At 34.8% G+C, this 72,089-nt stretch overlaps 1 protein-coding gene across 2 annotated transcripts; it reads right to left on the bottom strand.

Moving 5' to 3' along the window:
- Positions 1-20,615: 20,615 nt before the first annotated feature.
- Positions 20,616-48,745, bottom strand: LOC145680990 (uncharacterized). 2 transcript variants are annotated; one of them, XM_081752250.1, is made up of 3 exons: positions 48,522-48,745; positions 44,551-45,095; positions 20,616-26,322 (listed from the first exon to the last, which is right to left on the bottom strand). In XM_081752250.1, the coding sequence occupies exons 2-3, from the start codon at positions 45,069-45,071 to the stop codon at positions 25,044-25,046; spliced, it is 1,800 nt and encodes a 599-aa protein (XP_081608376.1). In that variant the 5' UTR covers positions 45,072-45,095; positions 48,522-48,745; the 3' UTR covers positions 20,616-25,043. The 2 variants fall into 2 exon arrangements, with proteins under 2 accessions (XP_081608376.1, XP_081608375.1); XM_081752249.1 differs by having other exon boundaries at positions 48,553-48,745.
- Between the last annotated feature and the right edge of the window lie 23,344 nt (positions 48,746-72,089).

Genomic DNA, 72,089 nt, shown 5'->3' with positions numbered 1-72,089 from the left:
GTATACTCTAATGAACATAGACATGTCATAATAATTTATGTATTATTTATTTACCTAACTACATCGTTCCGGTTGGCCATTCCCAAAACAATTTCATTAGTTGAAATATTTATATTAATTATATTTTATCATGCGCATTTATTATCTATTATTTTTATATTATTACTTATGTATTACTGTTTTATTTACTATTATTCTTATTATTATTATTAATATTAATATATATGCCGACAGGGCCTAGCTTGGGAGAAGGATCCTCATAAATAGTCGTTTGACTGTGTTACACTTGTCCAACTCTAAAAGTTCTCGCTTGTTTAGGGCTAATTCTTGCAGAAAATCTACCTCTGCTTGTCCCCAAATCTATTTTCTTATTTCTACTTTTGCGCTCATTTCTACATATTTTATTTCTTCATATACTTATAATATCTCTTAGTATTGTAGCGCTTATAATACTTATACATTATATCTATATCTATATCTTTCAACGTTGCATACTCTTATTCTCTATGATTCTTTAATAACTATTAATATTCTTTTTCTACTATTATTCTTTAATAACTATTTATCTATTTTTATTATTATTCTACTCTTCTCCATATTCACATTTTCTTACATTTATGTCTATGTCATATTTCTCTTTATTTATTAAGTTTCATTACGCCTATTATCCTATATTTATTTAATAATTCATTCTCTCTTCTATAATCTATTTTTACTAATATTTCCTTCTTCTTACTACTCACATTCCTTCCGACACTCTCTTTCTCTCTTCTTCCAATCCAATACAAATGTTTTTAAAATTAAACTAGACTATTTCTTTTAAAAGATAAGTAGTAGTACTAAAATAACAAATTATTCTAGTCTTTACTATTTCTTCGTTGCAATAGATGCTTCTTAAAATTCTGTAATCACATTCACTATCCTACTCTTACTTACTAGGATACGGGATTACTTACTTACTAATCTCATTCTTAATTTAGTTATCATTAAGATCTAATCTAAAAACGAAGGATATCTCCACCAAAATAAAAATCACTGCTTTACGCGTGATGTACGAGTCAATCCTTGTGTCTCTTTTCAACAATCACGGAAGACTTATGTGATTTAATAAATAAACTATTCTCATCGAAGTTTGGTAAACACCCAATTCAACTCGAAGAGAATGGGATTTCCTTCCTGATTAGAGTTTCCCCTAATGAAAGGTTCGCCTAATTGCCTGTTTCCTAATTTTGAACTTATTTGTCTAGCTTAATTCTATGTCATTTGCATCATTCATTGTCTTGTGTTTCTTTTTTTTCATTCTCGCCTTTCTTAAATCTACGTTTCCCTAATTCAAATCTAATTACAAAAACCATTCAAATTTTGTTCATTCTTCTCCATAGTCATTTTTCCTCAATCTAATCTGTTCTTAAAATTAATTATGTCACTAAATCTAATTCCTAAAATTAACTATACGTCATATAGACATAGTTAAATTACCAAAAGATAGGTCAGATTTTTATTTACATATCCTTAAATTCTATAAGTACATCTCTAAATATACGCGTATAATGCTTACTTCTAAACTTATATTTCTAATTCAACTAATTACTGAACTAAAATTAATAAAACTGGAATATTTATACACACTAAAACTCTTATCCTATATCTATATCTCCTACATGTCCATATCTCTATAAATACTAATAATAACACTATATACAAGACTCTTCTACTTTCTTGGTCATCTCTACTCTGACAACCAAGGTGTTTTTTCCTTGAATAATGTCGCGAAGGCCACTAAATCTAATAACGACTTATCGCTCGCTACTATTATTCACGCTTGGTTCTCAAACTGGGCCAAAGTTGTAATAAAGTCAGAGATTCTGACTGCTTGAGTACAAGTAAATCTATATCGAAACCTTTCTAGCCATTGATTGACTACTTCCTGGCTAGCACCACTAGAAAATAATGCGCAAATCTTATAACTTAATTGATCCTTCTTCACAGCGAAGAATACAGCGTTACGTATCAAAGTATTAGTTTCGGCTATCCCTGTTAATATAGACAAATAATGTCTTCTAAAGCCTAACTCAACCAGATCTTCTACACTGAAATTTCTCTCAGAGAATTCAATCAAGTAATAGTTCTTATATTTATGACCTAAAATGTTACACCTGAACGTTTGTTCTTTCGTATCATTATATGTCGGGTAATATTCAGTAAAATGTTTCAATACCCCAAGGTCCAAGCCATAGTATCTCGACTTAGTAAACATAGTCGCTGGCTTTCCGTTATCTTTTAAAACTGGGTAATGAACCCTGTGGTTATTCTTAAGGGACAACATCCTGTGAATCTTAAAATTACTGTTGTTAATTAATATGAGTTAAAACTTTACTATTTTAATTATAACTGTACGTGTTCATTCCACTAGAACTACTCATATGATTGTCTGCTGTATGCCGTTGTACGCACGACCTTGAGTACTTTACTCTCATTCAGAGCGCTTCGTCGACCGTCGTAACTGATCGGTAAAGTTCGTTTCAGTCGCTTGCAAGTAAACTGTCACGCAAGCTACAATCATGCATTCGCTCCAAAGCTCACTTGCTTTACTCATGAATTTAATTTCTTTAACATTATTTTACTTTAATTAATATGACTCTAATTACTATTATAACTAAATTCCAATATTAATAAATACGTCCTACTACCATAAATATTATAATCCACACCACAACTAATTACTAAGATCTATAAACACTAAAATATTAAAATATTGCTAAACTAAAATATTATCGCTGTTCCACATAACTATGTTTCTGCCGAGAATCGAACTAGGGACTATACTCGTACTTCCTTAAACTTTTCCCATAACACTCGTTAGGATGGGCGGGTGGGATTTTACTTATTGTCACAGTCACTACTATCACACTGCAATAAACTATTCTGTGAACAAAATATTAACATGGGTGGGATTAATTTTTACCGAATTTACTTAATTTAGAACTCCACATTAATATATTTCTCTGAGAAAGACCCAGATCATCTCCGCCATGACAACCCGCTCAATTCGGGCCTAAATTTGGGGATGTAAAATTGAATTGAGCAGATCACCTTCCACTCACCATCTAGAATGAGTGGGAAAATTATCTGGTTCATATGCGAGAGGTTTAACGTTTAGCACATAACAATTGGGGATTGAGTCTGAATGATAACACATTAATTTCAATGATTAAATAACAAACTGTATTTCTTATTAAATGTGAAAAGTAACGTGTGTGAATTGTGAATTAGGACGGATATTTGGAAACTTTGCCAGTCGAGTAGCGCGTATCGAGCTTTGAGCAATTGAGTCCTGAATTGGAGTAACACATACCTTTTAGTTTTCTTCGAACAACGTTCTCTGATGAACTCCGGTGTTGGTGTGTAGATTTCAGTATCGCCAGGTTGATACTCCTATGGTCAGGCGGTGCTGGTCAATTGATGCTTACCATTGAGTATGGCCTCACCATCAATGCTCCGGTCGAACTAGCGTTGGCTGTTAGTCTTTCCTCAATCGGATCACCGATATTGTGATTAATTCTTATGGTGAATCACATTCGAACTTTTATAATGACAAACTCAAACTACTTTGATAAAATGCAGAACTTCTCTCCCATCTAAGAGAACAGTAACCTCTCTCTCTCAAAAGCGCGATGACTTCACTTCTAAAAGAACAGTAACTTCTTCCATCCAAAAGGAACAGTCACTTCTCCATCCTAAAGACCTCCTGCCTCTCGGTTTTGTTCGAATCCTGAGTTCCGGAATTCTGTGGCGTCGTCTGCTGTCAGGCACGTGTGACCTCCTTTCATTCGGAGAAGGAATTCTTTCCTCGTGTCAAGACTCAAAAACTGCAACACTCGACACGCTCTGATTTCCCGATTCTAGGCAATTTCCTCATATCCGTGAATGTGTGAAATGTTCACAAACATGTTACAATTACGATTCATGATTTTTACAGAATGTCATTAATGTTGTGGTTAACGCATTTCATAAATTTTCTTCCTGCATTCGCAGACTATCCATTGTGCATTTTGTTTACTTTATTTGCTGACAATAAAATAATACAATTTTACCAGCTTGCGTTAACCTAGATTTTAACAATTGTTTTCCTTCACCACATAATTTCTAATATTTCATAAAACCCAATATCCTTAAAATAAATGAAATTGATCATTAAAATAAAATTCTGATACATAAAATTCGGGCTCTGCCACAATATAGAATTACGATTTTATGACAAGAAATGGAACATAAATATTTGTTAGCTGATAACAATAATGCATTTTGTTTTGCCCTTCTTCTAAGTAGAAAGGTGAGGTGACATCTTAAATAGGGTCATTCTCTTGACTATCGATCCCTATTGTAAGTTCAATCACTATTTGCAATTTGTGCACAACTAGGAAGAATTCCTTAGAACTCATTTTTGGCTCATACTACAGCAGTAAGGATGTGTTTAGCCCTTATGTGTTCATCAATTCTTGTCCAAACAAGTTACTTGCCAGACAGTTACGAAGGTTAATACGGATGACGCAATTTTGTGTTGTTGGTATTTCACCTGTAAAGGAACTTGTCTCTACTCTTAAACCGAGAGAAATTGCATATTCTTCATCTTGGTACACATCAGAAGTATTACTTTTGTAGACTATAAAAATTTCCTGAGTTTACCAAAACCGGAATCGAACTCGTGTCTCCAACCTTATGAAACTAAAGCCTAAGCCATTACTCTAAGACATCACTGTTTTGGGAGAAGGAAAAAATGGAGCTGAAGTGAATTTAGTAATTACACAATTTTACGATTCCAGTGTAATAATGAGGAAACTTTCTGATTATAGTAATGATAAAATAGTAAAATACTATGCAAAACGAATAGTCCAGACAAGTCAACTTTAAATTGACAACTCATATGTACGGAGGCGCTGCCGTATGCTATCGCCTCGGGCCCTGATTTCTCACGGCATGGCATTAGACAGATACTTTCATTGATTGGAATCTGGTGTTTCAGGGCACTGGATTATTTTTTGTTAATCAATTGAACAAACCTTCCTCCGTACCTTGTTTTCTATTTTGACGCGTTTTACTCACTTTTGCAGTTTTTCCACTAACTCTTTAGGAACAGGGACAAAAAGACAGAAACATGGAGGACAGTAAAAATCACAAACAATATTCGCGCGTTCTTCCCTTGCCTGAAGTAAAACAATAAAATATGTTGAACATGCAATTTTTGGACTCCCATTTTCTATATTTTGTCAAATCTAGAGTTGGAGTGGGTCAAATACACCGAGTTTTCTGAGTGGGTCAACAGCATGTGACCCACTGCGACGCACCACCCACTGTGATCCACTACTCACTATGACGTACTCTGACCAACCAACCTTCTCTGCTCACTCCATTGTAGACAGCATTTTCTGACGCGACAAAATTGCCAATGAACCACAAAATTACTCCTCCAAAATATGTTAAATCGCTTATATGCGTGACTTGTTTACATTAAGGTGAGGTTAGAAACACTAAAAAAGTACCCTTCAGGAGGTTAGAGCCACCAACCTTACAATTACTGGGCGGGTGTTCCTCCGACTTCGCCACGGAGGCGATGGAGACATCGCTTGTAAAGGGATGAATCGTTTAGATATTTTCAGTTTGATTGAGTTTGATTGAGCAGCTGTCAATCAAACTGCTCTTTTTTTACCGTATATATGAGACGATATGTGTTAGGGGTAAGATAAAATGTGTTCGCCATGTAATTTGATAACAAAATGACGCGTGTCTACTTTATTTCATAGTTCTCCAATACTCACTTTCTAACGATCAACGACAGGTGCCATCTAAATTCATACAATCATCGTAATCAAGATTTTTCACTTCATGATGTTGAGGCAGAGGATTTTCTTGACCCTCGGAGCTCACTTTAGGAACATTTCGTCAGGAAAAGATAATATATAATAATAACCGCATGCACATGACTGGCGATAGTTCGTGTTGGTCCCTTCGCGATTTTCCGTAGCGAATCGAAGGAGTGCGGACCAAAACCATGTCTTTGCTGCTGCTATCTGTTGGTAACTTCATCACCTCGACGCGAGATATCTATTTCGACTCGACGAAACCATGCCGGCAGTGGGACACTAGCAGCAATCCTTCGACTCGTCTCTATATTGACGATCGGCGTTTACACGCAAGTGGGCCACTAGGTCTTGGCGACGTTTACGGCATGGGGTAGGTCCATGTTTCATATAGCCTCGCTGCTTAATGGAACGTTAAACTCCAAATCAACTCAACAAAAAATACAGTGTTTCGCATCTTATATCCATATATGCTTACCATGCGCTCTATAATAATTGCTGAAGCTTATTATATGGAGCGCTTAGAGCACAAGGCAGTGAACCCATTAAGTTGTGAGAAAAATAGACATAAAATTTGTAATGTAAGCTGCTGTATGTTGGTCTACGTACCTTGATTTGGGACTTTCAAATTTCATCCGTTTTTCCAGTGAAAAATATCGATAATTCAACAAGGAAATAATTAGACAATAATAATTTAATTTAAATTCATCGTAATTTTTCACATGACAAACACTTTACCATTTTATATGGTAAAGGTCAGATCCATCATTATTGTAACAGAGCGGTGCTTGAGGGATTGACCGTAGAAATTAAAACTCCGGTTAGTTAGAATGTAACAAAGTGGTTTTATTACAAGTATACACTCTTTAGTCGGTAGGAAAGAGAATGTGGATCATGTGTTAGAGTTGATGACGATGTGTTTTGGTGGGTCAGTGGTTTATGGTGGGCCAAGGTGGGTGGTGGATCATGGGTCAGAATGGGTCACGGTGAGTGGTGGGTCAAGTTTTCATTGACTCACGCTATCTCTCATCAAATCTGTAAAACCAAACCAAACAAAGAGCAATATTACTACACCAAACGCTCAATATCTTAGCTATTCATGACAAACTATTGCATGATCCGAGTAACTAGTATACCAAAAACCATCATTTGTCATATTTTACCGAAATACGTTACGACATTTTCAATTGGCCCTCACACCGTGAGCTGAATGCAAATAGAGATAAAGCGAAAGTCAATTGTTGGTGTGGGTATACCTAACATACTACCTGTGGCAGTTCAGTTACACAGTGAACTTGCGTAACGACAGCGTAAACATGGAACCTGCAAGAGAGCCCCAAAGGCGAGTATGGTGTACGAGTTCAAACTGGGGTCAAACGCCTCTGTATGCCAGGCCTTTTGTGAGAGTGTCGTGACTACGCGGACAGTGCAACGGCGGTTTAACAAGTTTAAAAACGGGACAAAACACTGGAAAACACACCACATGCCAGAAGACCAACACATGCACAAAATGAATATCTTCATGCAGCGATTAAGGCAGGCAGTGAACATACATGTAAGGAACTGGGACTAGAATTCAGTGTGAATGAAGAAACCATTCGGCAGCACCTCCATCAAGTTGGGTCAATGGCTTCCACATGGTTGGGTCCAAACCAGAAAGCAACGCGAGCAGATGCCCGTGTTTCTTTGCTGTCTTGTCTGAGGAAGGAGAAATTTCTAGAAGGGTGTTGACGTATGATGAGAAGTGGGTCCTGTACAAAGCTCCATGGCGCCGTCATAATTGGTTAACATCCCATGAACTGGTTGTAGTGTATCATACATGCCCCACCGGAAGTCAAGGAAGGAACTGTACCACTAGTTAGAGAATTTAATAATAAGCAATACTTCCTCGCATCATAGCAGCAGCATATGCAACACATACATAAAAGCACGTCGTTAGATTGGATATCCCCCTTAGGCAGATATAGTAGAAACCAGAGGCTTTTCAAAATCAAAACATTATCCTCAATTAAAAGATATACCAATGAACAATTTATTAACGAGATCATATAGAACAAGTAAACAACAGATATATGTATAAGTGAAGCACGAAATAGCATATTTTAAAAAAAAATAAAGAAAACACTGTAGGAAGAAAACTATGATTTAAAAAATCACAAACTACAGAACTAAATAACTGAACACTTCTGTCTTCGATCCATTCCCTCGTTGTCCATTGAACTGCGAGGCACAATTTCACACTTTAAAAAAATCCAACCAATACGCACCCGATTTGAAGTCAATCTGACAAACGGCAGAAGGGATTCAAATCACGGAGCCAGACATGACATCATGTTGTATACAATAGTACCAGAACAATTAACCAATAGAACACCAGAATGAGAAAACTTTGTTTTAGAGATATTAAAATAGAATACATTACATGGGGGTTCCCCCTGGAATTTAAAAAATGTAAGAAACCTTTTCTTGAATTACCAGAAATATGAAACACATATGGAAATGAAAACGATTTTGTTAGTAAGGGTGATAGATGAATATGAAGTATAAAAAGACAATACAACAAACCATAAATAAATAATGAAAGGGACCACCAAATAATATAAAGCCAAATTGACAAAATATATTCAAGCATATGATTAAATATATTTTAGTTTTGGTACAAAAACCAGAGTAGAGTTATACCGTGTTATAGAATGTAAACATAACATAGGCTTGAATAAACCTTAAATATCCATAGACGATGAGATTCATATCCATTAGGCGCGGAATAATATATATATCTCAAATAGAAGCGTAGACTGGCAAGTCTTTACAAATTGGAACAAACATGGATTTTTTATATATATAAAAACAAACAGCTCCATTACACCTGAAAAATAAATAAGTGTAAGAACCTCACAAATATTGCACCAAAATTTACAATTCGGATTCAGGATTTTCACGCATTTCATACCTTTTTAATTGGCTAATATGAGAAGAAAATTTTCGGTTTTTACTTTCGTCTACAGGAATTATAGTATTCAGACCAGCAAAGGAGTCGATGCGATAAGGACCAAGCCACAGAGGCGACAAAGATTTACTAATTTTATCTGTTATGGACGACTTAAAGTGAGATTTCCAAAGAACTAATTGGCCTATTTGGAAAGTAACTGGATTATTACGCTGTACTAAAAGATGCCTTCTATCTTCCCAAGCTCTATGCATATTTTTTAAAGCATCGGACCATACCTCTACTGAATTATGTAAGTTCAGGTCGGAATCCTTTACAGACCATTTAACTAATAAAGGATCTAGGGCTTCACGTCCCAAATAAAGCTCAAATGGCGATGCCTTTAATTCACAATGTTCAGAAACGTTAAGAGAAAATTGGATCGGATACAGGAAATTGCTCCATACCGTCTGATTGTCAGAGCAATAACATCTTAACCCATTAGTGCACAGCATCCGATAAATCGGACGCGTGCTTTTATTCATTTCTCGAAGAAACTGTACGTTTTCAGCCCTTTAATTCTTTGTAGTTCGTGAGTATACTATCTATTCTTCCTACGTTTTCAGTGGTTGACTCGATAACATTGATTGTGTGTACTTCATTTGTCGTAGACTAAAACATGGCGGCCAGGCAGTATGCTGTTTCACGTATGGCTTTACTTTTTACATATAAATAAATATAAAGGTGTTCATAAAGCTTTAAATTTTGTATAAAAATTAAAGTATAGATATCAACATTTATTACTAACTATATATTTAGTTATGATTTCCATTAGCACGAGATAGGTGAGATGTAAATTTTAGGCGTCCGATTTATCGGACGCTGTGCATGAGGGACATTTCACAATCACTACAAGCTCAATTTTTGACTAGGTAATACACATTGTTTGTTTTGAATTTTGCTTATATTGAATCTAAGGTTAATTTCAGAACCACTTTACATTAAATGCGTTGTATTTTTTTAATGAGTATCTACTATAACGTAGGAATAAAGCAATTACTTCTAATTATTAAATGTTTATGTAACGAAATATACAGTGTAACTTCATTTGAACAACGATGCCCAACGAGTCGATAATGCGGATCCTTTACACAAGCTGAAACCATATGTAGGCAACCTTTCGTCTTAGTTCCAAAAACGTTGTGGTCTTGAGGAAATAATTTCAATTGACGAAAGTTTGATACTTACGCAAAACAATTTATAAGAGGAAAGCCCATTCGCTTAGGGTACCAAAACTGGATCATTTGTACCAGTTCAGGTTATATGATGTGTTTCCAACTGAATACAGGAAAAGAAAAAGAAAGACTATCAGTATCGACTGGATGGGAGTGTCGTATTATCTTTGCTAACTTTGGCAAGCATTCCACGTAATGCTAGGTACAAAATATTCTTTGGCAATTACTTTACTTCCATAAATATCATGAATCATCTGAGTAATATGGGTATTCGTGCACAAGGTACAATTCTGAAAGGACGAATTCGCAACCGCCCACTAACGGACATCAAAGAAATAAAGAAAGAACCAGGAGTTGCACATGACTATTCTAGCAACGAAAAGGCCAACCTTGTTAGGTTGAACGACAGTAATGTAGTTATGGTGGCAACGAGCAACGAAAAAAAAATCAATGGTTCAACAATTCGGTGGTCTCACTAAAAGATGTCACGGATAAGCGTGTAGCAGCCTACCAATATAACCAGCTACAATAAAGGAATTGAAGGAGTAGATTTACTAGATCAGTGTGGTATCGTACTGAACAAGACCAAGGAAGTGCAAATGACACTGGCCAATATTTGCATAGTCCCTACTTGTTTCAGTTCTAAATTCTTGGTTATTGACAAATAAGCTTCAATCCAAAAAATACATTGTTTCACTTCTGTTTTAGAATGCCCTTTCATTATTGACGAAGTACGGAACAGTGTTTCGACAAGGAAAGTCAATAGACAAGGCCTTTCAAGATGAGCGCAACGATCGCTATGATCATTGGCCAATAGTAAGCAAACCTGAACGAAAATGTGCTTATAATAAATGCTGAGGAAAGTCAAAGTTCATAAGTGCCTTAGAGTAGTTCATCCTAAACATTTTCATGCGTATCATCAGTAAAATGATAAAGTAATGTAAGAATAAACAATGTATATGAATTGAGAAAAATCCTGTAATATACAAACTGTAAATTGTATAAAAATTTTGTTGTATTTTTTCGTTTCTAATTTTATATATATATATATATATATATATATATATATATATATATATATAGAATATTAATGCGTTCTTCGTTATTGAAAATTATGTATATTACCACCTTTCGTTGTAAGAACATTTAAGAAAATACAGAATTATTACAAAACGAGTGCTAACAATTTAAGTGAATATCATGCACAGCGTCCGATTTATCGGACGTTACGTAACTACCCTATTATGACGTAACAAAAATATATATTAATCAAAATCTGTATTGAATCGTTCATTACAGGATTTATTGGATGTTACGTAACTACCCTATTATGACGTAACAAAAATATATATTGATCAAAATCTGTTCATAGCAGTCCCCTGCATGACAAACAACCAAATAATCTGAAATAACATAGCTGAAAAACTTTGTGCACTAATGGGTTAATGCATTCTTTACCGTCTGAACATATTTTTCAGCTGCGTTTCCAGACGCAAAGTAAGCTGAACTACGTATATGTTTGATCCCTAGTCCAAAGAGAAAACGTCGAAACTCCTCGTTAGAAAAGTAACTAGCCCGATCCGTGGATAAAGCAAAACAATGAACAAAATGACAAAATATCTCCTTCATTGCTTTAATAATAATTCTACTGGTCGTATTACGTAATGGAACTAAGTGCAAAAAACGGGACGCGTTATCCACAAGTAACATTATGTACCTATAACCATTGCTTGGGATTAAGGGACCGGCCAAATCACAGTATAAATCTCCCTGGGGTTGTGTTACATATTTAGAAGACAAAAGACCTTGTGGCTTTTGAAAACGTGGTTTCGAAATCTGACATTCATGACATGAGCGCACGTACTGATGCACATCACGAATCAAAGAAGGCCACGTAAAATAACCGTTAATTTACTAAGTGTTTTAAAATTATCCGTATGCGTTCCCACCAAAGTTCCAGAATGATAATATTCCAGTACCAAAGGTCGTAAAGACTTAGGCAATAGAACCTTGTACGGATTATACCGTACTTTTGTTCTTTTATACAACAAACCTCGTGACAAACGATATTCTTTCCGGACATTCCCTGCAGCTTCAGTTTTCTTATAAATATCGGAGATATCCGGATCCATTATATACTCTTCTTTTACATTATAAAATGCCAAAGGATTATTCAACAGACTTGAAGCAAAATTCACGTTGGTATACTTCCTCATCTATAAGGTCATACAAACTTGAATCATATATTCGACTCAAAAAATCTGCGTTATTCATCTTGTTGCTCGGTGCATGCAAGATATCGAATTTAAATTCTAACAATCTATGAATCATAGTACTATATCGTGTGAACTTTTTTAGGGTTACGCAACACACAAGCTAAAGCATGGTTATCAGTTAATATTGTAAATCTTGAAACAAGATAGTGCTGAAAACGAGTAATAGTATTGTACAAGCTAGCCAACTCCAAGGCAAAGATAGGACGATCATAGTCCGAAGGTTTCAGTTTTCTGCTATAGAACGCAATAGATTGTTAGAAACCTCTGGAATCCTTCTGTAGGATTACACTTCCGAACCCTCGCAAACGAGAATATGCTTCTATGAAAAACCTTTTACTCATATTCGGAATCTTCAAGATAACCTGCTCTTCAAAAGCCACCTTAATACGAGCTAATGCCTCAGATTGTTCTTTACCCCCCAAAAAGGGAATTTTCGGTGATTTCAAGTCTATCATGGGGCGCATAATCTTAGCAAAATTACTAATAAAGCGACTATTAAAAAAACAAAAACCCAAGAGATATGACAGCCTTCCTATTACGAGGAGAAGGTAAATTTCGTATAGCTTCAAGTCGATCCGGAATCATCTGCATAGTTCCTCCACCTACGCGAAATCCGAAATCATCTATCTCCGTTTGAAAGAAGGAACATTTTTCTGGTGAAATTGTAAGACCTCGTGATCGAAGTCGATCAAGCACGGTCTTAAGTAATGTTTTATGTTGTTCAATTGTATCAGAATAGAGTACAAAATCATCAGCATATACTTCGAAACCTTGTTGCTTCAAACCGCCTAATACATTATCAATAGCGCGCGCTAAAGCCGCCGTCCCAGTACAGAGTCCCATAGGATGTACCCGAAAATGATAACTTTTATTGTCAAAAGAAAAGCCCGTATATTTCCGACAGGATTCATCCAATACTATCTGAAAAAAATCCCCTTTTACAATCAAATCTAGTCATTATAGGATCATTAGCCAGTGTAGCAATCGATTCTTCCATGTTAGGGGTGACTATATTATCGGCTTTCACAAGCTTAGATAATTTACCAAAGTTTAGAACTAGCCGTCCTCTACCTGCACTATTTTTTTACAATAAAGCAATGAGAGCGGTACTCACTCTCCAAGATAACCCCGTTATCCAAAAGTTCTTTTAAAATTACACGCATTTCTTGCTTTTGTTTACTAGACATAGGGTATTGTTTTTCGCGAAACACAGTATCCTCCTTAACCCGAAACTTATACTTAGAATCTTTAAATCTGCCGATATTTGATGTAATCACATCAGTATAATCATTAATAATATCCTGTACAAATAAAGGTAAGGTACTATCTTCATTAATAAGTTCATTATCAATGTTTTGCACAAATAAATTTCTATTTGTATTATCTAGTTGATTAACAGATGATTTATTTAAATTATGCATAACTCTACTGTCAATCGCTAATACCTCATTGCTGCTCGAAGGTACTTCTGAAACACCCTGTACCACATTACATTTAACAGGTGATTTAACTTTTAACTCATTTTTATATTTTATTACTTTTTTATTTTGAAAAAAATCTTTATTAGTAGCCTGTGATGTTAAAGACCAAGAATTTAAAAAAGAATTATAGTCATTAAATTGATTTAAAGCAGAACAAGCGTTTTTAAAAATAACAGGTTCTTCAGATAAAGCAAAGTTTTGTTTATATTTAGTAACACACTCTTTACCTTGCTGTAGTACTGCTTCCTTATATCCAACAGGTTGTTGACCGGGTGGCAGGGCTGCATTACGTGGCACCTGGTCTAGTGAGAAGTCGCTCGTTGTGTTATGACTTTGAATGCAACAGGTGTTATGACTTTGACCATGGAAAAGGCTCTTATCTTCACTGCCCATCTGGTTTTGAACATTTGGTTCGTCGCAGGATGTGCGGTTCCTTGTAAGATAACCCATCAAATATGATGTAGAATAAGGACCCGTCTTCCTGCAACCAAAAGGAAAAGGGCCAGAATATTGTCCACAAAAAGGAGGTTTAGAAACATACGTAATGTTGAAATTGTGATCAGGGAAGAATATACTTCGTTCCTTAACATCCAATTTAAAGGCAGTCTGCTCAATAACAGGCATTCCTAAAGTAATATGTTGGCCACTGGGACAATGTTCGTTTATATAAGCACAAACAGTTAACTCTTGCTTATTAATCCTCAACGGGAGCAAACAATATTTGTGTAACACTAAACGATAGTTTGTAGCAGTACGTCCCACAAAGTTTTTAACATGTATTTTAAGGTTCGAATCCCGTTGTAGTAAATACTGTAACACTTCGTTACTTATAAAATTAACACTTGAAGCACTGTCCAAACATGCAAAGTATTTTTTATCGTACAAATCGACTTCAATAAATATACCACCTTTCCCAACTAATGGAGGTAAGGTTCGTACACTACAGTCCGAGGTTCGAATCTGCTGAGTATCAGAAATCTTCTGATAATTAGAAACCTGTCCTTTGTGGAAATTACCCGATGTTTCGTACATGAGGATGAACTACATTACGCGATCTAAAGTCACTGTTTTTATGATTTATATCGAATAATGATCCAGCAACAGTTGTTTGACGCTGCTTGGTAAAAAGTTCTAACTGTGAGTAAGCCTTTAAAGAGTTTATAAGTTCTTCACGCGTTTGAGGATATTCAATATAAAATACATGCGATCTCACATCCAGTCTACAACCACTAGCCACCGTTAAGATGTACGTTTGATCACAGATTTCAATATACGTGATACTTGATCAAGTCTACGTGAATATTGCAAGACCCCTTCACTTTCGCCCTGAGGTTTATAAAAATATCTCGTGGTAAGTTGCTGTATAGCCACGTCAGAAAGCAATTCAGTCATCACATATTTACATAAATCTCCCCAGGTCCTCGTTGTTTTAACACTATCCTTAAGGCATTGTAGTCCCTAGTTTTCCTAGTTTTTGGTTGTAAAGCGTATACCACACTACGAATTGGAAAGTCATTACCACTTAAAAAATCGTCAATTTTACACATAAAATCGAACAACCTGTCAGGGTCATTACCATCACAAATTGGAAGATTTTTCACAAATCTATTTAACACCGTCAAAGCAGTATTATCCTGCAAACGAGAAGAATTGGTACGGAAATAACCGTCATCACCTATGTCCTTTGTATAATCACTATGGCATCTATTACCAGATACTTTACTAGTACGTTTAGGAATAGCACCAGTTGATCTATCAGATCCAGTATTATCCTCATTAACAGGTACCCTAGAAGACATCGGACCCACCTTTACAGCTATGTCTTCTAACATTTCTCCTAATCTTTCAATTCCAAAAAATAACCTATCAATTTTATCTATATTTAGAGTTGGCGTTTTTACACCATCATCACCAAATCCGGATATAGTATCTGAGGCTACCTTATCTTTATCTACACCTTCGGTCATGTTTAATATATAATACGAACAGCAAGGGCATTAAACTAATACAATATGTAAAAGCCTCGACTTGGTCCGATTGACTTCAAACCATTTATATGTAGTGTATCATACATGCCCCACCGGAAGTCAAGGAAGGAACTGTACCACTAGTTAGAGAATTTAATAATAAGCAATACTTCCTCGCATCATAGCAGCAGCATATACAACACATACATAAAAGCACGTTATTAGATTGGATACCCCCTTAGGCAGAGGCTTTTCAAAATCAAAACGTTATCTTCAATTAAAAGGTATACCAATGAACAATTTATTAACGAGATCATATAGAACAAGTAAACAAGATATGTATATAAGTGAAGCTCATATAGAACAAGAGATGTAAATATATAGTATATATCTGAAATTTCAATTTCAATTAACCTCTCTATATATAACACGGTAGTAACAGTAGGTTAATATCAAATTAGCAAAAATAATTGAATTTAATTATATTAAATTAGCACTACTTTTACCAGTATATGAAAAGGGCAACTTCCAATGGTCAGCTCGGGAGCGAACGATGGCAGGAAGTTTCACAAGCACGAAATATCGTATATTAAAAAAAAGAAAACACTGTAGGAAAAAACTATAATAAAAAAAATCACAAACTACAGAACTAAATAACTGAACACTTCCGTCTTTGATCTATTCCCTCGTTGTCCATTGAATTGCGAGGCACAATTTTACACTTTATAAAAATCCAACCAATACGCATCCGATTTGAAGTCAATCTGACAAACGGTAGAAGGGATTCAAATCACGGAGCCAGACATGACGTCATGTTGTATACAATAGTACCAGAACAATTAACCAATAGAAAACCAGAATGAGGAAACTTTGTTTTAGAGATATTAAAGTAGAATACACTACACGGTTCAAAAACAGCCAAAACCAGCACTGCACGAAAATAAGTTCCTTCTGTGTGTTTGGTGAAATGCTCGTGGCATCGTGCATCGGCAGCTGCTATCAGTTTGTGAGAGCATCAATACATGTGTGTATAGTGAGCAGTTTGTTTGCATTGAAGTACAATTCAAAACTCCAGAGCCAACACATCTGAATCTCAAGGGGTCTTCCTGTTACAAGATAACACTAAGCCCCACGTGGCTAGGATGACCTGGGACACCATTCTGTGCCTTTTATGGAAAACACTACTGCATCCGCTATACTTCCCGAACATTGAACCATCCGATTACCACCTGTTCTAACGCAATAAAATCCATGGCCTTCCAGAGCGTTGGTAGAATGTCGTCGATGCTGATGGGACAATTTTTGATCTCGCAGGTATGTTTCAGATGATAGATCGATGTTCGAAGGTTGTGGGTGAAAAAGCGACAAAGCTTTCTGGGTTACCTTTATAACAAGTAAGTTCCGCCTCCTTTGGAGACAAGGGACGCTCAAACCAAAATTATAACACCTTTTCTAGTTAGTTAGTAATTGAGATATGAAAAATTTCAAAATTTTGCAAACTGTAGGTAGCCCTTGGATAATTTACTTCTATTTTTCCTTATAGAGACAGAACCTTATTTATAGTACGTTTTTTTTATCTTTGTGAATAGCTTGCGGAGCTTTTAAATTTTGATGAGAACACAAGCAAGCATTGGACTTTTTATTTTATTTTTTTATTTTTATATAACAGGTTGAACTAGATCTATTGAATTACTAAAGTTTCTGACAAATTTTCACATTCTTTTATGAAACATTATTTTGCATTTTTGCTGTTGTAGGTTCTTAAACCTATTGTTGGAATACTTGAGTTTGTGGAAGGTTACTAGAATATTATATTTCAAAATATTTCATGGAAAAATAAAACAGTAAAATACGTTATCTCTATTATCAGAAAGTCTGTGTGATATTTCACTTTGCAGGACCAATCAGCCCCCATATGGTGAAGACTGTTACAGATTGGAGACCTTTCGTTAAAGGTAAATTACTCCTGGTAGGACATTAGTAGAAACAATATTGTACATTGTAAATGTAGTTCAAGTAGGGAAAAAATCATGTTTCTCAATTGACGATGTTTTAAAATCTCGGCGGGTAAGTAAAAATCGTACCTAGGCCCCCCTCTCCCCTATATATGTGGTGTTACCTGCATGTTTTGTTCTACTTCTAGCTCTATAAATATTTTACTTGGAAAAGATTCATTCTTTTCAGAGGCAGAATCGAGTAGGTCCATAGTATAAGAATTTACCACTAAAATTCGTAAACGATCTGATCATTCTCATTTAAATACATTGTATCTAAGCTACTAGAATTCTCAGTATATATATATATATATATATATATATATATTGAGGAATCTTCTCTATCTTTTCCTTTCTTGAAAAACTTATATTCGGTTTAATTATCAGAGAAATATTGTAATTAAAATTTAACGAATTACTTGACGTAGAGTGAATAGGTAGAAGTACAATTAGCTTATTGTAGATTTTAATCCTTATCAGATATAAAATATTAGCATGTAGTTCAACCAATTTTACACTCTTTAGCAGGTGTATGTTTGATCTAGGGAAGTCTCGGTTGAGATAAATCATATCGTTTCAGTTGGTATCATTCTTCTTTCTAGATTGAGTTTAAAATATCAGAATGATGTCGTTCCCTATCGAGATTGCTTTAAAATATATATTTTCTAAAGAACAGAAGCAACAGAATTTAATTGTCAAAAGAAATTTTAAAAAAAATATTACTTTGGAATAATTAGTTATCGCAATATGCATAATATTAAAACTAACAAAATACAAATACTACAAACGAAAACCCCGTATTTTAATATTTCGCTCTTGTTTCCTATGAAAGAATACAATCCGATCCGAGCATGGATGCGAGTAGTGTTTTTGTATCAAAATATATTTTGAGGTACATACAAAATTTATTTAAGCTTCTTGATATTTTCTTTGATTAATAACTTAAAGCCACTCCCTTACACTAAAGAACATAGAGGGAAATAGATAAAAAAATGAAAATGAAATGAAATCTTTAAGTTTTACGTTCCACGATTATGCCGGTTATGCTAAAAGTGACGGTGATGATGAGAGATAAGTGATATGTTGGAATGAAGAAAGTGGGAGGAAACGGGAAAATTCCGAGAAAACCCACGAACACGATGTCTGTCTACCTCAAAGTCCACACGGCGCGAGCTGGGATCGAATCAGGGACCCCAAGCACCGGAGGTGAACGCTCTACCACTGAGCCACCGTGCCCCACCGGGAAATATATAAAGATACTGCGAGGAATAATCTTCCATCAATGAAACTATTAGCGGTGCCTATCTCTTTATAGCAATAATCAGAATCGGCCTCGAATGGTAAAGAGAAGGTATTCTTAAATAAATCACTTTGTCGCAGGCACTTTTGTGCAGGTTTTGAATCTTGCGTGTAACTTAGAAGTGTACATGCAATAATATCGAAAAATTGTTGACAGATTCAACTTCTGAGATACAGATCTAGGAACTTAAAAATATTTGAGTCAGAGGTCCTACTGCGTGTCTTCTCCCTCTGGAAGGCGGGTTTTACCATCTTTTGGAATTTTACAAAACATCTAAAAATAATAAAATGTTTATTTCTAAGCATATACACTTAGGACTATTGAATATAAAATTCTCAAACCATTTGTTTATATTATATATATATATATATATTGCAATTTATGTTATAAATGGGACATTTTTCAGTTATAGAAAGGTCCGACCAACAACACAATACTGAGTGAGGTAAATGGTGTTTATAAAGATCGATCGCACTCTTTATTGCTGATTTGAGAAAAAAAAATTCAAAGCCTAACTTCGGGTATCTTCGGAAAAAAGTAAACCAAGTTCGAACCCCCAAGCCAACCTTTGCAATCAGAAAAAAAATGGTCGAATGTGCTTTTTTTCTTTTAAATATAAAAAGACTTGTTGCCAAGTGTAGAAAAAAAGCACCTTTGATTGAAATACTTAATGACACTATATTTGGAAACCTTATATTAATATTAGGACGTGCTTGTTTGTCATTTAGCTTTCATACGTTAAAAAAAATAGATTAGGTATCTTTTCATAAGTAAAAGAATTCTGAAATTTTAGACACAGGTCCTAATTCTCAGCTGCGTATAAAATAAAACACAAAGCAGAAAAACAGCGTTTGCAATGGATATGAAGCTCGTTATACATCGCAAGAAGTAGGTTGCTAAGAGCGGTTCTGTTAGCTTAGTGGTAGGTCGTTGGATTTCAAATCGCAAGGTCGTGAGTTCGATTACGATCATGACTTATTCATTTTTTGATATAAAATTTTGTTTTTTGCTACGCATGAAAGTTATACAAAATAATAACTTTAAAATACATCAGTTGTGTATATGTATTCATATAATAATTGCAGAACATAATTATTATGTTTAAAATATAACAATTGAGGTAGGTGTTCACGGAACTTCGGTACACTATATGTAAATGTTAAATACAAATTAAGGGAATCGATAATACCAATAAAAAGTTATGTAGTGTATTTATTTGCAGCTATTTCACATATAGAGGTTACTACTAAAAATTATTCTTACAACCTGTCATTTACGTTCTTGAAATATATTCCTAGGCGTAAAGAAATCATAGACAGAGTCGTTGTTCCAGACCAACAACTCAATAACACCAAAACGCTCCAAGAAATCCCGAAGCACCGAGCAAATCAGACTGAAACTGTCCTTAGAATGGAAAATCTTTACATAGGATTTCACTTCAATACTTTCGTAACATGGAATGTCACATGATTTAGAACATGTCGATGCTTTGGTCCCCCTTTCTCACTATCTTATATAATATATATATATATATATATATATATATATATATATATATATATATATATATAAAGTACATGTATGTATGTGTGTGTGTGTTCCTAAATAATTCTGATATGTCTAGAACTAAACGATTGAGATTAGTATCGGATTCATAGTTTCGGTTTCGCTTAGGTAAATAGTGTCACTTTAAATTCAGATTGACTCCTATTAAGCTCCCAGCGTCGTAAAAAAAAGTCGAAATCGATTGATATTAGTGTCCAATCGTAAATTGTAAGCTTCTCTAAGTTAATTGGTAGCACTTGTAATGCCATTTAAGAACAAATAAACACCCCACTGTGGCAATATCTTCTTAACCGTCCTAGGAGAAAAGGGAGGGGCTGACATCAAAATGATAAAAAACCGATACTAGTGTCGAATCCATAATTTCAGGGATCCCTTAGATAAAAAGAGACACTCCGGTTGCCATGTAAGTTAAGTTTAAAACAATGAAACAAGTGCCAAAATCTGGAAACACATATTTCATAATTTCAAACGCACCGTGTATCGAGAAAAAAATATTTCTCCCAAGGTGCCACGGAGGATTCCAGGTGGGGTCCAACTTAAAATTTGCAAATGAAAAGGGAAATCTGCTAGTATATAAGTTGAAAGTATTGGTAAGGAAAGAAGATGGAAAGATTCTCGAGACTCTATTTTCAACTTGTGCAAAATAGCGAGTGCTGAAGATGGTGATAAGTCCTTCATTGAAAATTCTGTCGCCAGCTCTAGAAATATGAAGCCGATATCAGAAGAGAAAGACACTTCTTATAGCATTGTTAAATTATAATGCACAAAGGTAAAACAAGAATGTACCTACTGCAGGCTTAATACATCATAGGATTAATTAGAACTGTGGATTTTATATGTAAGAATTCTCTTGAACTGAATACAATCTCCTACACTAGTAGTGATTCAATTTTTAAATCTTAAAGATTTTCCAGTTTCATTTGTTTCTCTTCAGCTATATTTTGTAAATAGCTCGTGAAAAAGTAACGGCAAGTTTTTGTTACACTTTATCTTATCATCGTTAGGCATCGGATTTTTAGGTTCTAAAAATTATGTTTTAGGTACCTAAATAGGTGTCAAAACTATTATAGCATTAAAACTGAAAAAAAAAAAGGTTCTTACAGAAGATACTCAATTTGAATGGAATGATGTATTACGATGTGAGCACAAGCTTTAAGATGAAGGAATGCACGCACATACGTCGTGTTACCTTACACATTATCCTGCTCAATATTGAAATATTGCTCAAATAAGGAAGTTTTAATAAAACTATATGTTTATAAATAGATCTTCAGTACAAAACACACTACCTTGACATATCGATACCACATATTCCGTACTTGGTCTCACAGTAAAAAACAAACTTTTTTTCCAAATTTTCTATGGCGAAACGTTAGCGTTTGTTGGTGAAGATGGGCTTGCACGTTGAGCATGAGCGTCCAAAATCAACTAATGTCAAGGAGGCGAACTTCAACTTGTGTACATGTCTGATTTGTATTTCGCATTTGTGTTCACTTTGTCTCCCAGCCAAAATATTTGCTGCTGCTCACAAATCCTTGCGTCCTAAGTTGTTTCCCAGGACAGTTCCTACTTTTACCATTACCTTGACTTTCTCTGTAACTTGGCCAGGAACTTCCAAGATTTTCTGCTTCACATAATGAAGCAGCTCAATATTCTTAGAAAGAAATAATTGTGAAATAACCCGATCAAGAAATGTGTAGTGCGATTGGATGTGTGCCAAATCAGTAGGGATAGAAAAATCATCCATCAACTATTTGGCAGTAGTAACGCTATGAGCATTCTCAACTAAATTTTCAACGACTTTTTTACTGAAGAAAAATGGTCACTACAGTACTCAACTGCTTTCAACCAGGTACGTCATCGTGTAAGCACTGGTTGAGGTGGCAGAGAGGTATCTGGAACCTAAGGACCGTACTCTTGATGGAGTCTTAAGGATAACTTTCTTTACAGCAGAGATAATTTTTTTAATCTGTGGAAATTCTACTTTTATCTGGTGGGCAGCACAATTTAAACCATGGATGGGACTTGTCACATGAACAAAGGAGGGACAGAAAACCTTCAGCAACTTCTTTACAGCAACCGTGTATGATGCAGCATCTAGAAACGCAAGAAGCATTTTTTTTCATCAGGATTGTTGGGGTACAGTGCTTTTAGTCCATTGTTTTCTAAGTGTGATATTTCCTGGTTTGTTGTTGAAAGTTGTTTGGCGCAAATAAGGTAAGTTCTGGATGGTGCTTCAGAGTTTTGTTTCCCAATAACTAAGTTAATAATGGATCGTCCTAAGTTGTCAGTGGTTTCATCAGCCAATAACGAAATATAAGAATCTCCTATTTTGTTTCGTATTCTGGATATTGCTTCGTCATATATGGGTTGGACATAGTTTTTGCGTAACGTAGCAATAGGCAAAAATAGGAACTAACATTAAATTAGCCATTTTTAGGCAGAACAAAAGTTGGCACTAGATCTTTTGTGTCATAAACCCTTCATATTTAACTTATATTTCATTCTGAGCTAAGGAAAAAATAGGTTTTTACCTAAAGATCTGAAGTCTAATTATCATATATTTTGCTTAGGTTTCTCGCAGAGAGTTGATTCCTTTCTTCCACACTTTCGAATAGTGAACCTGTGATAACTTACTACTGGGCTCAAAATAGAAGTTCTTTTCCAAAGGGAAACTGAAACAAAATGCACATCATCTTTAGGTTGCTCATGTTGCAATAATTTTATGCTACTTGCACGCTCTTATTTTTTGATAAACCATTTGTTGTTGTGCGATAGGATTATGATCTGTCAAGAATAGATGTACCAAAAAATCATATTGAAGACGTATCGCAGTAGAGACGTGAAATTCAATTAAATGCTAGCATTGTTAATACTTAATAAAACAATAATGTCTAAGCAATGATTTGTTCTCGATTTACATCACAAGAAACATAACAGCTTACTTTGTTAGTATGTTCTTACTCTGAAGAACCAGCACGGAACATCGACGAAAATATTCTATATACCATCTGAGTTCGGTGGCATAAAAAACTCTTTTTAAAAACAGATTATGCTCAGTAAAGTACATTCACACAGACACACACACACACACACATGTATATATACACACACACATATATATATATATGTGTGTGTTTGTATATCGAAAAATTGCGAAAGAAAATATATATATCTCCCGCCTAACTGGTCTACGTTAGAAACATCTAGTGCTGCGTATCTGATTGAGAAAAATATTTTCGCGAATTACAACACTGCGAGATAAACTTGGGATAAAAAAAAATCATGTGCATACTAGAATCAAAAATGAAATTTCGAGTTCTACCCTGATCTATAGGGGAAATAGTGCCTGACAAATTAGTTTACCGTTTAGAGATATGATTCACAAAAACGGATTTTACACTAAATTTTATGGAACACTCCAGAGGCATATGATGCTTGTGAAGTGTACAATTGCCTTTGTTTTGTCATACTTGAGGTTCGACTAAATCCTTACCCACATCTTACGCGCAATGAAGTTGTTGAATCTACGAATATTATATGCGGTACCAAGCGTTTGTAATATGCAATATCAAACGTAACCGCTGTATTTGCTGCGTCTCTTAACAACTGTCTTGCTAAATGCCTACTATTAGTAAATTCTCCTTCATTCCAATGCCACTTCTGATGTATTTCACGTGCTTTGTATTTAATATTTGATTATATCTCACTTTACAATTTGAAGACATCAATTTTTGTCAGTAGTATGTGTTAACGTGTGAATTTTCATCTATATGTATTAACGTGCGTCTAGCAAAATCTGACTTACGACTAAATACCCTTACACACCCTTGCCACAAGTTGTTTTTGATCAAAATGTTTTAATGTGTGTTCTCGCAAACATGACTTACGACTAATCTCTTTCCATTCTGTAACCACGCGTAAGCTTTCTCAAGAATATTTATTAACATTTGTGCCCAAATATGACTTACGACTAAATCCCTTTCCACATTCTTGACAGGTGTGAGTATTTCACCACTGTCTTCTAATATGTGTCTGGCCAAATATGGGATACTACTAAATCCATTTCCACATGCTTGACAGATATGTTTTTTACAAATGTATACTAACATGCGTCTTGCCAAAACTGACCTAACACTAAATTCCTTTCCCCATTTTACGCACGTATGAGCTTTTCTCCAGTATTTATTAACATGTGTGTGGCCAAATTTGACCTACGACTAAGTCTCTTCCCACTCTTCGCACGCAAGTGGCTTTTCATTAATATGTACTAAGATGTGCTTTGCTAATTCGGACTTACAACTATATCCCCATCCACACTTTACGCACTTGTGAGAATTGTTACCAGTATGTATTAACATGTGTGTAGACCAATTCGAATTACGACTGAATCCGTTTCCACACTCTTGGCACGTGTGAATTTTGCCCCAGTATGTATTAACATGTGTGCTGTAAAAGTTGATCTATAACTAAGTCCCTTTCCACATTCTTAGCACGTGTGAGCTTTTTACCTGTATGAACTAACATGTGTCTTGCCAATTGTGACCTACGACTAAATCCCTTTTCACACTCTACACACTTGTGAGGTTTTTCACCAGTATGTACTAACATGTGTCTTGCCAATTCTGACCTACGACTAAATCCCCTTTCACACTCTGCACATTTGTGATGTTTTTCACCAGTATGTACTAACATGTGTGATGCCAAATTTGATCTATGACTAAATCCCTTTCCACACTCAAGGCACGTATGAGGTTTTTCACCAGTATGTACTAACATGTGTGATGCCAAATCTGACCTACGACTAAATGCCTTTTCACACTCTACACACTTGTGAGGTTTTTCACCAGTATGTACTAACATGTGTATTCCCAATTCTGACCTACGATTAAATCCCCTTTCACACTCTGCACACTTGTGAGGTTTTTCACCAGTATGTACTAACATGTGTGATGCCAATTCTGACCTACGACTAAATCCCTTTTCACATTCTACACACTTGTGTGGTTTCTCACCAGTATGTATTAACATGTGTCTTGCCATTTCTGACCTACGACTAAATCCCTTTTCACACTCTACACACTTGTGAGGTTTTTCACCAGTATGAACTAACATGTGTTCGGCCAAATTTCTTCTATGCCTAAATCGCTTTCCACATTCAAGGCACGTGTGAGGTCTTTCATCACTATGTACTACCATGTGTGCTCTCAAAGTTGATCTATAATTAAATGCCTTTCCACATTCTTGGCACGTATGAGATATTTCACCAGTATGTACTAACACGTGTCTTGCCAATTCTGACCTACGTCTAAACCCCCTTTCACACTCTATACACTTATGAGGTTTTTCACCAGTATGTACTAACATGTGTGTTGCCAAATGTGACCTACGACTAAATCCCCTTTCACACTCTACACACTTGTGAGGTTTTTCAACAGTATGTTTTAACATGTGTTTTGCCAATTCCGACCTATATCCAAATCCCCTTTTACACTCCACACACGTGTGACTTTTTGCAGATGTATGTATTAACATGTCTGCTGTCAAATTTGACCTAAAGCTAAATCCCTTGCACCATTCTACGCACCTATATTGTTTTTCACCAGAACTTATTAACATGTGTGTGGCCAAATATGATCTACAACTTAATCCCTTTTCACACTCTTGGCACGAGTGGAATTTATCAATAAATTTCTTCGGAGACTCTTGCTGTACTCTGTATATTAAAAAAAAAAAAAAAAAAATGAAAATGTACTCTTACATGTTGTATTAAAAACTACGAAGTTCAAATCCTTGAAAAATATTTTACGTTATGCTTGGTACCTAATTTCAACTGTCTTCGTTATAATACTTTCATTGAAATGGGTATCATAATTAGAGGAGAAGGAATAAGAGCGAAAACTTAGCACATAATGTTATCATTTAAAATAAAATTTGGTGTGTAACGAATTTTTGAAAATTAATGTGTTGACAGGGAGGTAAGTCGCAATGATCATATTATTTCCCAATATATGAACTTTACATACAGCTTATCTGTCATTAGCTAAGAAAGAGGTGAATTGTTTAAAATCAAATTTTACAGTAATAGTACGAGTTTAAATTGCACAACAACAAAAAAAAAAAAAAAAAAAAAAAAGGCACCTGAAGAATGGTGAAATTCCTTGTATATAATATTAACTGAAAACCATAGAGTAAGTGATCTACGTTTTATCGAACAACACGGGGAATTTGCGTAGTATCCCTGTTAATAAAATTACCATACGATAGAAAAATAACATGTAATGTACAGACATTCATAATACGTTATCTGATGCAATTTAGTATTTCGTTCCTAGAATACAAGTTTTGGGAAAATGGGATTTAAGAGTATGCAGATGTTACAAATCAGCAGTAAAACTATACTCCCTAAGCACAACATATACACCTGTTTCGATATTTTTCAGAGATAGGTAGCGAATAAAACTGCAGATCTCGTGCCATACGAATTTAGAAATCTTTTCAGAAAAGGTATTTTCACCATTTTCCTCTAAATTACGTCACTTGCCTGTTTCTCACGTGTCCAATCCTTGACGGGAATTATTCCAATTCTTGGGAAAAATAGGTCGAAGATTCACACTTTCTGCCTCGCTAATTCACATTCACATCATACATTTCATTCCCGAGTTATTACAAAACAATGCTCACGGGACAAACACGGATACTCTTTACTAACAAGGCAGTGTACCCCAGTGTAATACGGCGTTTGCGATAAGATTGAACACACATAGAAATCATCGAAGAAGCGAAATGTATTTTATATCGGCCAAACAGCGCATTGAAAGAAAAATGCAATGAAATGAAATCTGAGTTTTACGTCCCTCGTTATGCCGGCTAGGCTAAAGGATACGGATATGATGAGAAATGAATAAAATGACGGAATGAAGAAAGTGGGAAGAAACGGGACAACCCCGAGGAAACCCACGCAAACGGTGTTTGTCCACCATTAAGTTCACTTGGCTTGAACTGGATTTGAACCCGGGATCCTATGCAGCAGAATTGAAGGCTCTACTACTGAGCCACCGGGGTCCCTCACATTGAAAGAGTAAAATATGAGTATAAAACTGGGGTCAAAATAAGATAATGTGGTGTACAGAAGATACGTAGGGGAAATGCTAAATGTACGAAATACTCCCATAGTCGACGCAAGGCAATAAGGTGGAATGTACCCATGCGAAGAAGGAAAACGATCTTGAAATGTGTATGTAAGATTGTCAAAATATGCTCCGGTAAAGAGCGAAGAGGGTGGCAAGGAGTAGGAAGAAAGAAGAAATGAAAACAGAAAATGCGTGTTTTTGCTTTGGGTGCATACGTCTTTAGTATGTGAAGGAGACGAATATGGATCCTAATGCACGAAAAGGTGAGAATACGCACGAAGGACACAAACCTGCTCCTGTAAGCAGCCACTGAAACAGTACTGCACAGTGTGTCGTATATACATATATCGTGTATTGGGAACAACGGTGAGATACATGTTGGAAACGAAAATGCGTGTGAGAATTAGTAGCACAAAAACGAAAATGCATTGCACAGTAGAAAGTAATAGAAGGTGCTAAACAATTGTAAGATAAACAGCAATGGTATTATCAGTACCACCCGTAAGTATGAACATAAAATCATTACGAAAATACGCATATGTATGTACGTGAAACATTTCAAAGCAGAGTTGTATGGTAGAAACAAGACCCAGATTCCTAATAAGTAGCATATAGATGGTATTTCAGGAAGAAATCATCCAAACAACTACAGTGTTGCCATGACAACGACTTGACGATGCATATATTGTGGCACTCTGCTTCACAGGCCAATGATGCCAACTGAAGAAAACTGCAGTGGATTTGGAAAGTAATCTGGTTGTTTAAAAATATCCAGAATGAAACTACACGTATTGGAATACATGTATGTACCGTGGGCATTTGATTATGAACAAGGTATTCAAGTGAGAATATTGTCTCTTAGGGTCGGCAGAAAAAAAAAACTTTTTATTTTATTTTTTTCTTAAGTCGCTATAGCGCGGAAAAGTTGCTTTGGCACCGATTAGAAAAATTAAGAAAAATTGAAACCGGTTAAAATCTTCCGTTCCCGCATCGCAGTTAAACTTTACTAAAACAAAGAAAATCTTGTGATTATTAATTTCTTTTGTCTTATAAATAAATAATAGTTAATCGATTCCAAGATTTATTTTTTGTAATATAAATTGTATTAAACAGCAAAATACAGTTATTTCATTTTTTAAATTCAAAACATAACTGAAAATTATTTTCCAAAAAATAACATTTTTCATTTGTATAACATAGTTAGGATTATTTTAGTTTAATGACTGATTTAAAAAGCAAAACGAACATTGTAAAACCGTTCATGGAACTTTTATTTTTAAAATAATGTCATCTGGAGCTTTTCACCCGTTCGTAAACAGGAATAACCCAGAACTCACCACAAGGGGGTGGCTGCGGTTCGAGTTCCACCCACACCCTTTACAACCAACCATCCAATGCTGGCGTGTTTTACATATTTCTAGTTAATCTTGGATTTTTGTGGAGTTTTTGTGACATATTAGCTCTGGATTGCAGAGTTGCCCTGACTTTGCCAGCTGGATCTGTTACCAGTTTTACATGCCACTCATAAGCTTGTTTGTGGCAAGGGAATCTTCTACAACTTTCCAATCTGGAACCGTGCTACTCTGTATAAGGAGTCTGATTTCAACATCATTGGATCGACGCAACAATGGAGGAGAAGATACTTTGCAGGTCGACTAGTCAATCATTTCAGTATAATCTTTAGCAACAAAATTGAGTTTGGGTGGTGTGGAGTTCCTGATTGTCTTTCCTTTAGTTTTTGCCTGTCTTGACTTTATTATTCTTCTAAGAGCAAGTTCTTTAATATATTTCCTTTCGTCCGTTATCATACCCAAGAGCAAGTTTTCTGGATGAGCAAAAAATGCATTACTCTCAATTACAGGCTCTACCACTTGCCGAAGAGTTTCAGGGAGGTTTTTTGTAGCAACTGCTTCAAAAATATGTTTAGAACCATCTGAAAAAGAATGGATTGTTTTGATTTTAAACCACAAAGACAGATACGAACGCAATATAAAAAGTAGCAATTCTTTAAAACTTTTAGAGGGATTTTCAGTACTGATGTACAACCTAAAAATTCTGTTTGCGGTTGTCACCTTGAGTACGACACAGGGCCAGGGTCTCTATAGGACAAGTCTTTTGGGCATTCCCCTGCATTTACTGATCTTGAAATATCCAAAAGGTACTGCTGGTCTTTGCTGAGAATTTGACGGTCTACTTCAGGGATTATGCAGTCAACTCTTTCAAATTCAACTACAGGTAATCTTTCGCAGCCGTTAAGCAGATGACAGATCGGTTCACTAAAGGTTTTAAGTCCTGTTGCTCCCCGCCAACGTGTTGAAATACGTATCGGAAAGGCAATTTATTAAAATGGAGAAGACACAGAGCCTATTGCAACGGTCTACCTATAAAAAGTTCAATTTGCCGAATTACACCATTCCTCCATCCTATATTGGTAACAGTACCATCACAGCCAACAACATATAATTCCTCAAAAGAAATACCAACTTCAGTGAAGTAGGAAATTATGCTGGAAGTGATATCAGTAGAAGATCCCGAAGATGGAGACACGTAACCAATATATGTCGACCAAGGTTCTTGAATGATACTGAAGTGCTCCCCTTTTTGAAGTCTACGAAATAAATTAGAATCACGTTCTTGAACTACCAAGGTGTTATCTTTGCGCCTATCAAAGCATAGACCTAGAAGCAAAATATCAGGTTTTCAATGGAAACATCTCCTTATATGACATTTCTCTCTCCGTATTTTATTTTTATCGACCACATGAGAATAGTCCGTGTCTGTCACCATTCCAATATCTTGTAGAACGCTTTCGTACACTTGCGCACCCGTCGTTGCAGCACTATGTATTACAAATTTTGTAACTTCGCGTGAAACGAGACGAGTGATATGCTTTAAAGGGCAATAGTGATTTTTTTATGCTTTCAAATTAACAATAGCTATTGTGTGGTTTGCTTCTAACGACCAACATTACAAACCTGTGTCATGCACAATTAGAAGCCACTGTTTTGATGTCGTAAAACTGTTATACACAGTTCAGTGTATCACGGTTAGATATTCACGGTTAAGTTCTATCTTCTATTATCTGTTTCTTGCATCTATATAAGTCTGTTCTGCATTTGACACGCTTGAAGTGTTTCCGTACAGCTTTCTAGGACATCTTTCTATTCTTTCAACGTTTCCAAAAGGATATAGTATTCAGTTTATATTTCACGTCCACAGTGTGATCTTATACTAGGAAGTCTCATCTATTGCTCTAAAATAGGTCTCCTTCAATATCAACATACTGTACATTTGTCCATCGTTAGCGTTTGTGGTGTCCGGAGTACATCTTCATCTTCAAAGTTTTGCCTCGTAATCATCTTCGAAGCTGCCATTGTAGCGCTACGAAAGATCACCGCACGGAATGCAACAAAAATACTAAGCACTATAATTCAAGAATACAAAGAACAACTAATACAAATGTAATAACACAGCTAACACTGAAGAGGTCTTCTGCACAACGCCACACTGAATTACTAAGTGAAGAAATGACGAGAACGTGACGGACATGGAATGCGTGTCAAAACTTGCAGCGTTCAGCATTCAGCAAAAATGCTTGAACACTCTCAAAGTCAAGCTATCTTGCATAAGGGTAGGGGAAGTGGGATTCAATCCAGTAAATTGTCGGACTGCGGTGAAATATTTCCCTCACAATCTGCTTGTTTTTTAAACCAATTATTTAACTCATATGTGCAAAATTACCCCAGACATAAAATATGAAAAATTCTTTTTTTAAACAAAAAAAAGTATTCATAATAGTTGTGCAATTCAAAAACGTAAAACAAAACAACACACTTTAACTATTTTTTACTTTACTACAATTTATATTAACGAAAATAAATCATGGACTCGATAAAATATTATTCATTTATAAGACAAAAGAAATTAAAAATCACAAGATTTTCGTCATTTTTGGTAAACTTTAACTGCGATGCGCGAACGGAAGATGTTAACCGATTTCAAATTGTTTTCTTAATTTTTCTAATCAGTGCCAAAGGCAACTTTTCCGCGCTATAGAGACTTAAAAAAAATAAGTTTTTCCAGACCACCTTATTTTCTCTGCTGGGAAGATTAATGTTAGAGTTGCTGAAGACGTATCACATCAAGTACTTTGAGTACGAAATTCTTCCCAAATTTGAAACCATACACGTCCACAATCTTTATTAACCAAGTTATGTATTTTCATAATGCTGCACTGCTGCCCAGTTGCATTGTTGGAAAATCGGCACGATCCTAACCTGTCCATAGTTCGACTAACAGTAACGTCGACTCATTAATCTGTTGAAGGATAATCGATTGGAACCACTATTTATTGATCTTTTTGCCACCTTTCTTGATAATGATGCCAAACGAATAAGTTTTATGCACGGGACATTGTTGAATCCGTGGAGCAAACGTACCATGCAGCTCTTCCAATACTATGAGCATGGGCGACATTAGCTTTCCATGCCAGATATAACACACTGGATTATGTAGCTATGTGTGACAGCAGGCAGAGATTGCTTTGCTGCACTGGTACGCTTTTCACCTTGCAAAGGCAGACAGCATTCAGAGAGAAATTCCAAAGTAAAACTGCTCTGATTTGGTATATTACCCTCGCGATGATCAGAGATGAGCGAAAGGATATTTTGGGCGAAGGTGTTAACGCTTTCGTACACTTGCGTACCCCTCGTTGCAACACTATGTGTTACAAATTTTGAAACTTTGCGTAAAACGAGACAAGTGATATGCTTTAAAGAACAATAGTGATTTCTTTTGAAGCTTTCAAATAAACAATAGCAGTTCTTTGGTTTGCTTCTAAACCACCAACTTTGCAAATCTGTGTCATGAACAATTAGAAGCCGCTGTTTTGATGTCGTAAGTCTGTTATACACACTTCACTGTATCACAGTTACATTTTCACCTTAAGTTATATCTTCTATTATCTGTTTCTTCCATCTATATAGGTCTGTTCTGCATTTGACACGCTTGAAGTGTTTTCGTACAGCTTTCTAGGACATCTTTCTATTCTTTTTTTTCTATTCTTTCTATTCTATCCGTTTATATTTCACGTCCACAGTGTGATCTTATACTAGGAAGTCTCATCTATTGCTCTAAAATAGGTCGCCTTCAATGTCAACATACTGTACATTTTCCATCGTTAGCGTTTGTGGTGTCCGGACATATTGTGTTGCCTCATACGATTATCAGCATATCCACCACGTTCAGGGGACTAATATAGAACATCTTGCGACCAAAAACATTTTACGTTCACTTGCATCCCAACCCGATTTGCTGCACACGCACAAATACGCACACACACACAGTACCACTTGCAAAATAAATACCACTTCAGCTATCGCACCTCTCCATGTTCACCACTATCTCACAAACAGTTGAACGACGCCTTGCTTGTTTTGTTGAGGATTCTAAATGTGAAGCAAGCAAATGCACTAACTCTACAGGCTTAACGTCTTGCGCTTGGCAACTCTGTGTGCCTAATCAAGCTCCTATTACATACACTGCCTCAAATACTTAGTGGTCACAACTGGATTTGTGCTCAACGTCAACGCGATATTTCTTTTCTTAAAAATGTGCGCGCGTCATTGTGTACGTCATCTGGTTTTGCATTCCTTCATCTATCAGTCCTTTCTACCACTCAGTTTCAGGTTCTGAGATTTGCAATTCACTGCGCAATACTGTCTCGCTGGCTGCCTATACGAAGACATTTGCTTCATTCCAGTGTGCTCTCCCATCTTTGTGCACTGAAATGAGTCTCCGTCCTTTTCGTATAGTAACGGCGTAGTTTCTGTTTTCGTTTCTTCCTTCTTCCTACTCCTTGCCACTTTATTCGCCACCCAATTTTTACTCTAGTAATAAATAAGATCCAAGACCTGCATAGATCCTGAAGCAGGGGGACAATACGCATAGGCTTACTCGTGGTTCTATTTACCAAACTATCTGACAAATTCTAAACTTGAAATCATTCATTGTTTTTTTGGGAAATCTGTTGCATAGATTGCACACTCGAAATCAGATGTGTTTTGATTTGATTTGGTTGCCAGTTTGAAGTCCCTTTCAAGAACGGGGCTATATGAACGGGACCTACTTATAAACGTGGAATCAGAACCACATGAGCTCCAGCCAGAAACCAAATCCGGGTCTGCGACGTCAAAGGCGCTTACGTTAACCGCTTAGCCACGAATGAGCTCGTGATCAGGTGTGTTTCGCTGGCTAGGAACAGATAAAGAATTTCTTGTGCATACATTTGCGAAAGTATGAATGAAGACCAACAGCCATGAATTTCATCTGAAGTTTTGATAGTAATTTACACTCTGTAATTTTAGTAGCTACTGTAACACTGAAGAAAAAGAATATACATTTCACTGTGAAACGTTAATAGAGATTCGGTTAAATACATAACTCATGAATCACATTGTATTTAACCGAAGTCAAATGTTCATAGCTTCAGATATAAAACTTTTCTACTGGATATCAACATCGACTCCACATAAATATGATCATGTTGTATAATAATCTTTATCGTGTTTTGACCTACACATCCAGCTACATAACTTTTTTAACAAGAATTTTACGATCCCTATGGGTATTACTCTTGCAACGGACGTGACTCACTTATCTTAGGCATTTTCACTTCATCATTTATGTAATAATGTGATCTCCTCCTATCCTAAGGATCAACTAAACCTATTGCGACGTAAATTTTGTTTTTAATTCAGCCAGCCATAAGTAACTTACCCAAAGCTTTATTCTCAAAATCCATCAGTCTTCTCTCCTGCGTATTAATAAGACACTATATAATATGATACCCAGGGTTTGTTATAGTGTTTCGTAATCCAGCTTTACTGAATGCGAAATAGGGAGGAATCAAGCTTTTCGCAACGTGGTGTTGCATGTAAGTTATTTCTCTAAAAAGATGTCTTGTGAGGCTGCTCAACACACAGTTTATTCTTTCTGCTCGATTGCAAGAAGTGTTGACAGGTCGTAAGTTAAAAATACAAATCTTGCTGCGTGTTAGGCCTATTCCAATATCTACATTTATTGCCATGATTACAGTAACAAATTTCACTCAGGTAAATCATTATACATCTATAGGAAATTTCTCGTATAAAGCGACATCATTCATATCAAGTATTAAAGTTTTCCAAACTTGTAAACTTTCGAGACACACACATGAATAAAATTAATTGAACAGGACGGAAGGATCACAGACGCATGTGGAATTGCTTTCTGATTTGCAGATGACTTATTTAAAGAAGACTCCACACAAGCTGTTGTTTATTACTTATTTATTTATATTGTATTTATGCGCTTCAAGACCAGGTGAGTTTGAGCATTCAATGAACAATTAACGAAAAATTAGGGGAACCGATATGTTCCTTATTAACCCATTAGTGCATACAGTCCAATAAATTGCACGTTTAAGTATGGCGGATTATTTGAAAGTGAAATCATTTTCTGCATGACGAAAGGTTTTCAACCTAATGTACAGACACAAAGTAACTAGACTCACTTTCATTCTGACAAATCTGGGCACAGGTTGATTGCAAAAAGAAAAAGAAAATTAATTCCTGCTGTTTCGTGGAATCGCGCCGCACGGGTTTGGTAAATTTGCTTTATTATAGTTATTGCCTCGAGTTATTTTATTATATCTACGTTATTGTAGAGTCAAATGTCCTTAGAATTCAATCAGTACTACATAATGTCTAGAAATTTAATACAATGAATTACACAATAAGAAATATTTGGCTGTGCAATAAATTGAACGCAATACAAGAGACCGTCTTATACTGTAGATTCATTGGTTTGCTTGTACCGCTTGTAGTCATACAAGAAATAGCATTGTTTCCTTTTTCCAGTACTCACTTTTTTCTTCCAAGGAAGCAAGATTAACTTTATCTTCGGTCATTATTGAAACATAAAGACAAGTAATAAACAATTACTTTTATGACAGTGTTGCGATAAGTTGATTACTTAAACTCTCCGGTGAATTCAATATTTAGTAATAGCCAAATCCCAGGTGTTACACTAGGTGTGTTACCATGTAAATGGCAAGTTTATTTCTTAGTTTACCATAAAAGCATATAATTTAGCTTTACGTTCAAATGTAGCACAGCGTGTGTAACACTTCTATCAAGAAAATGTGATCCTGTGATTTGGGCATTTTGACAATGAATTTCTATATTATATGTGTGCATATCGATTGATACACTTGACTTATAATTTTATTTTTTCAGTATTTTAATGTTTTTCCACTTATTTCAATTTATCTGTGCACGAAATACTAGTGGTATTAGAGGAAGATGGTATGTCGCTCCACCTAATTAAACTGAAAACATCGATAAAGAAGGTGATGATGTACATAAAGAAATTTGGGACACCTGGGCATAAAATGTTGCTTAGTACATCTGAGTTACAAATACAATTTAAAGACAGTGAAAATTCACTTCAGTCCAACAACGTTTTACAGAGTTGAACCTTGAATTAAGAACCGTCGCAGAAAAGTAATAGAACAAATAGGAAGGACTTTGAATGGAAAAATCCAACGTACGAAAATTCGGTACAGCTCCACACCAGAAAAAGAAGTTTCCCATTCCGTTTTCGATGTTCGATACGATGGAGTGAATAATATGCCTCAAGAAATAGAGAAAGCGCAGCGATGTGCAAACGAAAAATCGGACTACAACCTAAATTGCTTTCTCGAGTATCCCGTGAAGAAGTAACTGATTACCCAAACTAACGAATCCACGTCAATCGCCTGAAAATTGTTGTCTATGACGCTTTGTGTGAATAGCAATGATAAGTCTATAGTTCATATCATTGTAAAACAAGTATATTTACTGTGCTATACAAGAGTAAGACAAAATTATTGTCAAAAGTATATTTCTAAACTATGTTACAGAGTAATTATGTAAGAAATGCGACATTGATACTGAAGCAACAGTGTAATTTTGTTGCAAAAATGTATTATATTACATTGTATCTCTAAGTAATTATATCTTAGTAAAAAAATTATATCTTAGTAGAGAGCGTACAATGATTGACTTCTGATTTGCATAATTTGAATATATAAGCGCCAAGATCTACCACGAAAACATTTTCGAACTTAGTTATAGACCTTATGCACTAATGGGTTAATGATAATTGCCACATAAAGATCTGCAACTCAAAATGTGATTTAGGTACGGTATTTCGAACAACGTGTGTATTGCAAGGTCAAAGGTGTATATTGCAAAGTAATCAGTAAGCATAAATTCCTGTATCCAACGGTTAACATATTGTAAGTACTGAGAAAATGAAATGAAATCTTTAAGTTTTACGTCCACGGATATTCCGGTTAGGCTAAAGGAGACGGTGTTGATCAGAGAAGAGTGAAATGGTGGAATGAAGAAAGTGGGAGGAAACGGGACAAAACCCAGCAAAGTTCCACAACATTGAATTTAAATGTTGTCCGGCATACGATCACAAAACTTTAGGTGTAATGGAAACATTCCACAGAAATTTACAGAGTGCTCTTAATGTTTTTGTGCAGGAAAATCGAAACCAATGGCCGAAGCTTATTTCATTTATAACTTTTGCAATTACCACCACATTTATCAAAGTTGGAATCAAGTATTCAAGTTTTTTGTTATTACGAGGTTCCGAACCTAAGACCATTTCCGATATTGTGCTTGCACCAACTGCAAAATCATATAGAACACTTGAATAGAATACGGGGAACTGTGAAGGACAATTTAGCTGCGAGCTATCAAAAGCAATAGAAATATTATGATGCAATGCATAAATAAACTAGCGTTGAGAAAGGACAGAAAGTATTGGTGTTCTATCCAAATCGTCACATTGGAGTACTTGAAATATTTTCCTTTAAATTTGTCGTTCCAGTGACAATACTTGACAGAATTAATGCCAACTTTTATAGCATGAAGTTTCCTGATACATATTGTCAACCCATACAAAAATTTCTGTGGAGAGAATTAAGACGTATTATGAACACTTAGATGAGACTCATTATGAGTATAACTAGCTACTTTTACTATACGAGCTAAGACATTTAAACGAAGAAAAAACAAGGACGGCAGAACGCGAAACGAAAGATACAGGATAGGATCTGACATATATAGCTTATCTCTTAAATATTTCTCTTCTTCCAATTGCCAGCACGAAAGGAGAAAAACAGGATAGAAGAAAACACATCTAAATTGTTTAACTCAATTGGCTAGGAGCATTGTATAGCATAAAACATGTTAATTTAATCTTTTAAGTTTTGTTTCGTCCCACGGTTATGCCGGTTAGCCTAAACGAGCTTTTAATTATTATCATTCCTCACTTTGGAAAAAAGGGCAGTATTCACCTTTCGGAAGAAGAAATACGAAGACAAACATTTAGTAAGATAAATAAATTGTTTGCGATACAAATATTTTCCATTCTGTTAGTTACAAAAACCTGATTCGCTATTCTTCACTGAATGAAAGAATGCTAAGATTGTACTTCCGTAATTTGAAAGGCAAATGATCTAGAGAAAGATTAGTAACCTATATTTCTATTTCCCCGATTATTTTTTTCACTATGGACTAAATATTGTCACTGACATACTATATAAGCATTAAACAGGTAGTTCAAAAAATCATGATCACAGTTACTTTATACAGGATGTCCAGGAATTCCGGACCATCATCATTATTGGCATTTAAAAATTGGATTCTTTTATTTAAACATGTATGTCTAGTGCAAATATTTTAGAAACTACACTTTATACAGGGCGACCCAGAAATCATGCCGTTCGCATCACGAACTTTCCAATATAAAATATCTCTATATTCATGTGAAAATCGCACTTTTTTTAGAACTTGCAACTCTTCATATTTTACACCTTCTATATCACTGTCATCGCTCGAATCCGAAAACATCCAAAGAACCTAGTCTAGATATATCTACCCAATTCAAATAGACATTTTTAACAGCATTCATAATGCTAACAGACAAACAATTTCACAGACTTCAAAACCTCTAACCATTACTGAGCTCATATACATATGTTAACAATTCAACGCCAAAGCTTAAAACAACCCTTCCTCGAGGAAAATGAAGTGTCACGTAATATGCAAAGATCCTGCCTGTGCTTAGGGACTAACAATTTAGTGCTTTCTTTCACTGCCTTAATAGTGCTTCGAAAAGTGAATTTTTTTAGTTATCTGTATCTTAGCGATTCTCTTGCTTTTTGTGTGTATTCCCTTAGTGTTACCACCCCACAAGAAAAATGAGCCTACGGTTCATTTTTTAAACAAGCCAAGGGGGTGTAATGTCCCATGTGGTACTGTGTACAAGCAACTTTTTAAGCTTATGTTTATAAACAACACATAGTTTTACGAGGATATTATACACCTCGCAGATCCAATACGACCTGCAGACGACGGACTTTTGGCTCCTCCCACCAAGCAGAAGACAAGAACGGAGCAGCAGCGCCACGGCCGTCTGGGGACCCTGTAAATTTGATGGACAAAACCGGATCTGTACTAGTTCACTGCTGCCTCTCCTATTGCTTGCTTCGGAAAAATAGAGTAACCTAATTCCAAGCCTCTAGTCTGCTTCGGGACTTCTGGCTTTTCCTTTCTCATTTGCTAGGCTGCTTCCGGCACTGTGACCACCTAATCAACTCATTGCTTCCATTGGAGCTTTGGGATACCTATCACCACTCCGCATACCCCGCTTCCGGGCTTTGTGGAGATATTGTCTGCGACCTGTCGGTCAAAGACTACCATTATCTTTCCTTACAAATACAGAGAAATTATCTTTGTAGTATTTTTTTTTTGTAAAATTCTTTTTTCTGTGGAATTTTTATAATAAAAGCCGGTAGCGGAAGACGATTCCGGACACACTTTTTATTAACGCTCTACCTACAATTGATATGCGACAGAATTTTCTAATATATATTGGTATATTGCTTCTCTAAATTATATTGTAATGCTCTCAAACAGTGAACTGCGTCCGGAATCTCGCACTTTTCCAGCATAATTGAACCACCGAATAATTGTTCCAGAATCTGATCTACAAAATTAATAAATAAATAAAAAATAAATATAACAACAGTTCAGCTGATTTTATAAACTATAATTATTTATAAATATTTTCAGGCTAGTACATGCAACAGATTTGGGAACATGTTTTTGGTAGCGTTATCATCTTTTGTCCATACATAAAATATGAATATCTCGAATGCATTTTCACCCTCTCGAAAACAAGTTGAGAAATCTTTAATGACGGAAATTCTTCTGAAATATTAGTGTCCGTTAGTAATATTTTAAAATTAGGTACTTTTCCTCTTCGTGTGAAGGACAATAGTTAGTTACTCCCAGTAAAAACGTAGAATCCACGTGAATAATTACAAACGATTGATTGATTTTGAGTTTTACGTCCCGTTCAGCATCGAGGCTATATGAGACGTGGACCTACTGATTAACGTGGAATCCGAACCACATGAGCTCCCGCCGGGAATCGAACCCGGGTCTCCCGCGCCAAAGTAATTACAAACGAAACAGCAATGAAACGACTACAAACGAAACAGCAAACTTGCTGACTACGCAAAATGCTGATAAATTATTATGCACTTCAGCGTTGGTTTTGTTCGTATAAAGTAAATCCTAGTCAAAACAGGGAGAGTGTAGTGCGTGTCTTACCTAGGAATGATTCCAATTATTTTGTGTGACTTGCTACTGTAGAGAGTAACAGAAATTTCCGTATCCAATGACACAAACTCAGTCACGGCCAATGATAGTACATCACGTGTTTGCCTTAAACTTTCTGCATGACCAACAAGACAAAACTTTTCTTAATTTTGTTTGTTCGCTTCCTGCTGAATAGGAATGAATTTTCATGCTTACGCCGGGCGAAGTTTCGTGTTAGCTCCTAGTGTAAAGATATCACCACAAGGAAACTAAAACATTATTGTGCTGGCATGTACAGAAATTGATCTCGTAACAAACATGTACAATAAGTACACGGTAACAAATCAAGATCACCATCATCACAAATATCGTTGGGAATATTACCACTACTACTGCTACTTTTAATAATGTTACTACTGCTACTTTTAATACTACTACTACTAATAATAATAATATGGAGAAGTTGACTAAGAAAAAATATTTGGCATATGGATAAATAAACGAAATGAACAAGAAGAGAGCTAGTTTAATGGAGGAAAATGCAGACAGCATTATTTACAAACTTATTAGAATTAATATTGAAGAAACTTAAACATTTGAAAATCAGTAATTCTTCAGTAAAAGTTATATTATTAGGATTGACATACACAGAAATAAGCATTAGAAATCCTGAGTACAGAAGAATTTCTTGCATTTATGTGTATAGTGCGCGTGTTTTGTGCAAAATTTAACAATGCACCCTTCGCAGAAACGGAACTTGAAATGCACAAATCTTGCGAAGAATTTTTCTTTTTCATACAGCTGTAGAGGGAAAGTTGGGAGGAAAGCAAGGAGTAGAAAGAAGAACGATTGATGAAGAAATATAAACAAATATTGGAAATGAAATCTTTAAGTTTTACGTCCCACGGTTATGCCGGTTAAGCTAAAGGAGACGGTGATAATGAGAGATGAGTGAAATGGTGGAATGAAGAAAGTGGGAGAAACGGGAGAACCCCCAGAAAACCCACGAGCACGGTGTTTGTCCACCACAAAGTTCACTTGGCAGGGGCTGGGATCGAAACCGGGACCCCAAGCACCAGAGGTGAACGCTCTACCACTGAGCCACCGCGCTCCTCCAAGCAAATATTGGGTGTTAAAAGAAGCTGAAAATTGATAAAAAATTTCCAGGTCGAAACCTAAGTAGCAAAAAAAAAAAAATAAATAAATAAATAATAATACGGCCAGGGCCTTAGCAGTAATTACTTGTCACGGCTGGAATGAATAAAGTTCGTATTGACTTAAATCTAGATCTTTTACAAGTTCAATTAATTATTATTATATGAACAGAAATGCTGTCTCTAATATGTAAATAAGAAACTTGTTTCGAGATTGACGCAGAAGATCCCAACGCAAGGAATTGCAAATTTGAACCCGAAATATCGACTGAAAATTAAAAAAGACATTACTCATCCTGCCTGGTACGTTTAAGGGTAATATTGTGTTACTACTGAACAGCAATATTTTAATAGCCGTCAAAGAAAATATTTTAAAAATGTCAAACATATTCCATATTTGAAGTTAAGGAACAAAAAATCGTTACTCTTATTACCATATAAATTTAGTAACGAATATTTAAAGAATCTCTGAGCAAGTACGGAAGTTTAGTCGACTAAATCATTTATTTGAATTTGTGCACAATATAACTAAAAATTCATTTAACGCTTACTCTTTAGTCTCTTAAGTCAATATATTTCTTTTAAATTACATAAATTTATACGCAATGATGGGCTCTGCATTATTTTGTTGATTCGCGTCCGAGACAGTGAGGGTCTATAAAAGTTTCAGCCATGTAACACTCATCTCTTTTCAGCACAAATCACTAAGTCCCATACCTATTTCAACACTCTATGAAATACTATGACCTATCACTCTTCGCAACCACTGTGGTCCACCTTTACCTACTCCGGTCGACGTCTACGCAACACTTGTTGACAAACATAATACATACGTTCATAGTTCTTGTGTGTGTTTCACTTAGTTAAATGTAATATATGATTGAACCAATTTCATGTGGTTAAAGGATGAAGAAACAGACAACAATGCCTTGTTTTTAACGAAAGTGTGAATTCCTATGGTTAATTACTCGAACGTCCCCTTCCTCCACAGTGAGAGTAAAGGAGTCTATTATGTATAACGAGAGTTGGATATTGGTTATAGCAAGCTTAAATGCAAGAGAAACTAAACTATTAAGATCTAGTGATGCTAAACTGAGGAAGTCAATTTTCACACAAAACAGGCACTGAGGTTAAAAGATTTAGATAATCTCATTTTTCTTGGTTCTCTTTTAATATCTTCCACTTTCTATCAAAATACTCTGTTTCATTCCTAACGCTAGTACAGATCTCAGGTACTTTTGTTAATTATAAGTACTGTAATGAAAAACGTCTACACATAATCCCTATGTATCTCATATGATTTTCAGCAACATAGAAGTGAATTCTTCCCGTGTACAATAGCATACAGACAATTATTATTTATCTAAGCATCCACTGTACTTCTTGTGAACAAAGGTATAACTGTCTCTTAAGGAAGAGATATCCGGCAAATGTTATTTAAAATACAGTTCTATTCCACACTTTATTGATGATCTTAAATCTGAATTATACAGTATCTTACTGGCAATCATTGAAAGAATTTAATTGTTAAGTATTTAATAAACTGACCACAGCACCGTAACAGAGCGTTTCCCTACTATTGCATTAAACAATGGTAACGTTTGCAGTGTTTCACATAAAACGTTGACGTAACGAAGTATCATTAAACATTAAGAAAATAAAAAAAAAAAACTAAAATTTTGGTGATATTTCGGTATAGACCTAGTATTATCATATTCACCGAAAGAAAGCGAAGTATTGAAGCAATGTACGTATTCGGTTGGAAAAATCCAAGCAGCAGAATAGTTAAATAAATTATTTACAAATTACTTTTGTTTTAATGGTATCAGATGTCTAATCTTCGCCATTTTGAATTTTTGAGAAAAATTTTTAGGAGAAAACAATAATCCATGCTCTAGCAAAACGTCGAACATCAGAAGGAATCGATTGCTGAGAAACAATGGGCAATAGAGGTGGCTTGTATGTCGATTCAAGAGATTCCTCATACGTCAGCGAGACCAATGTATTATAGGTATTCATACTATGATGACAGCAGCTGAATAAGCGATTTTTAACGGATAGCACACTCTTCCGAAAAATTAACAAATTGGACATATGAGTTGTTACATCTTAAACGGCAATATGATGAGACCCGCCATCATATGATATAAACATCTTCAGATACGAACGTTCACATGTAATGATAAGCTATAAACTAATTACAAAAGCTGAGTTCTGCCTGGTCTAGTAGGAATTCAGTCGTGTTATAACATACATCAAAATTAGAACAAACACAATGCGTGAAAAAGATCCGTAACTTTAACATCATAAAAAAATGTAATTTTTTCCTTTGATTCGTTTCTTCTTTCTTATTAACTACTGTGATTCTATATAAAAAATAATGTCAAAGCTTCACGAATGATAAAAAGTGAATAACATTTATGAGCTTTGTACTCTGAAAATACTTTGAGTGAAAGGGAATTCACAGATCAGCGTGTGAGGTAGTGTTCAATATGAGAAAACCTATTACCGAATTTACTGCCCACAAAATACACTTTTTATTGCAACCAGTGTTTGAGAAGACTCTATTAAATAGTCTTGATAATTGACAGTAGTTCGTATTTTGTTTAAAGTATTACTGAGTGATAGTTTTATTACGAGCATTTTTTTTGGGGGGGGGGGGTTAAGAAGAACAGCTCTTGATATTACTCAGAGCATTTTCAGTACTCATCCGAGAACTTAAGGCTTGCTGGAAAATGTTACCATTAGTTTGGACATTTATTTCACTACAAAATTGACTCACTTCTTACAAAGCTAAGCATTATGTTGCGTTTCTTATGTGGTGAAATGCTTGCGAATCATTAATCATTAACTCAGTTAGAGGTAAACGAACAAAAGCATATTTAAGTACTGCAAGTGTTGAGAAGAATTATTTATGCTGACATAACCCTGATTAAATAAATGCATTTATACATACCTGAGGGCCTGAATGTTGTTCTCTGCTTCTCGATTATCATTTTCTTCAACGTCCTCTTCACGATCGTTTATATTCCCGATAGTGGCACAGATATGACTGCTTGACTCTTCAGTATTGGGTATAAGGTTGGAGGATTTAGGCTTGATGTTACTGTAAAAACGTGTGGCAAGTATATCAGCTGTTGATAAACGCTTGACCAAACATACTGCTTTCGAAGTTAGTTTCCAATCTAATATTGTTCCATCCTCATTCCTTTCTGAAGCGATATTATCTCCTTCGATTGCAGTTTCTTCTTCCTTGCATTCCAAACATGTCGCAAGAGGATCTTTAAGGTCATTAATGTTACCAGCACATAATTTATAATTACACTCCTCAGGTGCCTCACTTTCTCTTTTCATTTCAACTTTAATAGGAACGTTTTGTGTATTCTTTTCAATTTTGTAAGAAGTAAAGTTGAAATAATGAAGGGACATTTTGCTAACACAAAACTGTTCAAGTTGGAGATTTGAAACCTTCAGCATTTAATGTTAAAAAAAAAAAAAAATCTGAAACAAACAAAAGAAAATATAATTGGTTTTAACAAAGTTATAAGCGGGAAAATGGAACACAACGGTAAGTGGTGTCTAGCGTCCACTTTAGTGCCAATGTTATACGAAAATGTGAACGGAACTTTCGGTCAGGAGCAGCTCAGGCTAACCAAAGAACGTCAAGACAGCTGCCATATAGTGGGAATATATCCACTTAATCTTTTTACAGTACAGCACATACTTCTTCTAAATCTATGAAAGAACAAACGTATTCCGAACGTACTTATACGGTCTAGTTTACTGAACTGAAATCTTTCATAAAACGACATTCCCTCCTATGGCATTTTTAGCTTGCAATGTAATGATGTTTTTCCATAATTAAAACATCAAAGTCAATATCACTAAACAATAAAACTAAAGAGTCCTATCGGCACTAATCCTAAAGAAAGATTCACTTCCTTTGAAAATGAAAGTAAAGTAAAAAGGCGAGCCAACGATGATACTATTCTACCTACTCAAATCTTAAAAGTAAATATATTTTACTGAAATAAGTGTCAATTTATTTATTTATGAACTTTTTACGATTTAAACGACAATCTTTCTTGTTTGTCTATAACGGCTATCTTCTTAGGACGTCATGTTTCCAAATGACACATAAACAGCATTACATTATTTTCCTTCAATTTCATTAATAACGGTTTGAGTCAGAAGTAACTTTTGGTATATTATATAATAGTTAACATACAATGTTCTCCTAAGCCGTGAAAGATTTTTTTTTTTTATTTTTTTTGTACGACAGTGAATGCCACCTCACGGAGCTACGAAATCCTCCCAGTATATTTTTCCATAGGACTTTGTTAGGTTCACTAGTGCTTTCCCAGTATTTGTTTCAATCTCAAGAGAGAAATTTTCTGAATTCATTATTACTACAGTCAATTACTCGAATGACATATTAACAATGTGAGTCCTAATGGTAAGAGTGCACTTTATGCCGAACATTCATTGGAACCGATTCCTCGGAACAGTTTAGAGATCAGTTCCCAAAAATGATCCCATGAATCGAAGCTATCAAAAAGTAAATTCTAGACAAGTTTTGCAGACCACCTAATAAGTAATCATAACCTAAATTCACACCAGCAAACTAAGATATCATGAAATGATAATAGATCACGATTGCTAACCAAATGATCTACCACATTCACCAAGAATTTACTCTTCAATTACTACGTACAAGGGCAATATCCTTGACAACTGACGCTGGAATATTCCGAGAAATCAATGCAAGTGAAACGTTATCGATTTCGAGATCTAAATGGAGGGCTACCGCCCCCCAAACCCCCCGTTCAAGTACTATAAAGGCATCAAAAACAACAATAAATAATCAAACCACTACTATAAATCTAACATAATAAGGAAAAAGATACTGTAAAAAAATTAATTTACACTCACCACTAATTATAAATCAACCACCCAGCAGCAGACTATCCACTTATGAGTACGGCGCATTCAACCCATATTAAATTTACGTCTACCGAACAAACTCTCGTCCATTCCAACTGCTATTCCAGGACTCCGATAAGGTCACTAGAATTTCTAACGATTGTTTCAAGACACTTCTCTACAGAAACAACCAATTCGAAACAGTGTGCCTACTATGTTTCAACGAAATTCCAGAACATTCGCTGATAATGAAATCGTAATTACTATTACAAACAATAAAAAAAAAAAAAAAAAAGATAAAAATTCTTCTCAATGTTAATCAATCCACGCAATATTCCGAAACGATATGACTTCACTTAACATGACACTTCATCAACGCAACACTCACATTCAACCGTACAACATTCGAACATCAGTTACGAATTCAAAACAACCAATCAGCGACTTCAACACAACCAACCAACCACAGCACAGGAGGCAACATCAGTTACGAATACATAACAACTAATCAGCGACTTCAACAGAACCAACCGACCACAGCACAGGAGGCAATATGAGTGCCACCTACCGCTAAAACACCGACTCCGTACCTGTTACAAATAACAGTGATTCCGTTCCTCCAATGCCACTTTCAGGTGACAAAATCACTTGTTCGGCATAAACTGCACTCTAGCCGTTCTAATCACGTATATGTAAGGAGTGGTCGAACATGTGGAGACTGCCATCACATGTAAAGGACCCATTCACATAAATAAATAAAATAGTCGATAACGATCAGCATGTTGTAATACGCCAAAAATAATCAGAAAATATGTCTGACGAAGTGATACCCTTAAATTTGGAATAGGAATTTAGAGAAAGTGCCGGTAATCTATTTGATGGAGAGGTATTTCACGTATTTCAGGGTTTTGGTCAGTTTTTGCATATTCTTCTATTGTGTAACTAAAGTACCAGTAACAAATTATACCCTTTGAAGTTATGAAAATTATTTGCGAGGTACTGATTGTACAAAGAACAGGATCCATGTGGGAAACTTTCCAAGGTGTGCAATTACTACGCTGATCTTACGAAGACAAATTTTACACAAACTCCATTACAAAGTCGCACTCTGCAAAACAACCTCGCTTCATTTTTCATTAATGGGAAGAGTTCACATGATCGATACATCTAGCTAAGTGTAATTAATGATTATTTTTCATATTTCATTAAAAGAAAACAACTACAAATAAAACACAGTTGGTAATATATAGTGCAAGTGCTTCCCTGTTGAATGTATGCTTCCACATCCTTTTAGTTTTTATTACTAAATATATTTAATTTCTGTGCAATATAATAAACTTTCTAATATTGACACATTCATCCAATGCAAATACGAGTACACCAAAATAAAGATGTAACGACAAATATTCAGCGATGTATGATAAATAATTTTTGAGTTTCTAGGTTTCGAGATCTTATTCTTTTAATATAGGAAACAGAGTCATTTTAGACGAAGGGGACCAATTTTTTAAACCTAAACTACGATAATATTAATAGAAATTAGCGAATTTGTATTTTTTTTTTCGATTACAAAAATTATCGATGGCTGGCCTTCATCAACTAAATATAAGCTTAGGAAAAAAGTAAGCATTCTTGGGAATGACTGTGTGTCGTTTTTCCACTATTGTAGTTTGTAAGCAAAAGTAGACTAGCTGTTTCTTCTCCTACGGAAGCACAGCCAACTTGTCGCACGGTTGCACTAGATTCGCACTCCCTGGGTCAGTTATGTAGCATTCGTGCTATTTTGTGGCCACTTCGCACAAGTTCAATTGTGTGTTCTCACGCAAATCGTGTAAAGAATTTATGATTTAACAATTATTTCTGGTGGATCCCGTAAATTTCATCTATGCCAAGTAGGATATTGTCGGCCATCCAAAAGAAATTCTAGAGTGCAATGTGAAAGAACGTTATGAGTAAGAAATATTTGCGTGAAACAATAACCTAATTATAATTACATACACTCACGTTGGCACATTGTAAATTTATGGAAACTCACGTTGTAAAGTTGGAAAATGTTTCCTTCTTCTCCAAAAACACTAACGCTAAAGAAATAAGTACCATAGACATACATCTTATAGGCAACAAATGTAAAATTATTTTATGTATATCCTACAACAAGAATTTTTAAAATTATATTGTCAAGGTGATAATGGATCATGTGGCTGGATGCTATTAAATTTCACTTTGCATCGCTTCTGACACCAGTGTTGCCAGACCGATCAGTTGGGAAAGCAGAAGATTCGAAGGTAAAAAACAGGAGAAAGCAATAAACACATTAAGTGGAGGTATTCGAGTGCAAATCCAGGTGTAGCAAAAACTTGCTACTATTAAGGGGACAGTGGTCAAAACAAGCAGTCCAGAATTCATTATTACTTTCTTTTTAAAATAAAGCAATACATGCAAAACATAAATTTGAATTTGAATTACTTAAAATGTAACTTTCATAAAGAATTTTCCCCCGATGATTAGGTAATCTTTTGGAGGCTGAAGGACCCTCATGTCCCCTTTATATTATAATGTTTCATACACAGATGTGTGAAGTAAGACATAGTGAAAGAACAAAGTGGGGTGGAGAAATGCCTAACCATGCACCTAGAGACAGTATAGCTATATTACAGTCACACGTATAAGACGATCTTACGCTGACGATCATGGAGAGGCGATGTAAGATAGCTACTTTTCCAAAAAGGGGTAACAGTGGTTCTGAAAAGGTAGGGTGACGCATAACGTCACACCGTCCCCCGTGCTTATCTTTGCCAATTATATTTTTATTTATTTTTTTTAATGTGGGGGGATGCCATAGATATCTATTTAGGAAGTAGGGTATCGATGTCCCTCGCATTTTTCCCTTTCTTTTACCCCTGTTTACAACACAAGTCGCAATCTAAAGAACACGTAGTAGGAAATCTCACAAGTCAGAAGTCATAATGATAGCCAACCATCATGCATATAGATGATGACGTACAGTTGTATCTTTGTATTCATATTATATACAGCAAAGCTCTATGTGCTCTAGAGAGCATTCTGCATGCATACAGAGAAATTTCCTTTTTTTATGTAAGGAAAAACTGAAATTTAAGTATTAATAGTAATAATATTTTTCTTTAACTTCTCGAAGTAAGAAAAATGAAGGAGATTGATCACTTTTCATTTTCTTTCGCAATATATCAGTAGAACGCAGAAAAATTAGGAGATCTCCCGCAAAATCAGTAGATATAGCAACACTGTCATTAACAAGACCTATCGGCAATTTACAGATGCTACAAAGCTTTACACGTGAGAATATCTCCACCAAGGTCAATGGGATAAAGTCTTCTAAACGCAGGGTGTCAGTACCATTTAAATTATTTGGTTCCAATAGAAGACTACAATGACTGTGGGGATTTAGCGTAATGGTTTGCGTCAAGAAAACCTTAACAAAGTTAAATCAGACAGATTTAAAAGAAAAGAAACAAAGAAATAAAGCAACAGCTAAATGCATGATTTTGCGAAAGCAGTAATTCAATTTAATAAATTTTCTCACTGAATTTGTTAGATTTCTCGAATAAATAAATAAATCTACCCTCTGTGGCGTAACATATCTCATGGAACCAGGGTCTACCATCCAGCTTATGCCACTCATGTCTTAAGGGCAGGGTGCGAATCCCAGGGCGGAATTTCCTTCTGTTTTGTTTTAATTCCTTCCAAAAGCAACAAACTGAAACATTGATTCCTCACAAACCTACCAACTATCTCCTGTTAGGAACTATTTTATATCCTTTCAAATATACACAATCTAATTCACACACTACTTTTGGGTAATATATGTTCACACATCTGCTGCTCTTGTAGAATCTAGTCCTTAATGAAAGGATCAAGAGAAAGAAGGAAAGTTCTCCAAGTACAAACGAGCGAAGTTTTAATTTCGAAGTGTGACTTGACAAGTTATTTAAAAATTACAAAAGCATATCTAAAATAATTAAAATTTAATATATAAAAAACGAATTAACACTTGATTTGAAGTACAACATAACCAAATGAAAACAATATCAACTGTATTATTGTACATTACTAATTCACTCTCCTGTTTCTTTCCTGATCTTTCAAGCATAGCATTTGCTCTAACAGTGACGATATGAATGCACCATGCTACATTACATTGGATAGTACATTTGCTCATAATAATAAGCTCCTTAGAAGTTAAAGTGTCTTTTTAAGATAAAAAATACTTTACCTTAAATACAACTAATTTTTAAATATATAATTGATTGTGTTATCTTTTATCCGTTTGGCAACTGTAGAATAGATCGCTGTATATTTAGAATAGTTCTCACCAGAGCCGTACCTAGGGAAGGGGGCGAGCGGGGCGGTTGCCCAGGGTGCTGATAGCAAGACGATGCCGTACTAGCAAGAAGAAAGAAAACGTATTGAAAATGAATAAACGAGCGTCGACCCGAAAAAGTATTGGCGCCCTATTAAAGCAATACTATTGTTGGTATGGAAAGAAATAAGATTTCTTAAAAATTTTCTTCCTCGCTACGCTCGCAATCCAAACGATTCAATAACAATCAGAACAAGTTTTTACTTATTACTTTAAAAAAAACTATTATATATGATTTCTTAATTACGATGTGACATACATGCTGCCAAGTAATGACTTACAGTGTACACAAGATCGGTTTTTCAAAATCAGAAATAGTCATAGTCCTAAAAACGTACGGTACGTATTCGGCGTTTTGATGAAGTTGAGTTTAGTTAGTTAATCACGTTTTTCTACACAATCGTTTTAATTAAATCGGTGAGAATAAAAGTATTAAAAATGAAAGGACTGAAGAGACACATACAAGTTGCTGTTTGCGCGGGAATATTAAAAATAAAGGTAAACAAGGGGAATAATAACGTTCTTGAATTTGAAGCAGTTGTAGAATAGGGGCGTAATGGATCAGAACTTTACCCAACGAATTTCGTCTTTTTCAAAGACTGATGACTACCATTGATTATTTTTTATTTCATTGACATAAGAAATGCTTCCATTTTAAAGGAATTTATTGGGATCATTTCTCCATCAACTACTTGTATCGCCAAGATTTCTTTTGTGCTTAAGTATGTAGTTGTGTGATATTATTTTTATTTTTTACATACATACAAAATACACTCACACATTATGTATGTAGGTGTGTGTGTGTGTGTGTGTGTGTGTTTTAATATGTTTATTAATAGTAAGTAACCTTAAATTTAAAATTTTCAGTCATTAAGAAATTAAGTAAGTACTATAATTTTAAATATATGTAGTAGCCGAACTACCATTTAGAATTAAAGTATAAACATATTCTTCCTCTCCATCGATCAATATTAACTAATTCGGAAAGAAGGTACCTTCAGAGCTTCCGTTAACTTTAATAAAATATTTTTACCGTAAAGCAATTAAAATTAAAATCTTTATGTGCTAACATACAGAATATAATTAGGAAAGTTTACAATTATTGCTGGAAATTGATGCTGTTACCCATTTCGAACATTTTTTAAAACACATAGTTTCTAACGTATTAAAATTTCATTTCTTATAGATAGTATGAAACGTAAATAGTTGTAAATTTTCATAATTGTTCTCAAATTGGATTTGTGTTCAGCCAGTCAGCAGTAGCGTAGCTAGAATATTTTTCAAGGGTGGCCAGGGAAGGGCTCAAGAAAATTTTGAGGGGGCCATCTCCAATGAATGAAAAACTTAATTCACATAAATTATGTATATATATATATATATATATATATATATATATATATATATATATATATATATATATATATATATATATATATGTGTGTGTGTGTGTGTGTGTGTGTGTGTGTTTTCAAGATGAATGTTTCCATCTTTGTTGTTCATGAGTTTACTGTTTTCAAAACAGCAAAAATATAAGAATTTACTACCTCAAACAACTAGGGCACATTTATACAATTGATTTCCATCCTAATATAAGTAGTTACTTAATCACGGCGTTTAAAATATGTGTGGCTGATTGATTTAGGTGGAACGTAGAAGTAGAGAAATATATATACACACACACTCAAAGTCAAAAGGGAGCAAAGTGCCTCGCTGAAATTTGCACTTATATGATGATGCTGGTTATTTTAGGAATTTGCTTGTTACATACGAAGGCAGACCTACCAGAACTTTAGCTGTACTTTCGAATCAAGCTTATATGCATACTGCTGTGTTAGGTTCACAAACAGACTAATCGAAACTCCATTAAAATTACACTGGCTTATTCTATTTATTGTAATGATTTTCCTCACTCACAGCAAGAAATATATATATATATATATATATTAAATATAACACTTCAAACACTTGTATAAACTATACACTTTCGTTATCTTTCTAAAACTTTTAATAAACAAGTATTATTAAGTGACAAGGCAAATTATTTTATGTTGTGTTAAACGGTAGAACGTAAAGTATTATTTCAGAAAAGGTGGAAGATTATAAATTTCAAAAACAGCGCTTTGTCTATATTGTCTTGTAAAATAGCTAATTTCACTTGTGTGCTTGACAGCTGTAACATATAGAAGCATTGATCAATACCAGTTTGTAACAGTTTACATTACAGGAAAAAGTATGTATTTTACTTAGGTAGTTTTTAAAACTGCATATGAATACAAAAACAAAAGTATGATCAACCATGTGCATTTGAGCTTAGCGGTATTACAATGACTTCAGAATCCGAAGATGGTGTGATCGATCCCTCGTGGGCAAATATTTTGACTTTGGAGTTTACCAAGATTCTTCCTTGGTTCACTAGCGAAATGTTTATGGTTCAATTGACTCTTTTCCCTCATTTCTATTCTCTACGCCTCGGATGTTTCAAAGCCTTAAAATAAATTCAAATGTAGTTGAAGTAACTTAACGCTACTATCATGTAGTCGGTGCTATATTAATATTGTTAGTTTTGAGATTGGATATGAAGGCACAGCATTAACTAGTAGGCTCATATCCTGTTCAAAAGTTACGTCACCACTGATTTACTGTTCTGCATAATTCCTACAATGTAATTTTCTCGGAAATGGTTAAGCATATTTTGACAAAGAATAAATATAAATCTGCGATAAAATTTGGTATTCAGTGACTGAACTCACTGAATGGAGTCTTTATAGACCAGTTCCATAAACTCCTGATATCTACTACTAAATATCAGATAAGATAACGGGATGACACAACCTGGTCACGGGAGTAACTATGATTTTACACAAAATAACATTACTGCCGCGACCAACTTGTATCATCTCGGTATCTTACCTGATGATTAGTAATCAGGAGATTGTAACACTGGCTCTGTGATAAACTTTGGAATTTCTGTATGAAGTAGCATTTTAGGGATTAAACCACAGTTGAAATTTTTAAAGGAAAATACTTCTGAACGATTTATTTACAAAGAATTACTAAATTTTATTACATTTCCCCAGGCTTTAGTTAGTAGTATCGGTCCATCAAGCGCTGACTCCGTTTTCCTGAAGACCGTTAGTATCGCTTGTTAACATTGTACCAGAAGGATTCTACAGAATTGCTAATGGCCAAGAGCGTTAGGAAACTAGACGTACTAAAGACAAGATCAGAAGATAATCGAGCGGGAGAAAAAGTATCGGTAGCAATAGTACTTGCTCGTAGTATTCAGCGTCTAATTTTTGTCAAACGATCGGGATGCGAACAACAGAGGGAATGATTATTTCACAAGTAATAAAAACTTCTGCTCTCTTCTTTTATTGTTAATTAAACAAGACAGCTCGATATTAAGATGATTGAAAATAATAATGCCAAGTTATTTAATGGATGCTATGCATTTGTTCTATGTCGCCATAATCAATAGGCATTAATTACTTGGTGTACAAATTATAATAAGTAATGTACGAAAACTTCTTTCGTCCAACTCAAGTGTAATGTTTTTTCTGTAGTGTGTGTTATTTGTAAGTAAGCATGTTTTAGTATGACTTTCAACATTGAAGCGAATAAGAATGCCGACTGATTTGATTTTTCTTTATGGTTCTTTGTCCAAAACAAACGAGATAACTAGATAAGGGACAGAAGTTAAAAGGAATGTTCAGGTGGTGAGGTCAATGTATGTGCTTCAATGCATATGCACCCCACAAATTTCGGTGAATTAGATCTTGCTGAACTACAAGCAAAAACGAGGAAAGATATTTTATTCGGAACGCAGACTATTGCAACAAACGGTATTCTGCAATTGGTAATTCTGTTGTTGAGAGACGTTTTGGTAGTAGTTTCACTTGTAGCCACGACCCACTCACTGTTTGTCGGAATATAGCAATATCACTGTGTAGGGGGGCCACTAGGGGGCCAACAATTTGAGCAAGGGCGCCTGGCTCCCCTTGGCCCTCCCTTAGCTTCGTCACTGCCAGTCAGTAAGCTTAACAAATAGTCGAAAATAAACATTTTAAAATCAACTTTTATTTGTATAAGAATAGAGAATGATCACTTTTGGCTGTTGCAATAGTTTGTGCAAGCAGCAGTATAAAAATTCAACCGTTGCATGACAACAACAGCTTTTTCCCTTATTTGTAAAAAAAAGAAAAAAAAGAAAGAAAGAAAGAAAGAAAAAGAAAAAGAAAAACGGAGAGCTTGATAAGGTGAGTGTAGGGTGCCGAATTTTACTTTTCCCCGGACGCCGGAATCTCTAGCTACGGCTCTGGTTTTCAACTCCCTTCTAAACAATTGTCTACTTTACTGACACTTATCGATTCGACTGTTATATTTCGCATTGTTGTAAACTTTTAATATTCCCTTTCACTGGAAGCAAATTCTTATCAATTAATCGAATGAGAAATATCCGTTATCCGAACAACGGTATATTGTACAAATATACGGAATCATTATGTTTACTACAGAAATTTACACGCAACATACGTTATCCATATACTACAGACTTTCCCCGCTTAGAAGTTGCATCATGCCGTTGCAAGGATGTATGACATCTAACAGTCTACAAATATATCATATACGTATACGCATGTTACATACGACAGCTGTATGTTACAAGCATATATGTGTATGTGAGATCCCGACCACCTCTAAACAGTACTTTCGTTTATGCAGAAAGTACGTTTAATCGAAACATATATACGGAAAGTGTGTATAAAATATATTTTTTCAGTTATACGTTTGCTGTACGTTAAGTCCTAAAATTACAGGACGCCACATTAATTTTTTATCAGTGAATAATTTTACAATACGTCATATGTCCGCCTCTCATGTTAATGTATAAGAAATTTACAGCGTTCAATGTAGGGTCTACTGAAAACCTTTTGACATAGTAGTCAGACACTTTTGATCGATGTAAACTAACTTTTAAATAAAAAAAATGATCGATTCAAATGACTGGACTAAACCACATGTTAAAATTAAATATAACAAATTTGGTGTTTTTAAAATTAATTTAGTTAATTATAAACAAATTAATTTAAGTTGTTGGCCAATGTAATGAGTATTAGTGAATATTCTATGTTTGAACGAATCGTTGGATGACTAACAGTTAATGAAAATATAATGAAAATAATTGTAGATCTAGGAACTAATTGAGGCCTATAGTTTCTAAATCCGCCATCTCCTTCATAAACGGTTTCGAGAAAAACAGGAAAAACTGATAACTCAGAGATTATGTGAGATAAAATTTTCTTTGTAGAAATACTATACTGCTTTCTGGACATTCATTATAACTACCAAATGACAAAAATCTCTCTCATCTCATTTCTCGGTTATTGCAGAAAGCAGTTTGGAGATGGCGGATTTTGAAAACAACTTTTGGAGATGGAGGACTTTGAATCAAACGTACCTAAGTAATTTTTGGGGTTTATTTGCTTCCAAGTCATTACTATTATAATTTCTGATAACTATTTCAGAACAGAGCAGTAGATGCAGATAAACTGAATCTAAACGACGATATTAACTTGTTTGGTGACATTATAATGTGCACAAACAAGGAAAAAAGAAATGAAGCTATAATCATAGTACGTTAGCTACATTTACAGGTCAAGTTCCTAAGTTCCCAGCCCGTTTAGAAATATCGTCTCCTAGCATAACATAAGCTTACTTAACCTCACCTCACTAACCTAATCTAACCCATTGGGACCTAACCTAACCTAACATACCCTGACATAACAGGATGGGAACTTCGGAATAAATGCCACCTTTACCAACAAGAAAAAGGATTGAAAGTGATCTTTACACTGTTTTCAGATATAGTTCTCATCAGAATCATGTTCGAAACACTGGCATTCAGCCTAATCCTCATCTACACTTTCTTCTGTTGAAGCAGTCAGTCTCTTTTCAGCATCAACATAAATGGCTAAGTTTGAATTAGCACGCCAATTCTCCCCGAAGTGTTTCGTTAGGAGTTGAACAACATCTTGCAACTTTTTTTCATTAACGTCGGTCTTCAATTCATAGCATAGAATAGAATAGAATCGAGATGATGGAGTTTACAAACACACTACTGAGTGTAGATGGCGGCTTTTGAAGAAACCCTGAACTTTAAAGCAGTAATTGAGGGTGGAGGTGGCGACATTTCAAACAACTCTTTTCACCATCATGTAGGGCATGGAAAGGAATACCAGTAAATCTACTTACCTCATTTTTTTTTGAAAATTGGAGATGGCGGATTTAGAAACTATACGCCTCAATTGTAGTAAAAGAATTGAACATTTCAGGAAATAAATTATTTGTGTCAGATATTCATTGTTATTAAACTTTTGTGGTAATATACCTTATGTTAACGTTTATCTGGGAAGGATTGATAGTAACCATATTACAAATGTTGAGAAATGCTTTAATGGAGTACTACAAGTTAACATGAACTGTTATGGGTGTATTGCAATTCCTTGCAAATGGGTGTCATTTCAATTTTGGTATTAGGTATGTTCTGTTTTCAATCTACACAGGCACGTAGGCAAGGGGGATGCGGAGTACAAAAAAATAAAAGTATACATACATACATACATGTATATATATATATATATATATATATATATATATATATATACATGTATGTATGTATGTATGTATGTATACTTTTATTTTTTTTGTATATATTATTAATGTATATAAATTGTTAAAGTAATTAGAAAATTATTCTTGTTATATATATAAGAAAGAAAGATTGAAAGAAAAAAACGTGTGGCGGAATAGACTGAATAATACTGTAACTATTGCCAACTGGAGAAAAAGAGCTATGCGCGCGAACTTATGGGGGCGGGGCTTAACTCGCCGATCCTTACCTGCCAGCATGACTCCTGGTTGCGTTGACTAGTTTTTTTGGTTTGGAGACGTTGTGGTTTGTTTCGTTGTCGCGAACTTCACTTCGATTGCTTTGATAGCTAGGATATGTGTTTGAATTTAGTGATTGGGGCAACTTGGTGTTCCGTGACAGTGAGTTTAATACTGTTCGTTATTCTTGGTGAATTGAAAGTTATATTATATTTCGCAGTTCTGAATAAGTTCTTAGTGATTCGAGAATAATTTGGAGAAGTAAAGAGTGTAATTTTTGAGGTAAGAAAGTTACGGAGCCGGAGAGGGATTTTGGTGGACCAAGAGGGCAGTGAACATAAAATGATTACAAATCCCTCATATTTTGTAAGTTTGGTGCTCCGAGACTTAATTCTAAGTATATTTTACGACTGCTTTTTCTAAATTATTACTTTTTTAAGAAAATTATAAAGAGATAAATAATTATAGTGGATAATTCCGATATTAGACTATTTGCACGATTGCTGGGTTTAACCTTGTTTCGACCAAAAATCGAAAGAATTCAATTCGTAATATTACTTGGATAGTTCAGAATTGCGATATTTATGAGGAAATATCAGACTGGCACTGAGCAAAGAATTGCTCTATCTATCTATTGGTTATTTGTCCAGTCAAAAGGAGCCAAGATCTATTGAAGGGAGACGGACTGAAGGTAAAAATCAAATAATCTATATTGAGGTGAGTGACAATTCTTATTTCTATTAAACAAATTGTTGTGTCACGTGATATATGTTAATTTGTGAGATCGTCTGTAGAATTGGTTCCATAGAGGGAAAAATTCGCGGACCTTTTGCATTTGTTTGGTATTCATAATAAAATTCCCCAAAAATTAAGTGGCGAAGTATATTTCTTGCTTCTAACAGAGCTTATATTCTTTGAGCTTAAAAGCCAGAGATAAAATTAAATTGATTGAATATGGATAAATGATTAGCAGACAAAAAAATTAAAATTTCTAATGGTAATTTGGTTGTTGTTTGAAAACTTTGTATATGTATTATCAAACGTTTTAGTGCATATACACCACCCTCATATCGATTACAATAAAATTTATTATGTTTGAAAAATTGAAACATTGTGTTTTCATTGTTTAATCTGTTTATGTTTGAAGTGTTTACCTTGTTTAATTTTTGATGTGAAATATTGGATCTATTGTCTATTACTTGCATTGAGGTGGATTCGTGATATGAGACAGCCCCACTAAGCCCGCTCTGCTAGGCTTTATCCGAGTGAGCCCAGATTGACAGTTTGTGTTATTAATTGGATTTTTATTTTTTTTTGTTTTTTTTTATTTTTCAAACTCTTGGTTTGGGTTCGAATGGACGAGATTAGGCGGAAGTGGGCGTTTCATGTTGGGGCATGTGAATTTAAAACAATAATATTACACTACCGATACTTAAGAGAAGTAAAAGAAAATTTATCGTTAACAAATTCAACCCATGTAATTGCTGATATTATTTGTTTGTGAACGGAAAGCCCTGTTCCTAGTTGGTAATTTTTAATTCGTTCCCCGTAAAGGAATTATCTCAACTAACATCCTGATATCCCACTAAGCCCATTCTCTATTTTTAAACTCATTCGTTACAAATTTTAGCGCGCCTGCCCTAAAGAGACCTCTCATATTCCATGTTCCAAATCTCATGTCGATTTTACTTTGCTGAGTTCGTTCCAAGTTATCAGTTCTAATCCGAGGATTCTGTGAATATATCTGAAGAAGCCTCCTTTTACAGTATGAGATTGTTAGCCTCACATCAAATCCCCAAGCTGGAGGATCACCCCTTGTCGTCTGTTCGCGACTGGTTATTCAGTATATTCGCAGGTAACCTGTATATTTAGAGGACTTCTCCTCGATCCACAACCTGAGGACGGCCACGTTCTGGTGATAGGAAGACCACATTTCACAGAAATTAATATAGCTATGTTTTAGAAATACAATAGGTAGTGATTATCCGAATACTGCTTTAAAACACACAAGAACAATCAATGTGCTCGGATATAAGGATGCGTATTAAGACTGTGAAAGTTTCGATGTCGTAAAAATCGTAAATTAAAGATTAATGTCAATGTAGTATTTCATGAATGCATCGCACGTTTAACTATCCGAACTATTCTAGATGTATCACATTGTTTCGTTTTATAGCTACATATCTTTATAATATTTTTGTAAGTGATTATACTCTTTACCTGTTCTCTGCCAATAGCAACTGTATGAATTTTTAATACAAAACTGAAATACAGAAGAATAAAATTTAAAAAAAATATATAATGTGATATTTCGCAGGGCATCTTATGTAAAAAGCGCCTTGTATCCTTCACAGGTTCTTTATTAACAGTCAGTATTTGAATTTATTATACAAATCTAGTATACAGGATAACTAAAACAACGTATCTATAATGTGATGTTTCGTAGGGCGCCTTATGTAAAGGGCGCACTGTACCTTTCACGGGTTCTTTACCAACAGTAACTATACGTATTTATTGTACAGGACTGTGGTATACAGGAGAGTGAATAAAATCGTTCATCTTTGATGGGGTTTCGCAAGGGCGTCTAATGTAAAGGGTGCATTGCACCTTTCACGGGTTCTTTACCAATAGTAACTATATGTATTTATTGTACAGGATTATGGTATACAGAAGAGTGAATAAAATCGTTCATCTTTGATGGAGTTTCGCAAGGGCGTCCAAAGTAAAGGGTGCATTGCATCTTTCACCGGTTCTTTACCAATAAAACTGTTAAAATTTATTACTGAAAACTTGTACTTTTATTTATACTGTTATGATTCGGAGGGCGCACCGGGACACGTCCCGGTGTCCCGGTGGGCCAGCACGGGTTTGGCACTTACAACAGCGAACAGCGTACTTTCAGTCCAGACCTGGGCAGCACAAGGGCATCTTCCTTGTCGTGACGTTCGTGCTGGAAGTCTAGGAACAGGTTGGACCTCTACATTTTCGGCAATTTCCTAATTCGTGTGCGACACAATGGATTCAAGCATTTCATCGTCAAAATAGAGAGACCAACAATCCAACTCAGAAGCACATTTTCTTGCATCTCCTCTCGGACCCGGCATTTCCTAACAATATTTTTTTGCAGGAGTTGTGCCCTTATTTGTCGGTTCAGTGGTTGCCCATTTTGCAGAGCGTTTGCTTCCAATAACCTTATGCAGTTCAAGAATGTTTGGATTACTATGTTTTGGTTTGCAAATCGCATCTATATCGAGCAAAATCCTACTTTTTACCTAGGATTTTGAAATTTTAGGAACTGAAAGTAATTTTGAACCACTTCTCTCCGCATCTACCATTTCATCTTTCCTACTTGCTATCACAACAGTTACTCTATGTAAATCGCCACTGGGACAATAATTATCACTAAATATAGATGTAATTTCAGACGCAGGACTTACCACACCGCCAGTACGCAGTTCAAGTTCCTTTTTTCTTTTCATTTCTTTTTCTTTTTTTAATTTTTTTGCTTGCACCACTATCTCACTATCTGATTTGTCAGTCGAAGAACTATCACTTGGTTTATAGTCAGGAACAATATCACTGTCATCAATGCCATCTATTTCGTCGTCTTCTTGAACGACATCATCCTCTGGGTCAACGACAAATGCTGGTTCCTCGTCTATGTTTTAATTGCCTTCCGCTGCTTCATCCGTTAACATTTTTTTTTAATTTCAACCTCTGTAAGACCTCGCAAAGAAGCCATGTTCGAACAAAGCAGTTAGAGAATTACAATTACTTCATTACTAGAATGGGTGAAATTTCACCCAACAATTACCGACACAGCGTATACTACGAACACAACATAGCTGAACGTGATACTGACTGACTCAATCTATACTAGCTGGAATGAAAATACACAAATGCTCAACTAACTAGATTAACTTGCCATTTAATGGCTACTAGTCAAAAATGTCATTGGGTGAATTTTCACCCATCCTAGGATTCCCGGCTTAATAACACATATATGAACACACAACAAATAGGTAACCTATGTTAACTTGTACAGCTTATATAATCATACTTCTAGTACCGCTATATGTAATATGCAATTTAGGTTTCTCCATGTTATTTTGTTTCCTCTATTGCGTATAATTTTAAATTTTTGTTTTGAAGTGTCTATTTTTTTTTTTTACTTAAGTAGTATATTCTTTTTTTATTGGTTCAATACTTTTCTTTTGTAGTTGCTAATATTTTCTATGCATTAATGTTTTTTTTTTAAAAAAAAAAGAGAAATGAATGTATACACGTGGTTAAGTTCTCGGAGAAGTCTGCAGAGCCTTAACCTCGCCACGTAAAAGAAGTCATAAATAAAATAAATAAATAAATGTTGCTAAATGAACAAAACGATTTTTGCTTTATATTGTTCTTATTTACTGCTCTTTTGACATCAAATTTATCACATACATATCTTTGCCGACTAGGCTTATATACATACTAACATTGTAAGAAATACAGGGAGAAATCACTATCAAATTATATTTGTACACAACATATTTATAGACATGCGACAATCATTTTGGACATGATTGTGGATTTTTATAGTAAGTAGGCATACGTGCTTCTAACATCTACAATTCACTTTACCGTATTTGTGTGATATGCTTCTTTCAATATTTGTTGTAAGTTTATGTTCTTGTGTTGTGCTTACACTAAAGTGTGTCCAGCAACGTGCTGATGTTCATTTTCTACACACAAGCATAAACCTGTGCAATCAGAAATAAAATTGGATTGGTACAAGCTCAGAATTAAATAATGATAATAGACTTATAATGATAACATTCAAAGGAAAACAGTGTGGTTGCCGCGCCTCTCCAAAATTTTTCTTACCTCTCGTCTTGATCCCTACTATCACGAGCCTAGCGCCGCCACTGAAGATAGACAAGGAAGAACGGCGTCCCTACTTTTATTCCTGATTATTAGTATACTAATATTTCAAACTTTTATTTTGAAAATTTACATAATTTGAAAACATAATTACAGTGAAACCTCCCTTAACGGATACCTCTATAATACGGACACAGTTTTTGTCCCTGCAAAAATATATCTTCCCTTATGGAACATAACCCTCTCTTTTACGGACGCGGACCGTCTTTTTTTCAGATACGGACGCGAACAGTCCATTTTTCCCCAGAACTTTCAATAACCTCTTCATAACAGACGGCAATTATTCTCAGTTCAGAGATATATTATTCCACACAAGCGTATCTATCATGAGTCTAGACCTGGTGAGCCATCAAATAGGACAGCTTCAAACTGAATTTGAAATTATTCTTTTTTTGCCCTCAATAGACTGCTTCCTGGTGCAAATCCTAGAAAACCTTCAATACGCGATAATACTCATGCAGAATCAATCGTATGGCCAAGAATTCTATGCGAACTGTCTTCCCTTCCCTAACAAATTTAGTCTTTTTGTCTCTGGGCTTTGCCTCTTTCCCGACAGTTTCATAGATAACAAAACAAACATTGTTTGTTTTATAACAACTTTTTCAACGAGCAATGTTTCCTCAATTACTTATTTTGTTTTTGGGCAAGCAACATTTGTAGTTTACTGATGATACTGGAACAAGTCTGGGTTAGGGTTTTTCCGGCTTCCTTTTTCACTGTCTCTAAAGGCCAACATACACTAGCGTATTTTTCAGCGCGTAATTTCGCTGCCTAAAATGATGTCGTAAATTTCGGTACAGTTTGCTCAAGTTGTTTGGACAGGACGGATGTATCTTTTAAGTGCAGGTTCTATAAATATTATGCTATTAAGGAATCGAATAAAAAGAAAGAACAAAAGATTAGAAAAAATTGGACTAGAAAGTAATATTCAAATGTAGGATACTTTTCTTTTCTTTTTCATAGTATCGGAATGTGAAATTCCCATAGAATGTTTTAACAAATTTAAATCAGACAGATTTAAAAGAAAAGAAACAAAGAAATAAAACAACAGCTAAATGCATGATTTTGCAAAAGCAGTAATTCAATTTACTAAATTTTCTCACTGAATTTGTTAGATTTCTCGAATAAATAAATAAATCTACCCTCTGTAGCGTAACATATCTCATGGAACCAGGGTCTACCATCCAGTTTATGCCACTCATGTCTTGAGGGCAGGGTGCGAATCCCAGGGCGGAATTTCCTTCTATTTTGTTTTAATTCCTTCCAAAAGCAACAAATTGAAACATTGATTCCTCACAAACCTACCAACTATCTCCTGTTAGGAACTATTTTATATCCTTTCAAATATACACAACCTAATTCGCGCACTACTTTTGGGTAATATATGTTCAGCACATCTGCTGCTCTTGTAGAATCTAGTCCTTAATGAAAGGATCAAGAGAAAGAAGGAAAGTTAACCGTCTCCCAGTACAAACGAACTAAGTTTTAATTTCGAAGTGTGACTTGACAAGTTATTTAAAAATTACAAAAGCATATCTAGAATAATTAAAATTTAATATATAGAAAACGAATTAATACTTGATTTGAAGTACAACATAACCAAATGAAAACAATATCAACTGTATTATTGTACTTTACTAATTCACTCTCCTGTTTTCTTTCCTGATCTTTCAAGCATAGCATTTGTTCTAACAGTGACGATATTAATGCACCATGCTACATCACATTGGATAGTACATTTGCTCATAATAATAAGCTCCTTAGAAGTTAAAGTATCTTTTTAAGATAAAAAATACTTTACCTTAAATACAACTAATTTTTAAATATATAATTGATTGTTTTATATTTTATCCGTTTGACAACTGTAGAATAGATTGCTGTATATTTAGAATAGTTCTCACCAGAGCCGTACCTAGGGAAGGGGGCGAGCGGGGCGGTTGCCCCGGGTGCTGATAGCAAGACGATGCCGTACTAGCAAGAAGAAAGAAAACGTATTGAAAATGAATAAACGAGCGTCGACCCGAAAAAGTATTGGCGCCCTATTAAAGCAATACTATTGTTGGTATGGAAAGAAATAAGATTTCGTAAAATTTTTCTTCCTCGCTACGCTCGCAATCCAAACGATTCAATAACAATCAGAACAAGTTTTTACTTATTACTTAAAAAAACCTATTATATATGATTTCTTAATTACGATGTGACATACATGCTGCCAAGTAATGACTTACAGTGTACACAAGATCGTTTTTTTTTTTCAAATCAGAAATAGTCATAGTCCTAAAAACGTACGGTACGTATTCGGCGTTTTGATGAAGTTGAGTTTTGTTAGTTAATCACGTTTTTCTACACAATCGTTTTAATTAAATCGGTGAGAATAAAAGTATGAAAAATGAAAGGACTGAAGAGACACATACAAGTTGCTGTTTGCGCGGGAATATTAAAAATAACGGTAAACAATGGAAATAATAACGTTCTTGAATTTGAAGCAGTTGTAGAATAGGGGCTTAATGGGTCAGAACTTTACCCAACGAATTTCGTCTTTTTCAAAGACTGATGACTACCATTGATTTTTTTTATTTCATTGACATAAGAAACGCTTCCATTTTAAAGGAATTTATTGGGATCATTTCTCCATCAACTACTTGTATCGCCAAGATTTCTTTTGTGCTTACGTATGTAGTTGTGTGATATTATTTTTATCTATCTACATACATACAAAATACACTCACACATTATGTATATAGGTGTGTGTGTGTTTTATAATATGTTTATTAATAGTAAGTAACCTTAAATTCAAAATTTTCAGTCATTAAGAAATTAAGTATGTACTATAATTTTAAATATATGTAGTAGCCGAACTACTTTTTAGATTTCAAGTATAAACATATTCTTCGTCTCCATCGATCAATATTAAGAAATTCGGAAAGAAGGTACCTTCAGAGCTTCCGTTACCTTTAATAAAATATTGTTTACCGTAAAGCAATTAAAATTAAAATCTTTATGTGCTCACATACAGAATATAATTACGAAAGTTTACAATTATTGCTGGAAATTGATGCTGTTACCAATTTCGAACATTTTTTTTAAACACATAGTTTCTAACGTATTAAAATTTCATTTCTTATAGATAGTATGAAACGTAAATAGTTGTAAATTTTTATAATTGTTCTCAAATTGGATTTGTGTTCAGCCAGTCAGCAGTAGCGTAGCTAGAAAATTTTTCAAGGCGGGCCAACGAAGGGCTCAAGAAAATTTTGAGGGAGGCATCTCCAATGAATGAAAAACTTAATTCACATAAATTATATATATATATATATATATATATATATATATATATATATATATATATATATATATATATATATATATATATATATATATATATGTGTGTGTGTGTGTATGTGTTTTCAAGATGAAAGTTTCCATCTTTGTTGTTCATGAGTTTACTGTTTTCAAAACAGCAAAAATATAAGAATTTACTACCTCAAACAACTAGGGCACATTTATACAATTGATTTCCATCCTAATATAAGTAGTTACTTAATCACGGCGTTTAAAATATGTGTGGCTGATTGATTTAGGTGGAACGTAGAAGTAGAGAAATATATACAGACACACTCAAAATCAAAAGGGAACAAAGTGCCTCGTTGAAATTTTCACTTATATCATGATGCTGGTTATTTTAGGAATTTGCTTGTTACATACGAAGGCAGAGCTACCAGAACTTTAGCTGTACTTTCGAATCAAGCTTATATGCATACTGCTGTGTTAGGTTCACAAACAGACTAGTGGGAACTCCATTAAAAGTACACTGACTTATTCTATTTATTGTAATTATTTTCCTCACTCACAGCAAAGAAAAATATTAAATATAACACTTCAAACACTTGTATAAACTATACACTTTCGTTATCTTTCTAAAACTTTTAATAAACAAGTATTATTACGTGACAAGGCAAATTATTTTATGTTGTGTTAAACGGTAGAACGTAGAGTATTATTTCAGAAAAGGTGGAAGATTATAAATTTCAAAAACAGCGCTTTGTCTATATTGTCTTGTAAAATAGCTAATTTCACTTGTGTGCTTGACAGCTGTAACACATAAAAGCATTGATCAATACCAGTTTGTAACAGTTTACATTACAGAAAAAAGTATGTAGTTTACTTAGGTAGTTAATAAAACTGCATATAAATACAAAAACAAAAGTATGATCAACCATGTGCATTTGAGCTTAGCGGTATTACAATGACTTCAGATTCGGAAGATGATGTGATCGATCCCTCGTGGGCAAATATTTTGACTTTGGAGTTTACCAAGATTCTTCATTAGTTCACTAGCGAAATGTTTATGGCTCAATTGACTCTTTTCCCTGATTTCTATTCTCTACGCCTCGGATGTTTCAAAGCCTTAAAATAAATTCAAATGTAGTTGAAGTAACTTAACGCTACTATCCTGTAGTCGGTGCTATATTAATATTGTTAGTTTTGAGATTGGATATGAAGGCACAGCATTAACTAGTAGGCTTATATCCTGTTCAAAAGTTACGTCACCACTGATTTACTGTTCTGCATAATTCCTACAATGTAATTTTCTCGGAAATGGTTAAGCATATTTTGACAAAGAATAAATATAAATCTGCGATAAAATTTGGTATTCAGTGACTGAACTTACTGAATGGAGTCTTTATAGACCAGTTCCATAAAATCCTGATATCTACTACTAAATATCAGATAAGATAACGGTATGACACAACCTGGTCACATGAGTAACTATGACTTTTACACAAAATAACATTACTGCCCCAACCAACTTTTATCATCTCGGTATCTTACCTGATGATTAGTAATCAGGAGATTGTAACACTGGCTCTCTGATAAACTTTGCAATTTCTGTATGAAGTAGCATTTTTGGGATTAAACTACAGTTGAAATTTTTAAAGGAAAATACTTCTGAACGATTTATTTACAAAGAATTACTAAATTTTATTACATTTCCCCAGGCTTTAGTTAGTAGTATCGGTCCATCAAGCGCTGACTCCGTTTTCCTGAAGACCGCTGGTATCGCTTGTTAACATTGTACCAGAAGGATTCTACAGAATTGCTAATGGCCAAGAGCGTTAGGAAACTAGACGTACTAAAGACAAGACCAGAAGGTAATCGAGCGGGAGAAAAAGTATCGGTAGCAATAGTACTTGCTCGTAGTATTCAGCGTCTAATTTTTGTCAAACGATCGGGATGCGAACAACAGAGGGAATGATTATTTCACAAGTAATTAAACTTCTGCTCTGTTCTTTTATTGTTAATTTAACAGGACGGCTCGATATTAAGATGATTGAAAATAATAATAATGCCAAATTATTTAATGGATGCTATGCATTTGTTCTATGTCGCCATAATCAATAGGCATTAATTACTTGGTGTACAAATTATAATAAGTAATGTACGAAAACTTCTTTCGTCCAACTCAAGTGTAATGTTTTTCTGTAGTGTGTGTTATTTGTAAGTAAGCATCTCATGCTTTACTATGACTTTCTACATTGAAGCGAATAAGAATGCCGACTGATTTGATTTTTCTTTATGGTTCTTTCTCCAAAACAAAAGAGATAACTAGATAAGGGACACAAGTTAAAACGAATGTTCAGGTGGTGAGGTCAATGTATGTGCATCAATGCATATGCACCCTACAAATTTCGGTGAATTAGATCTTGCTGAACTACAAGCAAAAACGAGGAAAGATATTTTATTCGGAACGCAGACTATTGCAACATATGGTATTCTGCAATTGGTAATTCTGTTGTTGAGAGACGTTTTGGTAGTAGCCTCACTTGTAGCAACGACCCACTCACCGTTTGTCGGCCTATAGCAATATCACTGTGTAGGGGGGCCACTAGAGGGCCAAGAATTTGAGCAAGGGGGCCTGGCCCCCCTTGGCCCTCCCTTAGCTTCGCCACTGCCAGTCAGTAAGTTTAACAAAAAGTCGAAAATAAACCTTTTGAAAACAACTTTTATTTGTATAAGAATAAAGAATGATCACTTTTGGCTGTTGCAATAGTTTGTGCAAGCAGCAGGATAAAAATTCAACCGTTGCATGACAACAGCTGTTTCTCTTATTTGTAAAAAAAAAAAAAAAAGAAAGAAAGAAAAACGGAGAGCTTGATAAGGTGAGTGTAGGGTGCCGAATTTTACTTCTCCCTGGACGCCGGAATCTCTAGCTGCGGCTCTGGTTTTCAACTCCCTTCTAAACATTTGTCTACTTTACTGACACTTATCGATTCGACTGTTATATTTCGCATTGTTGTAAACTTTTAATATTCCCTTTCACTGGAAGCAAATTCTTATCAATTAATCGAATGAGAAAAATCCGTTATCCGAACAACGGTATATTGTACAAATATACGGAATCATTATGTTTACTACAGAAATCTTTCACGGAACATACGTTATCCATATACTACAGACTTTCCCCGCATAGAAGTTACATCATGCCGTTGCAAGGATGTATGACATCTAACAGTCTACAAATATATCATATACGTATACACATGTTACATACGACAGCTGTATGTTACAAGCATATATGTGTATGTGTGATCCCGACCACCTCTAAACAGTACTTTCGTTTATACAGAAAGTACGTTTAATCGAAACATATATACGGAAAGTGTGTATAAAATATACTTTTTCAGTTTTACGTTTGCTGTACGTTAAGTCCTAAAATTACAGGACGCCACATTAATTTTTTATCAGTGAATAATTTTACAATACGTCATATGTCCGCCTCTCATGTTAATGTATAAGAAATTTACAGCGTTCAATGTAAGGTCTACTGAAAACCTCTTGACATAGTAGTCAGACATTTTTGATCGATGTAAACCAACTTTTAAATTTAAAAAAAAATGATCGATTCAAATGACTGGACTAAACCACATGATAAAATTAAATATAACAAATTTGGTGTTTTTAAAATTAATTTAGTTAATTGTAAACAAATTAATTTAAGTTGTTGGCCAATGTAATGAGTATTAGTGAATATTCTATGTCTGTACGAATCGTTGGATGACTAACAGTTAATGAAAATATAATGAAACTAATTGTAGATCTAGGAACTAGTTGTAGTAAAAGAATTGAACATTTCATGAAATAAATTATTTGTGTCAGATATTCATTGTTATTAAAATTTTGTGGTAATATATCTTAAGTTAACGTTTATCTGGGAAGGATTGATAGTAACCATATTACAAATGTTGAGAAATGCTTTAATGGAGTACTACAAGTTAACATGAACTGTTATGGGTGTATTCCAATTCCTTGCAAATGGGTGTCATTTCAATTTTGGTATTAGGTATGTTCTGTTTTCAATCTACACAGGCACGTAGGCAAGGGGGATGCGGAGTACAAAAAAATGAAAGTATATATATATATATATATATATATATATATATATATATATATATATATATATATGTGTATATTTATTATTATTACTAATGTATATAAAATGTTAAAGTAATTAGAAAATTATTCTTGTTAAAAATATTCTTGTTATATATATAAGAAAGAAAGATTGAAAGAGAAAACGTGTGGCGGAATAGACTGAATAATACTGTAACTATTGCCAACTGGAGAAAAAGAACTATGCGCGCGAACTTATGGAGGCGGGGCTTAACTCGCCGATCCTTACCTGCCAGCATGAGTCCTGGTTGCGTTGACTAGTTTTTTTTTTTGGTTTGGAGACGATGTGGTTTGTTTCGTTGTCGCGAACTCCGCTTCGATTGCTTTGATAGCTAGGATATGTGTTTGAATGGAGTGAGTGGGGCAACTTGGTGTTCCGTGCCAGTGAGTTTAATACTGTTCGTTATTCTTGGTGAATTGAAAGTTATATTATATTTCGCAGTTCTGAATAAGTTCTTACTGATTCGGGAAAAATTTGGAGAAGTAAAGAGTGTAATTTTTGAGGTAAGAAAGTTACGGAGCCGGAGAGAGATTTTGGTGGCCCAAGAGTTCAGTGAACATAAAGTGATTACAAATCCCTCATATTTTGTTAAGTTTGGTGCTCCGAGACTTAATTCTAAATATATTTTACGACTGCTTTTTCTAAATTGTTACTTTATTGAAAATTCTTTCTTTTTTAAGAAAATTATAAAGAGATAAATAATTATAGTGGATAATTCCAATATTAGACTATTTGCACGATTGCTGGGTTTAACCTTGTTTCGACCAAAAATCGAAAGAATTGTCCGTACTTAAATTACATTCAATTCGTAATATTACTTGGATAGTTCGGAATCGCGATATTTATAAGGAAATATCAGACTGGCACTGAGCAAAGAATTGCTCTATCTATCTATTGGTTATTTGTCCAGTCAAAAGGTGCCAAGATCTATTGAAGGGAGACGGACTGAAGGTAAAAATCAAATAATCTATATTGGGATGAGTGACAATTCTGATTTCTATTAAAAAAATTGTTGTGTCACGTGATATATGTTAATTTGTGAGATCGTCTGTAGAATTGGTTCCATAGAGGGAAAAATTCGCGGACCTTTGCATTTGTTTGGTATTCATAATAAAATTCCCCAAAAATTAAGTGGCGAAGTATATTTCTTGCTTCTAACAGAGCTTATATTCTTTGAGCTTAAAAGCCAGAAATAAAATTAAATTGATTGAATATGGACAAATGATTAGCCGACAAAAAAATTAAAATTTCTAAAGGTAATTTGGTTGTTGTTTGAAAACTGTGTATATGTATTATTCAAACGTTTTAGTGCATATACACCACCCTCATATCGATTACAATATAATTTGTTATGTTTGAAAAATTGAACATTGTGTTTTCATTGTTTAATCTGTTTGTGTTTGAAGTGTTTACCTTGTTTAATTTTTGATGTGAAATATTGCATCTATTGTCTATTACTTGCATTGAGGTCGATTCGTGATATGAGACAGCCCCACCAAGCCCGTTCTGCCAGGCTTTATCCGAGTGAGCCCAGATTGACAGTTTGTGTTATTAATTGGATTTTTAATTTTTTTGTTTTTTTTTATTTTTCAAACTGTTGGTTTGTGTTCGAATGGACGAGGCTAGGCGGAAGTGGGCGTTTCATGTTGGGGCATGTGCATTTAAAACAATAATATTACACTACCGATACTTAAGAGAAGTAAAAGAAAATCTATCATTAACTAATTCAGCCCATGTAACTGCTGATATTATTTGTTTGTGAACGGAAAGCCCTGTTCCTAGTTGGTAATTTTTAATTCGTTCCCCGTAAAAGAAGTATCTCAACTAACATCCTGATATCCCACTAAGCCCATTCTCTATTTTTAAACTCATTCGTTACAAATTTTAGCGTGCCTGCCCTAAAAAGACC

The sequence above is a fragment of the Thermobia domestica genome, chromosome 3, assembly GCF_964235325.1.
Source record: "Thermobia domestica chromosome 3, izTheDome1.hap1.1, whole genome shotgun sequence".
Taxonomy (NCBI): domain Eukaryota; kingdom Metazoa; phylum Arthropoda; class Insecta; order Zygentoma; family Lepismatidae; genus Thermobia; species Thermobia domestica.
Note: the sequence above shows the minus strand (reverse complement) of the source record. Positions and strands in the feature narration are given on the sequence as shown.

Excerpts from the sequence above, each read along its gene's own strand:
- LOC145680990 (XM_081752250.1), bottom strand. The coding sequence starts at position 45,071 with ATGCTGAAGGTTTCAAATCTCCAACTTGAACAGTTTTGTGTTAGCAAA. Across the intron at positions 26,323-44,550 it reads AACAACATTCAGGCCCTCAG|AGTACAGCAAGAGTCTCCGA; the intron begins GTATGTATAAAT and ends TTTAATATACAG.